Consider the following 71,191-nt stretch of genomic DNA (forward strand, 5'->3'; position numbering starts at 1 on the left):
CACACAGGACCTTCACCGCCTTCCCTGGTTCTGATTTAAAAGAGAGGTAGAGCTGGGTGTCATCTGCATACTGCACTGATGAACACCCAGCCCAAACCCCCTGATGATCTCTCCCAGCGTAATGGCTGCCGTATCTAAAAGAGAAAAACTATGTGCGACAAATTGGTGTGGGCAGCTACCCACCTCAGCCGCCTCGTCAATGGGAATAAAGGCACGTACATCAGCCACCACCATCCTTGCTCAGAGGGAAGAGCTCCCTATATCTCTTCTCTGTTCAGAACAAGATGGAAGGATAGGTGTCCAATCCTGGCACCCAATGAAATGTGGCGATATCTGAGGAGGCATGTTCAACACGGGAGGGGCTGATGCAGTGCTTACGGGAAATGAGGAAGAGCAATGGTACAATGAAACTCTCACAAACACGTTTAGGACTGGATTGTAAACATGTCAAAAGACTTTCCTTCAGTAGCACCTTAAAGACCAACTAAGTTTTTATTTTGGTATGAGCTTTCGTGTGCATGCACACGAAAGCTCATACCAAAATAAAAACTTAGTTGGTCTTTAAGGTGCCACTGAAGGAATTTTTTTTATTTTTACTTCGACCTACCTATGTCAAAAGACTGTTGCAAACATGTGAAAACACTGTGATTTTTTAAAAAATCAATTTTTTGTTGCTACACTCATTGTGGCGGCAAATACACAATTCAAAATCCAGCGTGGCTTTTCCAGAAGTTGGCCATTATTATATGCATCCACTTGAACAATCTTCATGGTGGTGCCTTCTGTCTATATGCCTAATTAGGAAGATGCCAAGAGGGTCAGAGGGTTTTTTTCCAGGATACATCGAATGAGTTTGGGTATGACATCCTCCTGGGATCCGCCTTTAGTCACGCCAGTTATGCTATTGCACACTCATGAAATGTCGAAAGAGCTTAATTATGCCAAAAGACGAAGCAAGAGAGGACATTCCCTGTACTGTCCTCACGAATTGGGAAAGAAAAGGAACAGAGAAACGTTTGTTTGCACTTGCGTAGGTGGCGCTGTGGTTAAACCACTGAACCTAGGGCTTGCTGATCAGAAGGTCGGCGGTTCGAATCCCTGTGACGGGGTGAGCTCCCGTTGCTTGGTCCCAGCTCCTGCCAACCTAGCAGTTCAAAAGCACGTCAAAATGAAAGTAGATAAATAGGAACCGCTACAGCGGGAAGGTAAACGGCGTTTCCATGTGGTGCTCTGGTTTGCCAGAAGCGGCTTTGTCATGCTGGCCACATGACCTGGAAGCTATACGCCGGCTCCCTCGGCCAATAATGCGAGATGAGCGCGCAACCCCAGAGTCGGTCACGACTGGACCTAATGGTCAGGGGTCCCTTTACCTTTACCTTTAGGTGAAGCCATTATGCTTGCTGGATTCACACATATGTTTTTGAAATCCCCTGTTTCTATGAAAGCCTTTGGTTCAACCTCCCAAAATGAAAACGAAGAGGCAGTCTGCAAATCTGAGTCATAATAGATCAAATCGGAGAGAAGAACTAAAGGCAGGCACATAACACAGTGAAACAAAAGTGCGCCCCCCCCCGTCCCCCATGGCATGCCAGAATGCCAATAAAGAATGGGGACAATCCCTTCCCAGGCGAGGGAATTCCACAGTCTGGTTGTCAAAGGGCCTAGTACCCTGACAAGCAATGGTTCTTCAGGCTGTCATGTAAAGGCCCTTCCTAGCCCTATTACCTGACAGCCTTTAATCACAGTTGAGAGGAATTAAAACCTAGAACTTCACGCATGCAAAGCACAATCCTATCACTGAGCTATGGCCACCCGCTTTCCTTTCAAATTCAATCTCAACTCCAGCCTTCCCTGACCTCCAAGTTATTTGCAAGTTCCCGCTGCTCTCGTTCAGCCCTCTCTTTCCAACTAAGGTAGTAGTAATTGATATTAGACATTCAGAACCTCTGATCAGAGATCACTGATCGCTGTTGGATTCCGGAGTCGTAACACTTTTATGTAACTCTAGCAGGAATCTTTGACATAAATCTTGCAGCGAGTCTCATTCCACATAATCAAAAGCTTTGGCGGCATCAAGGGCTATAATATGCTAATGGCTTCCTTGTTTTGTTGCAAATATAAATGGCGTTTTAAATCCGTGCAGAATCTGCAACCTGCCTACCTGCCTGTGGAGCGGTGTCCTAATCTTTTTACCATAGTGCTTGTCCAAAGGTCTGTATCCTGGTTAATTCAAATGAAGAAGAAGAGTTTGGATTTGATATCCCGCTTTATCACTACCCTAGGGAGTCTCAAAGCGGCTAACATTCTCCTTTCCCTTCCTCCCCCACAACAAACACTCTGTGAGGTGAGTGGGGCTGAGAGACTTCAGAGAAGTGCGACTAGCCCAAGGTCACCCAGCAGCTGCACGTGGAGGAGCGGAGACTCGAACCCGGTTCCCCAGATTACGAGTCTATCGCTCTTAACCACTACACCACACTGGCTCTCGTGAGTGACCTATAGGATTCCACAGCACTTTATACAGCAGTTTGGATCTCTGTAATGTCTTTCTCAGTACCCCATTTCCAAGATGGGGACCTTTGAAGTTCCTCACCTATTGTGGACACTCTCAGGGTGAAAAGTTACTTCCAATATTTCTGCTAATTTATGATACCAGGGCTGTGTGAATACACCATACATTTAAAGCACATTCTTTCCCACAAATAATTATGGGCACTGTAGTTTGTTAAGGGTTGCTGGAAATTGTAACTCTGTGAGGGCTAAACTACAGTTCCCATAATTTTTTAATGGTGGTGGTGGTGGTGGTGGGGGACATACTCTGAATGTGCTTTGAAGATAGAATATGTACACAGCCAAAGGCCTGCTTGTTAGAAGCAAGCTCAGATAATTTGTTAGCATGCCGGGACATATAATGACTCTCCTGTACCATCCGCATTCCTCTCGTTAGATGTTCTGGGAAGTTCTATTATCAGCCCGGCCTCCGAATCCTCTTTGGCAATCTCCACAATTATTGATAATGAGCTTTCACTTCTATCTGTTTGCATGGAGCTCATATGTCTTCCCCTCAACTGGTCATTACCCCACACTGTACTTTTTAGTACATTTCCTCATCACTTTCCTAACAGCAAAAAGTCACGTGCGCGCGCATGTGTGTTTGTTGTGCTTAACCTGTTGCAATTAACCCACAAACCTCAATTTCCAGTGCATACTTTGCGGTGAAGGTGTAACTAATCTACATTAAGGGATCCAAAGTATGCAGTGAAGTGATCCATTGTGGAGTGATCCAAAGTGCTGTGGAGCAGACCAAGGCCCACCAGTTCAACATATTTGGCACATGGTTAGCCAGTGGGTCCAGCCCCTACCTTCTGGGTCTTACCTGCAGTCCTTTATAGCCCATGATTGTGGCTGGGACCAGTTTTTCATGGATTCGGGATGCCTCCTTGAAGTGGAAATCCCAGGGATTGTCTACCCTGAGTCCTTGCGCATGGCAACTGCAATTAATCCAGAATGTGGCAGCTAGACTAGTGACTGAGAGTGGCCGCCGGGACCACATAACACCGGTCCTGAGAGATCTACACTGGCTCCCAGTACATTTCCGAGCACAATTCAAAGTGTTGGTACTGACCTTTAAAGCCCTAAACGGCCTCGGTTCAGTATACCTGAAGGAGCATTTCCACCCCCACCATTCAGCCCGGACACTGAGATCCAGCACCGAGGGCCTTCTGGCGGTTCCCTCATTGTGAGAAGTGAGGTTACAGGGAACCAGACAGAGGGCCTTCTCGGTAGTGGCACCCGCCCTGTGGAACGCCCTCCAAGCAGATGTCAAGGCAATAAGCAACTATTTTACTTTTAGAAGACAACTGAAGGCGGCCCTGTTTAGGGAAGTTTTTAATGTTTGATGCTGTACTGTTTTTAATATTCGGTTGGAAGCCGCCCAGAGTGGCTGGGGAAACCCAGCCAGATGGGCAGGGTCTAAATAATCAATTATTATTATTATATTGTGCATGCAAAACATATGGGCCAATACTTAGCTATGGCCCTTCCCTAGTAAGGACCAGGTTTGTGAGCCCGCATGGCAAAGAGCAAGAAGGGAAGACACAACTCAATCCTCCTTATAAAAGGTCACACAACACTTTCTGCCACAACGAGCAGATGCAAATGAAGCAAATTCCACAAGAGGGAAGGGATGGAAAACAAAACTGCCATAGCCTTTTGCATACAAATCAATGGTGTGGCTGTGGTAGTTGTGGAACACCATGTGCAGTTCTGTACCTCAGAAGGGATATGGTGGAGCTGGAAAAGTGTGGGAGGGCGCCCAAAATGATCAAGGAACTGGAGCAATCCCCATACGACAAAAGGTTGCTGGCTTTTTAGTTTAGGAAAAAAGTAAACAAGGCAGAACATGATAGAGGTGTATGAAATTATGCATTGTGATGAGCAGAAATATTAGCATCCAATGCAGCTTAGGTTTACCAGGGATGAGGGAGATTTCCGCCCCCCTCCCCCGGCATGCCGGTGTGTGAACCTATTTTAATTTGCGTTTCTCAAAACAATACACAAATTGAAATCCAGGCTATCCTTTGAAACCGGCACTTCTCTGAGGAATGTGATGCAGTTCTCCCAAAGCGTCTTACAAGCGACTGTTATAAGTCTACAAGTCGAAAACACATGACACAAAAGGAAAGGGGTTTGGGAGGAAGAAGTGGGGGGGGGGAGCAAACACAGGCACTGTTTCTTAGCCATTGGTGAAAATAACATACAAAATGTTTGGGTCACGGCGAGGGCAGAATCCTGGATTAGGTGGGCCTTTGGCTCGATCCAGCATCATAGCTGCCAAGTCCGGATCGTAAAGATCCGGGATCGGCAGCGCGCGCACGACCGGAAGTTGCGTGACGCAACTTCCGGTGGCGCTTCGCCCTTCTATGGGCACCAGAAAATGGCGGCGCCAGCACTGGAAGTCGCTTCCGCGCATGACCGGAAACACGTAAAAGCGACTTCCGGCACCGCCATTTTCTGGTGCCCATAGAAGGGCAAAGGGGCACCAGAAAAATGGCCGCCAGGAAGAATCGAATTTAAGGGACAATGCCGGGATTCTCTGCCAAACGGGAGACCGCCGGGAAACGGTGAGAAAAAAGGGGTTTTCCCGGCGGATACGGGATACTTGGCAGCTATGTCCAGCATGTTCTAAAATGCTGGTGGGTTTTTGTGTTGACTAACTAACAAGCAAATAAATGTGGAAATATGGTGGACTGAAAACTGGAAAAATGAGAAAGTGAGAGAAACTGACATGGAAAGTAAAATATACTTGGAGTCCTGTAGTGACTTCATGGCTCTTTACTGCAGCTTGTAAAACAGTGAATGAAATGCGCCCCCAAACCTCAGGCTTTTATATACATTATTTACACAATGAGTCCCATCTGATTGGCTGATTCTGCTCCCTTCCTGGGGCCTGATTGGTCTTTTCCTGTAGGCCAGCGGTGGCCAACTCTCAAGAGACCGCGATCTACTCACACAGTTAAAAACTGGCAGTGATCTACCCCCTTTTGTGGGGTTCAGGTCAAAGTTGAGCTTTTTTTTTAGGAAGGAAAGTCCTGTTTTTTAGGGGTTCAGGTCAAAGTTTTTGAGATTTTTTTTAGGGATAAGGAAAACCCTGTTTTTTAGGGGTGATGGGGAAAGTCGTTGAGCTTTTTTTTTAGGGGAGCCAAAGTTGATGAGTTTCTTTGGGGGGAGCCAGTGATCTACCACAGACGTCCAGTAATCTACCGGTAGATCACAACCTACCTGTTGGACGTGCCTGCTGTAGGCCAATCAGTTGTTGTATTCTACGATCCTACCAGCCTAATAGGCTGATTAACTTCTTCCTGGAGCCTGATTGGTCTTCTTCTGCAAGCCAATCAATTGTTGCATTCTAGGATCCTACTTGCCTGTTGTTCTAGGATCCAAGCTTAGTACATAACAGAAAGATTAGCACAGTGCTATTTTCCCTTTGCTGCTGCTACCACCACAACTAGTCGTGTCTGTTAAGTGGCCTAAGAGCAAGCCAAGTACCTGATACAGATTAAAACAACACAGCCCTGCCTAAGGGCTCACCACCTAATTATGGTAGTAATATTAGAGGGTGCAAACTGCACCGAGTGCCTGGAGGATGGTTTGGGCAGCCATTTTGTTTCTTCCCTCGTGAAACTGTAGGCTTAGATCAGGCAAACTAGGTTAGATGGATAAAATACTGGGTTTTGGAGGATTAGTAGTGGATCAAAGGAAGGGACGGGGAAGAAATTTGGTTTACTTCCCACTTTAAAGATGAACCTACCAAATTTGCACTTCCCCAAACAATGCATGAACCAAACTGCAGCCAACCTTCAAAATTTGCTCTTCTCTGGATTTTGCAATGCAGTTCTCCAGCCAAGTAGCGTATACAAAAAACCAGATATACTAGGGTGACGTGTACAGGAAAATACATACCGTATATTAACGAGGAAGGGAAGGAGATGGATTCAATAAATAAAAATAAGCATTCAAAAATACATGGGGCAAATGCAAATTTGTGTATGCTAGGCAAAGAGGGTTTTGTATTTTTAAAAAAATCACCAACAAATGTGGAAATTTGGAGAAATGAATTTAAGATTGGGAAAATAACAAACCGAGAGAAGCAAATGGACAGAAATCACCTGTCCTTAATCAAAGGCCATCTGTTACAACAATTGGCATATATATAAATTTTACAAATGGATGTTACTCAGGATAGATAGTTTCCCCAACCCAGCATCTCTCATGTAAGGCAATTACAGGAGTTGTGAGGAACTTATAAGACCAGAAATGGAAGGAGGGAGGGTACTTAAATATAGCTCTGCCCATCAGTTTCCTCCTGTAATAATAATAATAATAATAATAATAATAATAATAATAATAATAATAATAATAAATAATTTATTATTTATACCCCGCCCATCTGGCTGGGCTTCCCCTGCCACTCTGGGCGGCTTCCAACAAACATTAAAATACATCAAATATCACAGATTAAAAACTTCCCTAAACAAGGCTGCCTTTACGGTAGGTATTTTCTAAATGTCAGGTAGTTGTTTATCTCTCTGATCTCTGATGGGAGGGTGTTCCACAGGGCGGGTGCCACTACCGAGAAGGCCCTCTGCCTGGTTCCCTGTAGCTTTGCTTCTCGCAGTAAGGGAACCGCCAGAAGGCCCTCGGTGCTGGATCTCAGTGTCCGGGCAGAACGATGGGGGTGGAGACGCTGCTTCAGGTAAATCACTGTCTCTGGCCCTGAAATGTGAAGTGAGCATGAAAGGCGAGGGGGGAGGGGGGACAGTCTGTGGCGGCGGGTGGGTGGAGAGATTTGGCAAACAAAAATTGTAGGTTAATCACCTGACTCTCCCTTGCAAGTGGGATTACACATTGCCAAAATAATGCCCAGTTGTTCTTTGAGAGTGTGAGCTCTGCATAATTCAAGGCTCACCTGAGCTGCATACTGAATAAAATAACCTCGTAAATTCTGTGACTCGTACAGTCTCATGCACCCTCATAATGAAGGGAACAATATCAGCTAATACTAGTCTGCTCTTGTGTGGTCTAAACTACTGAGCCTCTTGGGCTTGCTGATCAGAAGGTCGGCGGTTCGAATCCCCGCAATGGGGTGAGCTCCCGTTGCTCTGTCCCAGCTCCTTCCAACCTAGCAGTTCGAAAGCACGCCAAAAGTGCAAGTAGATAAATAGGTGCCGCTACAGCGGGAAGGTAAACGTGTTTCCGTGCGCTCTGGTTTCCATCATGGTGTCCCGTTGCGCCAAAAGCGGTTTAGTCATGTTGGCCACATGACCCAGAAAGCTGCGGACAAACATCCCTAGGTTTAATTAAAATAAAAGATCCTTCCAGTAGCACCTTAGAGACCAACTAAGTTTGTCATAGGTATGAGCTTTCTGAAAGAAGTGTGCATGAACACGAAAGCTCATACCTATGACAAACTTAGTTGGTCTCTAAGGTGCTACTGGAAGGATTTAATATTTTTATTTTGACTGCGTCAGACCAACACGGCTACCTACCTGTAACGATCCCTAGGTTTGTGAAACTTTCCCCAATACTGGCACTTGCTTTGTGCCTTCTTGCACAGAGGAGCGAAAGCACCAATATTAAAATTTGCCTGTCCACCATGAGCAGGACAACACTTCCAATTGTGTTGGGGCTGCAACTATTCCGGCATCTTCTGGGCTGAGGCAATGGGAAATCATGGTTGGTCATCGAAGAATCACTCACCTGTGGGAAATGAAAGCTCCTTACATTATTTCACAGCTCTGCAATTTAAAAGTCCAATATGAAAGGAACTGCACTGTGTTCGTCTCAGCTTTGGGAAGAAGGGGAGGAACAGGGGAGATGTAACCTCTGGCAGGATTTTGGAAGGTGTGTGGCGGTTGTTTGTTTATGAGGAAGAAGAGGCGAGGAAGAAGAGACACGTCAGAGGTGTTTAAATGTATGCAAGGCGTGGAAAAAGATAGAGAATTTTTTCCCCTACTTCTCTCATAATACCAGAACTCAGAGCCATCCAATTAAGCTGAATTTTGGAAGATTCAAGATAGACAAAAGAAAGAACTTTTTCATGCAGAGTACAAAGGCTGTGTTCATATTGCTACCTTAGGGTGCAGTGAAGCCCCCCCCCCCATGTTTCACAGGTTTTCATCGCTCACTGTTCACATCAGCACAGCTTCAATAATGTCAGAGTCGTTTCCATTTTGGTGTACACACCAGGGGAATACAGAGAGTGCGCGGTAAACAGGACTGCGATCACATCCGTAGTTATGCTATGGAATTCACTGCCGCAAGAGGTAGTGACGGACAACAAATTGGATGGCTTTAAAAGAGGGCTGTTTTCGTTTCTTTGTTTGTTTATTAAATGTCTATCTCGCCCTTCTTGCCAAACAAGCCCAGGGCAGCAAACACAACCGCAGTAAAAATGCAATTTTTAAAATTATTTAAAACATGTCAGAACCGTTAACGATATCTAAAAATGGGAAAGCATGCTTTGAAAAAATAACACAACAAAACACGTAAATATTGTGTCTGGATGGGCCCGCATAAATAGAAACCCTTTCAGCTGGTGTCTAAAAAGGGGTAAAGGGGACCCCTGACCATTAGGTCCAGTCGTGGACAACTCTGGGGTTGCGGCGCTCATCTCACTTTACTGGCCGAGGGAGCCGGCGTACAGCTTCTGGGTCATGTGGCCAGCATGACTAAGCCGCCTCTGGCGAACCAGAGCAGCACATGGAAATGCCGTTTACCTTACCTATTTATCTACTTGCACTTTGATTAGCTTTCGAACTGCTAGGTTGGCAGGAGCTGGGACCGAGCAACGGGAGCTCACCCTGTCGTGGGGATTCGAACCACCGACCTTCTGATCGGCAAGCCCTAGGCTCTGTGGTTTAACCCACAGCGCCACCCGCGTCCCTCAGCTGGTGTCTAAAAGAATACAAAGATGGCACCTTCCTATTGTCACTAGGCAGGGAGTTCCAAAGTACAGATGCTCCCTCATGAAAGGCATGACCAAATGTAGAACAGACATTGTGAGTTACTCACAGAATTTCAGGTTCTGCAGATTGAAGCGTTGAGCCAATTTATGAAGGCTAAAACTATCGATGGCCAATAGCCATGATGCCTATGTTCTCCCTCCACTGTATGAAGCAGTATGCCTCTCAAAGCCAGTTGCTGAGAACCACAAGTGGAGAGAACTCTGTCTCAAATTTCAGTGGCGCCCTGTGGGATAGCAAAATTTGCCCCCCCCCCTTGCCTCTTGTCTTCCATTCTACATAATAGTTGTGGCACCCCAGTGACCAAACTGGTCGGGCTCCCCTAAATCCGCCTCTGCTTGTAGACTTATGGTGGCCACCTTGAGAACAGGATGCTGGGCTCGACACGGCTGAGCTCTCCTTAATCTTCTCCCCAATGCATGCTACTGTTCCACAATAATTCCATTTCCAAACAATTCCATCGGCCGGGCTCCTTTCGTCATTCCTGTCGCCTCTTGCCAAATTCCCGGTATGAGGATGCTCTCCAAACATTGCGTCTGCTCTGTTGAAACACCAGGAAAGGCGCTTCCTTGCAGGTGATAGCAACACACCACGCCCTGGCAGTCTGGGAAACCCAACCCTTCATCCCATTAGCAAGGATATAAGCGGCACCCCCCACTTTTTGAGAGCGTCTGGAGCAATTTTCTTTGTGTGGAGCCTGTCCTGACATACGAAGCGGGGTCCTGAACTTTGCCAAAACAGAAAGGATGAAGCTCATTTCGGGCAGGATGCCCCTGGGGGTGAAATCTGCCTTTGTCTTGGCAGTGGCTTTTCTTCTTCAAGGTAGGTAACTTGTGGGGGGGGGGAATATAATAAAACAGGACTATGAAGAGTTTTGTGGCTCCTTAAACATTAGCACATTCACCGCAGTGTGTAGGAGCTTGTGAAGTCTAATGGGCTGTGATTTTAGCTCCACTTACCTCAGATTCAGTAGTACTTCCTTCTGAGTAGACATGGTTAGGATCGTGCTGTTAGTCTTTAAGGAGCCACAAGACCCTTTCTTGGTTTTGCTGTAACAGATTATGGGAGGAAGTCGAGCCGCTTTCTGACTGCTTTTAGCTCCCAGCAACAAAGGCTGTTCCTCCGGTCTGTTTTGCTTCCCAGGATGGTGTGGGATCCAGCCAGGTTTGGGGAGGGATGGGGGAGAAAAAGGCCCTTTATGTCACGCAAAAGGTGTTGCAACAGCCAGAAATGTCACAAGGAAACAGTGTTCAGAAGTTCCGCGGTTCCTCCTGCCACCAGCCCCTCAATACTGTAACAATGGCCAGTGGTGGATTTTGGGCAGTGCAGAAATTTCCCCCATACAAGGCACTGAATGGAGGGGGTACATCATCATCATCATCATCATCATCATCCTATATTTATATGGGTATCTACTGAGAATGTCCATAAAAAGCAACTGTGCCCAAATGAATTATTGTGAAAAGAAGAATTATTTTTTGGGGGGTGGGGCAGAGATGCAAAAGTTGTCCTTGCTCAGAGTGCCATATTACTAAAGTCGGCCCCTGCAACGGCTTTCTCTTCAGGAAAGAAGTAAGATTTACTTTGATTGGGCTGGAAAAAAATGGAGCCTGTTGGGGTCTAGGAGCTACTCTAGGAGCAGGTTTGAAATATATGACTGGAAACCACAATGCTTAAGAACTATGTTAGGGGAAAAATGGTCTTGTGTCCAGGCAGGTTAGGATGCTTGAGGGAATGCTAAGTTGACTCAAATGCTGATACTGTTCTTCATTCCCCACTGCCTGCAAATTGAGAGCAAGAGGGTGGGTCTAAACCGTGCCCCCTAAATATTTTTGGAGTTCCAATTCCCATCAGCTCCAGCCAGCCTGGCCCAATGGTCAGGGGTGAGGGGAATTGTAGTTCAGCAGCATCTCTGAGAGCCACGGCTTAGGCCCCAAGTTTAGAGAGATGCTGAAGGAATTGTAGCCAATATTTCATGAGGCCGGGCAAGCAATCAGCATACCTGTTTGTTAGAGAAATGTTTTATTTTTAAGCACCCATTGTGTGAAATAGATCTAAGTAACTCATCCAAAGGGGACCCAGGTGGCGCTGTGGGCTAAACCACTGAGCCTAGGGCTTGCTGATCAGAAGGTCGGCGGTTCGAATCCCTGTGATGGGGTGAGCTCTCGTTGCTTGGTCCCAGCTCCTGCCAACCTAGCAGTTAGAAAGCAAGTCAAAATGCAAGTAGATAAATAGGAACCGCTACAGCGGGAAGGTAAACGGCGTTTCCATGTGCTGTTCTGGTTTGCCAGAAGCGGCTTTGTCATGCTGGCCACATGACCTGGAAGCTATATGCCGGCTCCCTCGGCCAATAATGCGAGATGAGCGTGCAACCCCAGAGTCGGTCACGACTGGACCTAATGGTCAGGGGTCCCTTTACCTTTACCTTTAACTCATCCAAAGCTATCCAGATGAAAAAGGATTTTAAAAATGTAAATGAGAAAGACCGATAAACACATGGTTATTAACCTTTAGATGGAAATCAGTAAGGGGTAGAAGTACTTGACTTCATCTAGGTCATGCAGTTGTGTGGTGTAGTGGTTAGAGCACCAGACCTGGAAGACCAGGGTTCAAATCTCCACTCGGCCATGAGGCTCACTGCGTGATCTTTGGCCAGTCGCTGCATCTGTTCAGGGGGTTGCTGCTTCCATCTGGACAGAGAGGGAGGGGAGGTTAATATCCAAGTTCAATTATGATGCTCACTGGATAGCTTTGGACAGCACCCCTCAACCTAACCTAGAAGGTTGTCGTAAGAATTAAATTTGTAAGAATTGTAAACAGTGATCACATCAAGCATCGGTATTATTGGGCATTTGGCAGCGCCCACGTCTCTGCACAGGGCCTGCTGCCAACTCCTGAAGTCTTTTGGATGTGCTCCTCTTCGATGCCTCTTCACCTGCCTGCTCCTCGCATGCAAGCAGTGGCAAGAATGAGGACACCGAGCACCAGCCTCTCGTTCCCAGTGGGAGCAGGAAAGCAAAAACAGGCAATATTAAAATGGGCCCACCTAGTACATCTTGCCCAAGACTTCTCCAAATCTAGAGATGAGCCGATACCGATTGTAAAGAATGTTGTATATAGTTGGACTAAATGACCCTCATGGTACCTTCCAACTTTACATTTCTAGGAAGTGCTGTGGAAAAGGTTCCCCCTGAGGTTGATTGTGGGGGAGAGTGGAATTCAGAAGATCTCAGACAGAGACCTTCTAGAGTCTGCTGAGCAACCAGGAAGCATCTCTCCCAAGGAGGAAGTGGGCAGGTGCCAAACCTCCTTGGCCGCTGTCTGCTTCCTGTTTGCTGTTGTCAAATCAGCTGGTCCACATGGCTGCCATTGCTTATTTATATCGTTTTTCCACGGCACCCATACCCTCAAACCGTCCCCATTTGCTCAGGACATTCATGGAATTACAGAAGCCATCCTGACTTCTAATTTGATCCCGGTGTGTCCTTTTCGGTAGTGGTGCCCTCCTTGTGGAACACGCTCCCTTCAGATGTCAAGGAAATAAGCAACTATCTGACTTTTAGAAGACATCTGAAGGCAGCCCTGTTTAGGAAAGATTTTTTCATGTTTGATGTTTTATTGTGTTTTTACTGTTCTGCTGGGAGCTGCCCAGAGTGGCTGGGGAAACCCAGCCAGATAGAATCATAGAATCATAGAGTTGGAAGAGACCACAAGGGCCATCCAGTACAACCCCCTGCCAAGCAGGAAACACCATCAAAGCATTCCTGACAGGTAGGCAGGGTATAAATAATAACATTATTATTATAGGGATGAGGTGGTGCTGGCTCCCACAAGAGCACCGTATCAAAAGACATGCATCCTGATTTTTGTTAGAGACATGTTGGAGGGTACATAAAGAAGTCCCAAGTAGTCTCCGACTCAGGCATTGTCCCAACCCGAACCTTCTTAGCTTCAGCAAAGAAACTGCATCATGTGGCCAGTGCTGTGGGGCTATATCTGCCTGTGTCTGCGTTGGCATATCATGCATGGCTCTGGGCCTGCAGAGCTCCTGTCCCCAAGGAGGCGGAGAAGTACTAGCCGAGTTTGTTAGACTGGTGAAACTAGATTGCTTCTCGAGTGTGCCCAAGGGATCATCCATCTCTAATTCTAACCCATAATTACCCCTTTGAAGCTGGTGAGTTTGAAAGAGAGTGGCCAAGCTGAAGACATTTAACGAGTCTAATGCCTGCCAAGATGTTAGTATCCCATGTTCAAACGCTATCAAATCCCCCTTCAAGAACCATTCACTATGGGTTTTTACAAGCACTACAATTTGGTGCATGAGTGCTGCCATTCAACCAACACTGTGGGATGCTCAGACGCTGGCATTCAGCCTATGTTGTGATCAAGGATAAGAGCCAAGTCAGGCCAGCATCCTGTTCTCACAGTGACCAAGCAGATGCTTATGGGAAACTCACAAAAACTCAATAGGGATCAACAGACCATTCTGTTTCCTGTCTGTTGTCAGTTGGGGATGTGTTCATTCATTAGTCCATTTGGACCCGTTCCCTTTTTTGCATTAATCTAGTGTGTCTGAAAAATTGAATTTTAAATATCTACAGTGGAACCTCGGTTTTCAAGCATCTCGGAAGCTGAATGATTTGGAACCCAAATGCCGTAAACCTGGAAATAATTGCTTCCATTTTCAAACACGCCTCAGAAGTAGAACGGCTTCCGCTGCGTGTTTTTCCATTTTTCCCCCCAATGGATTTTGCCGACTGCCCATCGAGCCTTGATTTTCAAACGTTTTGGAAGTCGAATGGTCTTACGGAACGGATTACGTTCGAGAACCGAGGCTCCACTGTATTTTTGAAAGCATTTCCTCAGCTTGTACAGTCATACCTCGGTTCAAGTATGCTTCGGCTTGAGTACTTTCAGTTTAAGTACTCCGCGGATCCGGAAGTGTTTACTTCCAGGTTCCGCCACGCGAGTATGCACAGAAGCGATCTGCACGGTTCACGCATGCGCAGAAGCGCTCTATTGGTGGTTCGCGCATGCACGCTATTGCCACTCGGATTAAGTACTTTTCAGGGTACGAATGGCACCCCGGAACCAATTAAGTACTTAACCCGAGGTACCACTGTACGCAATTCCAAAAGCCTAGAACTGTGCTGCAAAATACAGAAAAGTCCAAATCGTGTCTGTGCTCCAGTGTTCACATTAGCCTGGGAGTTGCAGATCAAGTTCATTCACATCAAGATTCCTGAAGAATGAAATGCTTCTGCCTCCCTAGTTCTGACGCATTCCAAGTAAGCTTTGGTCCATGCTTTTACTGAACTCAGTTCAGTTTCTTCTTCTGTTGTTATGACCAGGAGCCCTTAATTTTAATTTAAACAGTGATGTGTTTGAGGGGGACAGTCCTCCTGGATGAGAGACGACAGGTTGGCAAGGCATTCACCCAGCCTTCCCACTCTTCTGTCTTGTGGCAATTCTGATATGAAACATTCTGGGTCCACGACCATCACCTTTACCAGCCTAGTATTTCAGATGGAGATTTTATGTGTGTGTGACCCTTTCACAAAGCATCTGAATAAATTCCACCCAGATTAACCTTACTGAAATTAAGTGGGCCACACGCAATAATTTCAACGGGTCTACTCTTGAGTATGGCTAATGTTGGGTACAACCCATAATCCATATATAAAAATCAACCTGCTTTGCTAAGCCATCACATGTTAAAATGATTGGTCATAATTTCTAACTTCCGACCTGAGGGGCTTTCCGAACTTGAGAGTCCCATGGTCTGCAAGAAGATCAAACCTATCCATTCTGAAGGAAATCAGCCCTGAGTGCTCACTGGAAGGACAGTGAAGCTGAGGCTCCAATACTTTGGCCACCTCATGAGAAGAGAAGAGACTCCCTGGAAAAGACCCTGATGTTGGGAAAGATGGAGGGCACAAGGAGAAGGGGACGACAGAGGACGAGATGGTTGGACAGTGTCCTCGAAGCTACCAACATGAGTCTGACCAAACTGCGGGAGGCAGTGGAAGACAGGAGTGCCTGGTGTGCTCTGGTCCATGGGGTCACGAAGAGTCGGACACGACTAAGCGACTAAACAACAACAATTTCTAACTAGATTAAGACAGAATCCAGCCAAATAAAAAACCAACTTTGCTAAAAGAACGAAGAATGTATATGCAGCTTTTCCTTTGAAGTTGATGGGGATTTAGGAGTGCCTGCATTGGATGGCATTATTTCTGGCTGATTTGCAATGTCAGAAGAAAGCTCACATCACAGCCCTCAGCCACAGGGTGAACTGCGCTCACGCCTGAAATGACAAGCAAGCCTGCTAGCAAATGAATAGTAGCTCAGCCTTGCCTCTCCTCGTCATGCTTTTGTTAAAAATGCTTCCTTTCAAAGCATAAGAAGAAATCTCCACCAATTTATTCACTTATTCATCATTCCCCCCCCCCCCAAAGGATTTTTTTTTTAAAATTATTTTCTTAAGAAAGGAACATGACAATGACAAACGGCAAACAAGAATACGACAACCCTTGTTGCAGAGAGTGTCTTCTTCTTTGGCGATCACTCGTAGCCAAGTAAGATTGTTTTCCATAAGCGCGGTTTTAACAGCAAGTCCGTAAGTGACTGTGGAGGCCAAGTCTGGATCCACACGTCCTTCCACAGTGGGGGTTGATCACGGTGAGGGCTTGCCAAGCGTGTGCAGAGTGTGTGTCCAACAGCCCACTGATGTATAGTGGTATCTCGGGTTACAGCCACTTCAGGTTACAGATGCTTCAGGTTACAGACTCTGCTAACCCAGAAATAGTACCTCGGGTTAAGAACTTTGCTTCAGGATGAGAACAGAAATTGCGCGGCGGCTTGAGCGGGAGGCCCCATTAGCTAAAGTGGTACCTCAGGTTAAGAACAGTTTCAGGTTAAGAATGGACCTCCGGAATGAATTAAGTTCTTAACCTGAGGTACCGTACTACTGTATTTATTTAAGAAAGCTATACCCCTTACAAAAAAAACCCCACAAAGCATACAAGATACAAAATTTAAAACATCAGAAAACAGAAAACATTAGAACAATGTCCGTAGTGCAGAGGCCTCCTAAAACAAAGTCTGTTTAACCTAGCCAGGCCTGAAACTTAGCAGGGACGGCACCGGCCTGATTTCTCAACGGGAAGGAGTTCCAAAAAGTTGAGCCTATTTCATGAGTTGTTGTTTCTGGTCCATGGAAGACGAGCAGTAGTGTTCCCCAATGATGATCTAACTCATCGCCTTAGGACATTTGTGGGAAAGGCACAGACCTAGACCTAGAATTGTACAGTTGGAAGGGACCACAGGGGTCATCTAGTCCAACCCCTGCAAAGCAGGAATCTCTTGCCCAATGAGGGCTGTCCTTAAGGCACCCTGTCCCCAATGTTGAGAGGTAGGGGGATGCACATTAAAGCTTAGTTTAAGCAGAGTAACCTTTGATTCACATATAGGCCTGGGTTGGGCTCTCTCCAAAGTGATCTAGGTACTTTAAAGTTCAAAATGGCCCCAGGGATTGGAGGGGACGTTTTCGGATGACATCGCAGAGTGCTGGTCATTCCACACTGTGTGGAGTTGGCTTCTGCAGAGCTGCAGAACTCCTGTTCTCAGGACAAGCAATGCATGGGAAGGCATTGAAATGTGTAGTTCAGGATAAAAATACGTTTAAAAATGCATGTATTGGGAATAAATATGTATCAACATACAATTTTGATTACATCTTTAAAAATGCATTTTTTTGTGGAGACTTGAAGCAGGCTGATCAATCTATCGTGATTGCAGAGGGGACTCTGGGGCAACTTGATTCTCACATGCTCCCTAAACCCTTCCAACCTGGTTCAATATATGCTAATTTTTGCTTGGATGATAAGGCTGTATTATGCAAGGCAGGATTTAGGTTCCTTGACTATCTGTTTTCTGCCTTGGGCTCCTTTGTGAGGGAAGAGGGGCTATAAATTCATTCAACAAGCATTTCAAAATTATCTTTTAAAAGAATTAAAAAATGGGAAGTTTTCTTTAAATATTAAAAAAGCAACCTGAATCGTGTTATTTTCTTGCATGTTGTAGTTCAGGGGCAGGGAACCCGTGTTCCTCTAGGTCAGGCATCCCCAAACTGCGGCCCTCCAGATGTTTTGGCCTACAACTCCCATGATCCCTAGCTAACAGGACCAGTGGTCAGGGAAGATGGGAATTGTAGTCCAAAACATCTGGAGGGCCGAAGTTTGGGGATGCCTGCTCTAGGTGCTGTTGCTCTCAAACCCTCATCATCCCTTTAAAAAGTTATATACAGTGGTACCTCGGTTTATGAACACAATTGGTTCCGGAAGTCTATTCATAAACTGAAGCGTTCATAAACTGAAGCGAACTTTCCCATTGAAAGTAATGGAAAGTGGATTAATCTGTTACAGACGGTCTACGGAGTACTTAAACTGAAGCGTTCATAAACTGAAGCGAACTTTCCCATTGAAAGTAATGGAAAGTGGATTAATCCGTTCCAGACGGGTCCACGGAGTACTCAACCTGAAGCGTACTTAACCCGAAGCATGGGTGTAATTGGTTCCGGAAGTCTGTTCATATACTGAAGCGTTCATAAACTGAAGCGAACTTTCCCATTGAGAGTAATGAAAAGTGAATTAATCTGTTCCAGATGGGTCCACGGCATTCGTAAACCGAAAATTCGTAAACCGAGGTGTTCATAAACCGAGGTTCCACTGTATTTATATTTCATTGAAAATTTTCAGTGGACAAATAAAGTAAACTCTCATCATCGCTAACCATTGGCCATGCTGGCTCTGGGGCTGATGGGAGTTGGAGTCTAACCACACCTGGAGGACCCCAGGTCCCCCCATTCCTTCTACGTATATGAAGCAATAGCAGCTTTCATCCCTCAGCTATGAATTCTGCATTCCAGCAAATGTGTGCTGAAGGTGACAAACAATTTAATTGGTTTCAGGGCGGAGCTGGATCGTTTTGTACCTGAGACACGCAATTAAAATTATTGATGGCTGTGCTTCCTTCTATTAAGACCTGAATAAATAAGAGGTTTGGTTGGCCTATACGAGGGGACTGAGCCTTTACTGAGGCAAGCTCTCATGCCCTGCATATTCCCTTGCCAGGAGAGGAATTGTTTTTGCCTCTGTTTAGATGGCTCTTAAAAGTATACTGCTCTACTTTCCATACGTCCGGGTTTCCCCGGGCATTTTTGCCAATTCAGTGAAAATCGCATATGTGTCTGGGAGAACCCAGACGTACGGCAGACCTATCTTAATGCAAAGAACCTCGTTTATACAGTATTATGCTATTTCTTAGTTGTGGGTTTTGGTTTGTTCTGTTTCGTGGGTGGGTGTGTTTCGTCTTCTGTTATAAAGCTACGAATAATAATAAAAAAAGCTTTAATAAACAACAAATGGTGTTGTTCAGTCAGGTCTTTTATATTACCAACCAGTATTTATTGATGGTTTTGTTATTATTGTACTGTAGTTTTATATGGTGTGGTATTATTAGGAAAGTGTGCTACGTAAAATATTTAAATAAACAACTCATTTACCATTTAAAGATAAGTCAGGTGTCACCTTGATTTTCGGGTAGGGCTTCTGTGTGTTTAATCTCTTTGGGCCAGGCCAATGCTTCAACTTCACCATTGAGAGAGTAATGGGGAAATTCTCAGCCGGTTGAATTTCTGCCTGATTTTGCTAGTAGCGCTCCTGTGCCTTTAGTACCCACATTTTAGGCAGATATTGAGCGGATGTAGCTTTCCCGGCAAGGAGGTGTAACTGTACCTGTTGATTTTCTACCTGCGAAACACTTAAGATTCCCGCCAGAGAACAAGTGGAGCCGCTTCACTGGGATTATGCAGTGCTGTTACTCAGAGGAAACAATGTCGATGGCAACTTGATTTAGCATACTGGGAAGTTCTTTTTAACCCCGTTTCTTTTCCTAAACAGCCCGAAATATTCCTGGATATAGAAATCAGCCAATGAGAAGGACTCGTGCACAGTATAACTGTGCTTGGACTTAGATACAGCACAATTCAAATCCAGCTCTGCTACAGATTTACTGAATGGGGATATAATAATAATAATAATAATAATAATAATAATAATAATAATAATAATTTATTAAATACAATAATCTACTAAACATTAAAAGCCTCCCTAAACAGGGCTGCCATCAGATGTCTTCCAAAAATCTGGTAGTTGTTTTTCTCTTTGACATCTGATGGGAGGACATTCCACAGGGCAGGCGCCACTACTGAGAAGGCCCTCTGCCTGGTTCCCTGTAACACTTGCAGACCTGTTTTGTTTTGGAAGGGACGTGGGTGGCGCTGTGGTCTAAACCACAGAGCCTAGGGCTTGCCGATCAGAAGGTTGGCGGTTCAAATCCCCACAACGGGGTGAGCTCCCGTTGTTCAGTCCCTGCTCCTGCCAACCTAGCAGTTCAAAAGCACGTCAAAGTGCAAGTAGATAAATAGGTACCGCTGTGGCGGGAAGGTAAACGGTGTTTCTGTGTGCTGCTCTGGTTCGCCAGAAGCGGCTTTGTCATGCTGGCCCCATGACCCGGAAGCTGTCTGTGGACAAACGCCGGCTCCCTCGACCTATAGAGCGAGATGAGCGCAACCCCAAAGTCATCAGCGACTGGACTTAACGGTCAGGGGTCCTTTTACCTTTGTTTTGGAAGGACTATAGCTCAGTGTAGAACATCTGCTTTGCATGCAGACGGTCCCAGCTTCATCCCTCAGCATCTCCAGGTAGGACCACGAAAGCCCCATATCAGAACACGTCAGATGGACCAGTGGCCTGACTTGGTATGTGGTCCAGCCAGTTAAATGGGAACAGCACCTGATCCATAGGAGTGATATGAAGATAGATGGATAAGGAAACATTGTCAGCTATCCTTTGCCATACAAATAGGGTGAGGCCTGAACCTAAACTATCAATCACTTGGGAGTCATCTGTGTGTGGGCTGCTGCCTGAGGCATCAACAGGAGCAACACCTGAGGTGTAGCAAGAGGAAAATATTCAGAGAAATGACGTGGTACAGAGCAGATCTCTTGGGAGTATACTACTTGTTTGTTCTTTGGCTAATGGTGTTTCCTCATAAAAACCTCCATAATGTACAAATTGGGCTTGGGCATGTGGCATGGGTGTCTCAGTTTATAGGCCCACCGTTTCACAACCTCTCCCCTTTGTGGTCCCTTCCCAGGTATGACATGCATGAGTATTGGAAGAACTCCTGCAACTCCTGCAACTCCTGCTACTCCTGCTACTCGTGCAACTGCTGCAACAGGCGTGGCTAGTCGATCGGTGGCTGGTGCCCTTGAGAAGGAGGAGACCCTGCTACTCCTTGCAACTCCTGCTACTCCTGCAACTCCTGCAACTCCTGCTACTCCTGCTACTCGTGCAACTGCTGCAACAGGCGTGGCTAGTCGATCGGTGGCTGGTGCCCTTGAGAAGGAGGAGACCCTGCTACTCCTTGCAACTCCTGCTACTCCTGCTACTCCTGCAACTCCTGCTACTCCTGCTACTCGTGCAACTGCTGCAACAGGCGTGGCTAGTCGATCAGTGGCTGGTGCCCTTGAGAAGGAGGAGACCCTGCTACTCCTTGCAACTCCTGCTACTCCTGCAACTCCTGCAACTCCTGCTACTCGTGCAACTGCTGCAACAGGCGTGGCTAGTCGATCGGTGGCTGGTGCCCTTGAGAAGGAGGAGACCCTGCTACTCCTTGCAACTCCTGCTACTCCTGCAACTCCTGCAACTCCTGCTACTCCTGCTACTCGTGCAACTGCTGCAACAGGCGTGGCTAGTCGATCGGTGGCTGGTGCCCTTGAGAAGGAGGAGACCCTGCTACTCCTTGCAACTCCTGCTACTCCTGCAACTCCTGCAACTCCTGCTACTCCTGCTACTCGTGCAACTGCTGCAACAGGCGTGGCTAGTCGATCGGTGGCTGGTGCCCTTGAGAAGGAGGAGACCCTGCTACTCCTTGCAACTCCTGCTACTCCTGCTACTCCTGCAACTCCTGCTACTCCTGCTACTCGTGCAACTGCTGCAACAGGCGTGGCTAGTCGATCAGTGGCTGGTGCCCTTGAGAAGGAGGAGACCCTGCTACTCCTTGCAACTCCTGCAACTCCTGCAACTCCTGCTACTCCTGCTACTCCTGCTACTCGTGCAACTGCTGCAACAGGCGTGGCTAGTCGATCGGTGGCTGGTGCCCTTGAGAAGGAGGAGACCCTGCTACTCCTTGCAACTCCTGCAACTCCTGCAACTCCTGCAACTCCTGCTACTCCTGCAACTCCTGCTACTCCTGCAACTCCTGCAACTCCTGCTACTCCTGCAACTCCTGCAACTCCTGCAACTGCTGCAACAGGCGTGGCTAGTCGATCGGTGGCTGGTGCCCTTGAGAAGGAGGAGACCCTGCTACTCCTTGCAACTCCTGCAACTCCTGCAACTCCTGCTACTCCTGCAACTCCTGCAACTCCTGCAACTGCTGCAACAGGCATGGCTAGTCGATCGGTGGCTGGTGCCCTTGAGAAGGAGGAGACCCTGGATAAAAATGAGCTTGATGCCAATGAGCCTAAAATGGATTATGACGAGGCTGACCATGATGAAGACTCCCTGGAATACGATGGGACCGTTTCACTTGACAAAGTAGGCGCAACCGAGTCTCCAAAAGACACCATGAAAGAAGATGCCAACGAGGAGGGAGCAAGTAATGTGGAAGCGTCCCCAAAGGAGAACAGGCGAGCGGAAATCAACGTTTTGGAAGGGGAAAACCCAACTGACCTCGATGATGCCCTTAACTTTATCAGCCTCATTGCCAAGAGAGCTGCTGAGCAGCTGGAAGAGGAAGAGGCGGAGGACATGATGTCAAGTGACGATGACGCTCTTAACTTCATTAGGCTGGTTGCCAAGAGAGCCGCTGAAGAGGAGGAGGCAGCTGAAGGAGGGAAGTCAGTCGACGAGGATTCCTTTTCGTTTACCGACCTGCCCAAAATCTTGGGGCCCCTGCTGAAAGCGTTTTCTAGCGCGCCAGAAAAGTCCGAGGCTCCCTCACCGGATGACTTCTTTTCTTGGTTTCCTGACCTGAAGAAACTTCTGGAGGATCCCAAGCCGGCTGACAGGAGATCTTATCTGCCTACTTCTCCCCAGCCATCCCTACAAATATTCCCCGCCTCTCCCCAGCCCATTGGATCTGAAGACCTTTCTTCCCCATCTCTGCCAGAAGTGTCAGCCTCTGCTGCCCAACCAACCATACCTGAACCTCCTCAGACAAGACAGCCTTCTCTCCCAGATGTCCCAGACTCAGAAGAGAGATTTGATTAAGCAGGCACAGCCAAGCAGTCCTCACCTTTCTGGAGAATGAGGAAAAACGAAAAGGGAAGGCTGGTAGGGAGTCTCATTCCCCCAAACCTCCTATTTCTCCTTGAGATCACCTCTATTTCTTATTATTAACAAGGTATAAAAAGTAAGCACAATATATGCTTTTAAAAACACCCTGTTTTTCATTTGGCAATTTAATGCTGCAGCTATTCAATTTGGTTTGCATTCGAATTGGAGCCTGCCTCATTCTCACATCCCAAATCTGCGCGTGAACAGAAATGCTGCCTTATCTTAGTGGGCAGACTTATCTATCCCTAACTGTACTTGGGCATGGTGAATCAACTCTGCTTTGTTTCCTTAAGTACAGCCCAGCCTCCAGATTTCCCCCCATCTTCATTAAGCTAGGAACCTGCTGCAGGCTTGTATAAAGAGCACTGCCCAAGAGCTGTATATCACCTTGCTTAATAAACCTGTTTGGTTACTAGTACTTGCGTGGAGCCTGAATCTGTAGTCAAGGTTCAAGGGACAAGAACAGGCATCCCCAAACTTCGTCCCTCCAGATGTTTTGGCCTACAACTCCCATGATCCCTAGCTAACAGGACCAGTGGTCGGGGAAGATGGGAATTGTAGTCCAAAACATCTGGAGGGCCGAAGTTTGGGGATGCCTGGACAAGAACAACCACCACTGGGATTTGGGGGTACTGTTGCTAGCTCTGGTAGGATAGAGAGGATGAAATAAATGGGGAGGAGAATAAGAGAGAGACAACACCATAGGTTCTTTTGACAAGTGTGTGCGCAGACCCTCCAAGTGCCCCTGTTTTCCAGGGACAGTCCTAAGCTAACAGAAGCCGTCCCAGTTTCTGCTTTGATCCCAGAATGTCCCGCTATTCCATAGGATGTCCCCGTTTTCATTGGAGAAATGTTGGAGGGTGTGGAGTTATCTGACCCCCAAGCCATCCGATGGCAGCCCTTTATAGAGTGGCTGGAGGAACCCAGTCAGATGGGCGGGGTATAAGTAGTAAAACAGCAGCAGCAGCAACAACAACATGACACCCCTATTTACATTGGAGAAATGTTGGAGGGTATGTGTAGGTGGGGGGGGGGGAGGAATGTCCCAGATTCAAATCTCACCTTGGTCATGACCTCACTGTTTTATTTATTTATTTTATATACACACTAGTGGCCAAAATTGTGGAAACCTTTTGGAAAAAAGTGTATTTCCGAGGTTTGATGGCTCATAACCCATGCTCACTGGCTAATTCAAATGAAGGAAAGCTATTGTATATCAGCCGAAGCAATTTGTGCTTCCCTTTTCTGGTTATTTGGCTATAACATTTGATAGAATACAGATAATTGAACAAACTTTATTGCATTAAAATCTTCATTAAATTATCTTTGCATTTATATATTAAGGTATCTTTATTGTCATTGCCCCCTTGCGGGAACAACGAAATATATATGGTATTACATTGATACAGTGGAACTTCTAGTTACGAACTTAATTCTTTCTGGAGGTCCGTTCTTAACCTGAAACTGTTCTTAATTAGAGGCCGGCACACAATTTCCATTCTCATCCTGGGGCAAAGTTCTCAACTTGAGGTAACTCTTCCAGGTTAGCGGAGTTTGTAACCTGAAGTGTTTGTAACCTGAGGCGTTTGTAACTCGAGGTACCACTGTATATATATGGTATTACTCCAAAAAAAGTGGTGTTACGAGCCACCAAACCTCAGAAATACACTTTTTCTGAAAGGATTCCACAATTTTGGTCACTGGCATACCTCATATTACTGTGTAGAACAGTGCACAATAGGGATGCAGCTTGCAAAGGTTTCTTGCAATAAAGGTCGTGTCTGGAATCAGGAACATAAATAACAGTGTGTATCCTTTTGCTGCCAGGATTGTTCAGGTGGCATTTCGACAATGGAGGCTGGTCCACTGGGGTGAATGGGGCCCTGCCCCAATCAACCACTGTCTGCCTTCAGCTACCTCCCACCAGCCTGTCTTCCTGGCACGGCCTATCTGCTTCCTTATCCTCCTTAAGTCTCAGTGGTGCTGCCCTTGCAGAATTCTGCAGGGAAGAAGATGGGTATCGAACTCTGCCTGTCCTTGGCTCTGGCTCCCCCTACTGGGGGCTCCCTGCCTTTCTTTGTTTTTTAATAAATTTTTTTATTGGTTTTACAATTTGGTTTTACATTCACAGAAAAAATAAAATCAAAAGATATAGAATTCTCCAAATTCTCAGACTTCCACCCTCCTTTTTCGTGGAATTCGCTAATAACCATTTCCCCTGCATATCATGTTATCCTCCATTTATCTATAAAACTCTATTTTCTCCTGTATGGTCGTAGTGCAGCTGTTGTGACCCACCCCGGTTGTGGGTCTCGCTGGGCCACCCATGAAAGACCAATGACTAGGGATGGGGTGGGGATTCAATTCAGGACATATTTAAAGCAGAAGCTATCAAATCCACACATTCAGAAACATTATGCAAATTGAAACATAGCTTGTCCTTTCAGAATTTGCACTTAGCTGCATTTTGCGATGCAGTTCTCCAACCAGCCGGTGTTTACAAGAATGCACATATCAGGGGAAACTGTGCATAAAAAAGGAAGATATAAGTGAAAAAGACATAAATAGATGCATCACATAAGGGGAAACTCGTTGAAAAAAATGCATATATTAGTGAAAACTGCATACAAAGCTATGGGCATTGGGAGAAGATTGCACTAAAATGCTAATGAGTTCTCAAGAGGATTTTTTTATATAAAAAAACAAAATAAAAAATTACTGCTGAAGTGTGGGGAACTGAATTTAAGATTGGAAAAATGAGAAACGGAGGGAACCGAGATTTGCAGAGCTTTCCATTCCTAAAATGACCTAGACAATACTGGGGCCCATCTATAGCTGAACGATGGTTTAGTTTAGTGTAAGGCTGCGAGTCCCATGGACTGCAAGAAGATCAAACCTATCCATTCTGAAGGAAATCAGCCCTGAGTGCTCACTGGAAGGACAGATCTTGAAGCTGAGGCTCCAGTACTTTGGCCACCTCATGAGAAGAGAAGACTCCCTGGAAAAGATCCTGATGTTGGGAAAGACTGAGGGCACAAGGAGAAGGGGACAACAGAGGACGAGATGGTTGGACAGTGTTCTCGAAGCTACCAACATGAGTCTGACCAAACTGCGGGAGGCAGTGGAAGACAGGAGTGCCTGGCGTGCTCTGGTCCATGGGGTCACAAAGAGTCGGACACCACTAAACGACTAAACAACAACAACAAGGCTGCTCTCTATGTTCCTGTCTTTAACATCCCCCTTCCCATCTGCACATGGGTATAATAATGCTGTTCATGCATTCATATCAATGTGCCTCGGCCTTAAAGGTAAAGGTAAAGGGACCCTCCCTGACCATTAGGTCCAGTTGTGGATGACTCGAGTTGCGGCGCTCAACTCGCTTTACTGGCAGAGGGAGCCGGCATACAGCTTCCGGGTCATGTGGCCAGCATGACTAAGCCGCTTCTGGCAAACCAGAACAGCGCAAGGAAATGCTGCTTACCTTCCTGCCAGAGTGGTACCTATTTATCTACTTGCACTGCGTGCTTTTGAACTGCTAGGTTGGCAGGAGCAAGGACCGAGCAACGGGAGCTCACCCAGTCATGGGGATTCGAACCGCCGACCTTCTGATCGGCCAGCCCTAGGCTCTGTGGTTTAACCCACAGCGCCACCCATGTCCTTAAATATTGGCCTTAAAACTAATTTAAAAACAACTCTATAGTCTCTGTTTTATTTTCTCCAGGAGGTGGCAATAGAGAGACACACAACCAGTAGATATGATACTCTCCACTAGAGGGCAGCAGACACTCAGAAATATAACCATTTCCCTCTTGGTTGCAGAAGAAAATCAGACTGTGTGAAATTATAGTGGTCGCTTCCAAGCCGTCACTATTTTGTAGGTGCACCGTGTATGCCAGCAAATTCAGGTTGTAGAGTCAAAGAGGGTTTGGTGCTTTGAAGCTGGAAATGTATGTACAAACGATCATATTCATAAATTGTGGAGATTGCATTGGAGCAGAGAAAATGCAGTTCATGTTAAAATATTTTATGGGGAGCTTCTTTTATGATCCCCACTTCTTGCAACAGGTGATGCCCAGCACTATCAGTTGAGTTGCTCATAAGAACACATTTTGTGCGCTCAAGTTATCTTCTTTTCTTAGTTGTCACTCAAATTCCAAAATTGTTGTTGTTGTTTAGTCATTTAGTCATGTCCGACTCTTTGTGACCCCATGGACCAGAGCACGCCAGGCACTCCTGTCTTCCACTCACTCCCGCAGTTTGGTCAAACTCATGTTCGTAGCTTCGAGAACACTGTCCAACCATCTCATCCTCTGTCGTCCCCTTCTCCTTGTGCCCTCCATCTTTCCCAGCCTGGACCTAAGACGCATCAAAAGCTGCATGTTGAAATAAAAGATCTCCCCACCTCTCAATTGTCTCCTCTCTTCAAATCTGGGAATTTCTCACATGGGCTTGCTTTCATTTCTCAGGAAAGAAAGGGAGATGGGGAGGTTTTGTGTTGAACTTTTAAGGAAAAAACAAGGCAATGGAGCTACACATTGACATGCTTCTAGTTACAGGTAGGTAGCCATTTTGGTCTGCCATAGTTGAAACAAAATTAAAAAAAATCCTTCCAGTAGCACCTTAGAGACCAACTAAGTTTGTTATTGGTATGAGTTTTCGTGTGCATGCACACTTCTTCAGATACACTGAAACAGAAGTCACCAGACCCTTATATATGGTAAGAGGGTGGGGAGGGGTATTACTCAGAAGGGCGGTGGGAATGGGTGATTGGCTGATAGGTGTAGTAAACCTTTGTACATTTCGTACAAAGATTACCATAATAAAGGACAAAAGTGGTAAGGACTTAACAGAAGCAGAAGACATCAAGAAGAGGTGGCAAGAATACACAGAAGAATTATACCAGAAAGATATGGAGGTCTTGTACACCCCAGGTAGTGTGGTTGCTGACCTTGAGCCAGACATCCCGGAGAGTGAAGTCAAATGGGCCTTAGAAAGCACTGCTAATAACAAGGCCAGTGGAAGTGATGGCATTCCAGCAGAACTATTTAAAATCTTAAAAGATGATGCTGTTAAGGTGCTACACCCAATATGCCAGTAAGTTTGGAAAACTCAGCAGTGGCCAGAGGATTGGAGAAGATCAGTCTACATCCCAATCCCAAAGAAGGGCAGTGCCAAAGAATGCTGCAACTACCGCACAATTGCGCTCATTTCACACACTAGCAAGGTTATGCTTAAAATTCTACAAGGCAGGCTTAAGCAGTATGTGGACTGAGAACTTCCAGAAGTGCAAGCTGGATTTAGAAGGGGCAGAGGAACCAGAGACCAAATTGCAAACATGCGCTGGATTATGGAGAAAGCTAGAGACTTCCAGAAAAACATCTACTTCTGCTTCATTGACTACACAAAAGCATTTGACTGTGTCGACCACAGCAAACTATGGCAAGTTCTTAATATAGTCTGAAGCTCAACATCAAAAAACTAAGATCATGGCCACTGGTCCCATCACCTCCTGGCAAATAGAAGGAGAAGAAATGGAGGCAGTGAGAAATTTTAGTTTCTTGGGTTCCATGATCACTGCAGATGGTGACAACAGTCACAAAATTAAAAGACGCCTGCTTCTTGGGAGAAAAGCAATGACAAACCTAGACAGCATCTTAAAAAGCAGAGACATCACCTTGCTGACAAAGGTCCGTATAGTTCAGGCCCTAGCTAACAGGGCCAGTGGTCAGGGATCATGGGAGCTGTAGTTCCAAAACATCTGGAGAGCCAAGGTTGCCTATGCCTGGTATAGTTAAAGCCATGGTTTTCCCAGTAGTGATGTATGGAAGTGAGAGCTGGACCATAAAGAAGGTTGACCGCCGAAGAATGGAAGCTTTTGAATTATGGTGCTGGAGGAGACTCTTGAGAGTCCCATGGACTGCAAGAAGATCAAACCTATCCATTCTTAAGGAAATCAGCCCTGAGTGCTCACTGAAACTGAGGCTCCAATACTTTGGCCACCTCGTGAAAAGAGAAGACTCCCTGGAAAAGACCCTGATGTTGGGAAAGATTGAGGGCACAAGGAGTAGGGGACGACAGAGGATGAGATGGTTGGACAGTGTTCTCGAAGCCACCAACATGAGCGTGACCAAACTGTGGGAGGCAGTGGAAGACAGCAGTGCCTGGCATGCTCTGGTCCATGGGGTCACGAAGAGTCAGACACGACTAAATGACTAAACAACAACAACATCATGCTGGCTAGCTTCATCCCCTGCTGTACTAGTAGCTCAGCCTGTGCTTGGATCCCATTCCCATCTCCAGATCTCTCTAAGCATCCTACAATTGGTAGCAGAACCACCTGGTTCCCAGGATGCAGAGCTCCATGGCAACCCAACATGGTAGTCGAAGCATCTCCATGGCGACCAGCCAGAGGTAAGTTAATTGGCCCACCCAGGCCTCTGTATCAGTAAACACGGGGAGGCCTAGGCAACCTACATTTGGAATAAGGAAATTCTGAAAGTTCCTGGGAGGCTGAGGTGAGAGGGAGGAGATCCCATGTTTAAAGAGACAAAACAAACAAACAAACAACAACAACAACAACAAAAACCCTGCCCAGCTTTACATCTGATCATCCTATTGAAACTTTGCCCTCATCCCATGTTTTATCTCCTGGATAGAGACTTTTTTGTGGGATAGGGTTCTGGCAAATTCTAGCTGGAAAAAAAAGCCCCGGTTATACATGACCCAGGTGGCGCTGTGGGTTAAGCTACAGAGTCTAGGGCTTGCTGATCAGAAGGTCGGCGGTTCGAATCCCTGCAATGGGGTGAGCTCCCGTTGTTCGGTCCCAGCTCCTGCCAACCTAGCAGTTCGAAAGCACATCAAAGTGCAAGTAGATAAATAGGGACCGCTCCGGCGGGAAGGTAAACGGCGTTTCCGTGCGCTGCTCTGGTTCTCCAGAAGCAGCTTTGTCATGCTGGCCACATGACCCGGAAGCTGTCTGCGGACAAACACCAGCTCCCTCGGCCTATAGAGCGAGATGAGCGCCGCAACCCCAGAGTCGGACACGACTGGACCCGATGGTCAGGGGCCCCTTTACCCTTTACCTTATACATGAATTTACAAATCAATGAAATAAAAGTAAGCAGCGCCTTGAACTGAGCACAGGAAAGGAGAGCACATGCACAGTTTTGAGCATTGGCAAAAAGTGTATATTCAACAGCCTAATCGCTGACATCACTAAGCAAACGAAAACCTTCCTCCAATCTTTTATTGCAGCACAATCAACACTCATAGCCCAAATAATCAGATGATTCATTGTTAGCTTTGGTTCGCCGCCTTCAGTGATCTTACGGTGTAAGCTCGGGCCTAAAAATGTCAGGCTGCTGCGAAGGAATTAGGACTCAGAGATGTGGAGAATAGGAAAGTAGAAAAAATTATTTTTTGCAGGCTTGCAACAAACAAAATAGCAATATGACACAGCAAGTTGGGATCCCAAAAAGCTGGCCCCGAACACAATTTCCCTTTGACCTTTATACTCTAGGGCCAGTCCCAACAGCATAAAACATCCAATCAGGTTGGCCAGTTTAGAACAAAGAGCTACCAATGAACGTGGGCAAGGCCCATTCTGTTTACCATTTATGAACAACAACAACATAATAATAATAATAATAATAATAATAATAATAATAATAATAATAATAAAAATTATTATTTATACCCCGCCCATCTGGCTGGGTTTCCCCAGCCACTCTGGGCGGCTTCCAACAGAAAAATAAAACACAGTAATCTGTTAAACATTAAAAGCCTCCCTGAACAGGGCTGCCTTCAGATGTCTTCTAAAAGTCTGGTAGTTGTTTTCCTCTTTGACATCTGTTGGGAGGGCGTTCCACAGGGCAGGTGCCACCACCGAGAAGGCCCTCTGCCTAGTTCCCTGCAACTTGGCTTCTCGCAACGAGGGAACTGCCAGACGGCCCTCGGTGCCGGACCTCAGTTCCGGGCAGAATGATGGTGGTGCTCGGAAACGTACTCGGAAACATTATTACCCCATCCTAGATTAAGTCACCCCTAAACCAAATTTGGGGCATCCGGGATTACAACATCCGTATAAGGCACATCCGGGGTTACAGTGACCCAGTAAGTTGCGAAAAGATGTACTTTTATCCCAGATTCTAGCATCCTGTCCCAGATTCTTACATTCAGCATCTTATGAGGCAAACCTCCAAAAAACCCCTCTGTGTGAGCTCACGCCTGCGTTCAGCCACCACAGAGAGAAGCCAGATGGTTTCCAACATAGGTGCATTCTCATTCCAAATACAGTTACAGTCAATCATTGGCAAACATAAAAAGAGACAACAATTAGCAATACAATTTCACTGAAATGGGTATTCGATACATTATATAAGGGGATCTATAGGCGCCTTATGGGACCCAGGTGGCGCTGTGGGTTAAACCACTGAGCCTAGGGCTTGCTGATCAGAAGGTCGGCGGTTCGAATCCCTGTGACGGGGTGAGCTCCCGTTGCTTGGTCCCAGCTCCTGCCAACCTAGCAGTTCAAAATCACGTCAAAGTGCAAGTAGATAAATAGGAACCGCTACAGCGGGAAGGTAAATGGCGTTTCCATGTGCTGCTCTGGTTTGCCAGAAGCGTCTTTGTCATGCTGGCCACATGACCTGGAAGCTATACGCTGGCTCCCTCGGCCAATAATGCGAGATGAGCACTGCAACCCCAGAGTCGGTCACGACTGGACCTAATGGTCAGGGGTCCCTTTACCTTTACCTTTATAGGCGTTTTAGGCTGAAACGGCACAAGACATTTTACAGTCCACTGTGACCCACAGCCTATTTCCTAAGAAACCTGATCTTACGCCAGAACATTCTCATCCTCATCAAATGTCCAGGCGTTCTGCCAAATGTAAGGACAAGACATACTGGACAAGAGCATTCTTCTACCAAGGTGGCTTATATGTAAACAAGGAAAACTGACTGTCATAGAACCAGCCTCTCAGCATCTCTAGTAGGCAAAAGAGGAGACAGAGAAGATGATTCTAAGAAAGCAATTGACTTATACCAGAAAGACAGACATGGCGCATTTCCGGCAGTTATGTACCTGAAAAGTATAGGCCCATACCTGGAGGCGTACACTCACTCACATCAACGGAGCAGGGATCTCACAGCCTGCATTGTTGTCATCAAGTCAAACTCTTGAGAACATCTGGCAGCGAGTCCAGGGTGGGGTGAGCCCAGGAATGTGAGATTTCAGAAAGCAAAAGAGCATTTGCGGTTTTCACAGGGAAGCCTGAAAATATGTGAACCATATCTTATCTGAGGCTATAAACAGAGGTGATGATGCATACACAACACAAAGACTCGCTCTTCCCCACATTTTCAGTTGCCTGTGACAAGGCGTTCCGAATTATGCGCAAACAGATGTTATATATTTGCTTATTATGCCTGATAGATTCTCTTTCTGCTAGTCGTAAGGCGGAGTAAGGAGCTATAGAGCACAAAAAGCCGGACAGGAAAGATCTCTACACACCCGATTAATACTTTCTCTGCTAAGAAATGCAAACTGACAGGATTCCACTCCAGTTGGTTTCTGCATGTGGAACCAGCAAGAGACAGGACATTTTTATCCTTATTAAATAGGGATTTATTTATTTTTAGTGTTGCAGCACCCATACTTGGGAACTCCCTATTATTAATTTTTTTAACTTTTTGACATTTCAATAAATACAGTTGTGCAAGAGCAACTCTTTATTCATTCTCCTCACTGTGAAGTCTGGCAGTTGGCTGGGTAAGTTTGATAGCAAGCTGAGCTGCCCTTTCAACAATGACTTTCCAATTCTTGGATGAAACATTGTGAGCAATCTCTGCGCCGTAGGACTTGTCGCTCACCCTCGGCACCTCCAGCTCGTTGAGACTGTGGACAAAGAATTTCCTGAATCCTGAAGGCAACATGTGCTTTGTCTTCTTATTACTGCCATGCTCAATGTCGGGCCTCAAGATTTGACCCTGGAACCTTTTGCAGACTCTGTTGTCAATACCTGCGAGCTTGTGCCAGTTACGCTGAATCATAGTGATCAGACTGATGGCAGATGAACAACTTGATCCTCTTCTTGATTATTTTAGGCTTGGTGAGAGGTCTGAGGGCCAGCACCCACGCAGGTAGAGAGCACAGAGAGGAAGTGGAACTCCCTGCCTATTGATTTCAGGCATTATGTTTTATATATGCTGTAAGCCACTCAGAGTGGCTGGGGGAACCCAGCCAGATGGGCGGGGTATAAATAATAAAATTATTATTATTATTATTATTATTATTATTATTATTATTATTATTATTATTACTCTTTCCCCACCTGCTAAAAGCAATTTAGTCTAGGCAAACCTATCTGAGCTTGTGGAAGCTGCCATGTGTTTGTATGTATTTTTCATTAATTGTTTTTGAATGTTGTTGTTTTTAACTGTTCTTTTAACTGATAATCTTTTTGGGAACTGCTTTGAGATTTTTGTGATAATCAAGCAGTATATAAATGTGATATAAGGTATGTTGGGAGAAGATATTAAACCAAAAGACAGATGTTTAGTGAGTTATGCCACAGCAGCTGCCAGATTATTAATAGCGAAGGATTGGAAGTCCCAAAAGATACCGAATAAGGAGGATTGGCAAACCAAATTATCGATGTATTATAATATGGCAATAAAATATGAGGAAGTTAAAGGGCTAAAGAAAGAAGAAAGTGGAAAAAATTGGAAATTGTTTATAGAATATATTAAGTGCCAGGTGGAAAAGCCCAATCTCTTTCCAGAATACTAAAGGCCCAAATAAATGAGAGACAGAAAAGAGGGAAAAGAAAAGAGAAGAGAAGAAAAGAAATGAAATTGAAGTTTAAGAAAGAATCAAGGTGGACCAAAATTACCAACAAACAAAAAAATTTATAGTGTGTAGATGAAAATAGAAAATTTATCGCACAGTATAGTGAAGGCTGAGATGTTGTGGGAGAGATAGTATTGAGAGGGGAGGTGGGAGGTAAGTAAAGACTCAGACAATGAATATATACTATGTATTGAAGTTTTATTTATCCATTAATGTTACATATTGTTTTGTTTTTATTTATGTAATGTACATTTTGAAAACCAATAAAGATTGTTATTCAAAAATATAAATAAATAAATAAATGTGGCATAAGGAAACTCCTTCACCTCAAGTTGCATAACAGTAACAACAACAACAACAATTTATTATTTATACCCCACCCATCCGGCTGGGTTCCCCTAGCCATTCTGGGTGGCTTCCAACAGAAATATTAAAATACAGTCGTACCTCGGTTTAAGTACGCCTCGGTTTGAGTCTTTTCAGTTTAAGTACTCCGCAAACCTGTCTGGAATGGATTAATCCACTTTCCATTACTTTCAATGGGAAAGTTCGCTTCAGGTTAAGTACAGATTTCCGGAACCAATTACACTCATACCTTGGTTTAAGTACACTTCAGGTTGAGTACTCCACGGACCCGTCTGGAACAGATTAATCCAGTTTCCATTACTTTCAATGGGAAAGTTCGCTTCAGCTTAAGTCTGCTTCATGTTAAGGACAGGCTTCCGGAACCAATTGTGTTTGTAAACCGAGGTACCACTGTACAATAATGTATTAAACATTAAAAGCTTCCCTAAACAACAGCAACAACAATTTTATTTATTTGCACCCTGCTCATCTGACTGGGTTGCCCCAGCCACTATGGGCGTCTTCCAGCATATATAAAAACATAACAAAACATTTAACATTAAAACCTTCCCTGTAGAGGGCTGCCTTCAAATGTCTTCTAAAAGTCGTATGGGTAACTTGGCCCAGCCCTGTTTTCTTCACACTCTTCAGACATTCAGGGGCAAGGGAAATGCATTTCATTAGCAAGAATTACAAACCTCTGCCCCAAAGCTGCTGTGAAGTTTCTCACTTGTGAGGCTTAAAGTCATTCTTGCTTCAATTGCTCTGTAAGTCGAAGATAAAAAAAAAACTGAATTGGCTGGGATGCCCACTTGCATTACAAACGCATTTCCTCCGCTTTGTAATCCTCATTGCAATCATCAGACATTAATATAAATGAAAATGTAAACCTTAAGAATAAAAGTGGCCGTGCAATGCAACCTAAGCAAGCTTAATTAGATATGAGCCCCGTTGGGTAAATTGGCTTTGGATTAAGAGACTGAGACATAATAATGTGGACTTTGGGAGCAATCTGCTTAGTCAACTGCATGATGTTGACAGCGAAGCTGACGAATTTGCCATGCAAATACTCACAATCTAGTTTGTCTCATTAGGTGTTGCAGAGCCCATCTTGGCAGGCGTTTGGCTAGGGCAACCCCATTCTGAGCCATAATACGCCGTACATGAATCAGCAAGAATCACCAGGGTTTTCCCCTTTCACAGCCTCACTAGCTTACGCCCAGTGTTGCACACCAGCCCCCCCCCCCCAAAGTGCTTTGGACATGACGATGACATGATCTCATCAGTCTCTTAGCAAAATCCTTCTATGACCCCTCTACACCTCTAATGGCGGCTTACAGGGGCGGAACTTTAACATTTGCTTCCAGATTGAAAATTTGACACTCGCCACTTTTGAGACACATCAAGCCAGTGTGGTGTGGTGGTTAAGAGCAGTGGACTCGTAATCTCGTGAACCAGGTTCGCTTCCCTGCTCCTCCACATGCAGCTGCTGGGTGACCTTGGGCTAGTCACACTTCTCTGAAATCTCTCAGCCTCACTCACCTCACAGAGTGTTTGTTGTGGGGGAGGAAGGGAAAGGAGAATGTTAGCCATTTTGAGACTCCTTAGGGTAGTGATAAAGCGGGATATCAAATCCAAACTCTTCTTCTTCTTCCCCTCCCTCCCCCCAATATTTCACTGCTTCACTAATCTTATCAAATTAGTTTCTCTGGAAATTCCAGGTCTACTTCCAGTTCTGTTTTGGGCCAGGGGCAGGGGCAGCTCTTAACTGTAAGCTCCTTGGGAAGAGAACCTACGGTTCTTCTTCTTCTTCTTCTTCTTCTTCTTCTTCTTCTTCTTCTTCTTCTTCTTCTTCTTCTTCTTCTTCTTCTTCTTCTTCTTCTTCTTCTGTTTTTCATTGAGTTTTCCAATTTTTTCATTATACATATCAAATAACAAAGAAGAAATACAATTCTCCAACCCCAACCCCCCAACTTCCCTCAACTTCCATTTCTGTTTTTTTTTTACATATTAACTTCCCCTGCTTACTTATTATATCTTCATTTTCAATTATTTATATCAATATTGTTATTCTCTTCTTGTTTTAACATCATCTATGTAATTTCTATACAGTGGTACCTCGGTTTGCGACTGCAATCCATTCCGCGGAGGTGGTCGCTCGCCAAAGGCACGCTTCTGCGCGTGCGTGAAGCGCCGATAGAGTGCTTCTGCGCATGCGTGAGCTGCACAGATCGCGTCTGCGCATCCAAAGCCGCGGAATCCGGATGTAAACACTTCCGGGTCCGCAGCGGTCGCTCGCTGAAGCAGTCGCAAACAGAGGTAGACATAAATTGAGGTTTGACTGTATTTATTTTATTAATTGTAAGTGTTTATTCAAACCCTGCTAGTGAGTTCATTTCTCTACATTGCTTCTGTAAAGGTAAAGGGAGCCCTGACCATTAGGTCCAGTCACGGATGACTCTGGGGTTGCGGCGCTCATCTCGCTTTACTGGCTGAGGGAGCCGGCGTACAGCTTCCAGGTCATGTGGGCAGCATGACTAAGCCGCTTCTGGTGAACCAGAGCAGCGCACGGAAACACCGTTTACCTTCCTGCCGGAGCGGCACCTGTTCATTTACTTGCACTTTGACGTGCTTTTGAACTGCTAGGTAGGCAGGAGCTGGGACCGAGCAACGGGAGCTCACCCTGTCGCGGGGATTCGAACCGCCGACCTACTGATCGGCAAGCCCTAGGCTCTGTGGATACACCATAAATGGTTCCCAGTCCTTTTTAAAGACTCTATTGTCTTTGTCTCTGAGTCTTTCAGTTAGCTTTGCCATTTCAGCATATTCTACCAGCTTTTCTTGCCATTGTTCTTTAGTTGGCATTTTGTCACTTTTCCATCTTTGGGCGAGCAGTATCCTAGCTGCAGTTGTAGCATACATAAAAAGTTTATTCTTCTCTTTTGGCATATCTTGATCTGAAATGCCTAATAAAAAAACTTATGGTCTCTTTCTTCTTCTTCTTCTTCTTCTTCTTCTTCTTCTTCTTCTTCTTCTTCTTCTTCTTCTTCTTCTTCTTCTTCTTCTTCTTCTTCTTCTTCTTCTTCTTCTTCCTCCTCCTCCTCCTCCTCCTCTTCTCTACTAGTAAGTTTCCAGAGATTCCTGTTTGAGCATCTTAGTCTAACTCCTTATCACTAGCTGTGTCCTGTTGACAAATCTCTTCCCAGCGGCTATTATTGCCCTGGCTCACCTGGTTTTTCTCTGACTCAGCATCCTATGCCCTGTACAGGTCTGAGTGACTCCCCGATATACGCTGACACACGTTTCCTGCCACCCCCTCCCCCAGTGGACTTTGTTAAGATGCCTGGAAAGTTGCTTCCACTGTGGGTGGAGATGGAGCTATTTGAGTAACTCCCACTGCTCTGGTTTATCTGGTCCTTGAGGGTTTATAAGCCAGGCAGAGCCTTCAAAGCACCAAAGCCGTGAGCTTCCCAGAGGAGTGACTGCTGCTCTCCTGAGGGAGCCAAAGACAGCATCTCTCAGCCTTTAGGTATCAGAGTAGGCTTGGGGGTGCTGTAGTGTGTCTGACAGTAAAGGTATTTAAATTTCTATAATATAAATGATTCAGTGGAACAGCTTTGAGCAGTTCTATTTGCAGTTTTTATGGCTTTTAGATCTTTTAAAAAATAATAGTAATAATAGCAAGGATAAAGAATATATTATGTTATTAATACAAGGAAGAGCATAACAAGAAATAAATACATGGCTACATTTTATCTTAGCAATTAATGTTTCTAACAGTGATGAAGAGAGTTCATTTTTTCCCCTCCAAACGTATTGGCTTGCTGTGACTTCTAGTGAAATATGTTAGCATGTACAGTTTAATTGCTGGGAGGTCATTTCTGAGCGTACAATGGCTGTTTGGATAACTGCCTACTTGCAAAAATGTGGGATTAAAGGGCTTCCTTTTTCGTTTTTGAAATAAGTTTTTGTTTGATTTTCAAGGATATATGCATATAACAAAATCAATTCCAAATCCAAATATCGAGATTACTCTGAATCTCATGACTTCCCCCCATCCCTTCTATGAGTCCTATTGATACTGTTTTCCACTGCATATGAATACTTCTCCGATTTTTAGTCTCTCTAAATTATCCATACATTCTGTTACATTACAAGTGTGTTTAAATCCTGCCAATGTTTTAACCTGCTTACAATGATCTTGTATATACATTGTAAACTTTCCCCACTATTTTTTAAAGTTCTTGTCTTCTTGGTTCCTGAGCTTCTCAGTTAGTTTTGCCATTTTGGCATAGTCCATCAACTTGACTAAATCCCCCAGGGAAGGGGATTAAAGGGCTCCATTGATACAGGTGAAACTCGGAAAATAGAATATCGTCGAAAAGTGCATTTATTTCAGCAATGCAATGTATTATTCTTTTATTTTTATTTTTATTTTTACAAATGCTTTCTTTTGGAAATTCCACAGTAATAAAACAAATAGTTACAATAATACAAAAATAAAAATAAACATCGCTATAACATTTCATTAATTACATTCAATTTATAATTGACCCACCTAACGACAAATAATTACAATTACAACAAATAAAGGCTTGACATATCTTGCTTTGCATGTCATGCATCTTTCGTATTCGTTTCACCTTTTAAGTTGCATTACTGAAATAAATGCATTTTTTGTCTATATTCTAATTTTCCGAGTTTCACCTGTAGGTTTGAGTCTTGGTATATTGGAAATTGGGCATTGGTTCGAGATCAGTCTGTCTGGAAAGTACATGGTACTACAAACTCTTTTTAAACTCTTAAATTTATGACCGCTTTGTGTTAGATTCTATCACTGCATTTTATACTCTTAGATGTTGCAAAATATCTTCACCTTCTCCCCTTCTGGATTCTCTAGTTCTGCACCCTCCTGTGGTGCCTCACCATGTCTTCAGGTCGCCCAGGGCCTGGCCCTTCCGGATCAAGAGGAGTCCCTCCTGTGCCGAAACCCGACAATCCCTTGGTTCCCGTTCCAGAGAAACCATGGCCTGTGGGGCCACCCAAGCCTGAAGGTCCTCAACCACTGGGGCCTTTGGTGCCTGGGAAGCCGTGGCCAGAAGGCCCCCCTGCATCTCCTGATCCTGGACAACCACCAACACCTTTAGGCCCTGACAAACCACAACTGTTTCCTGGACCATCCAGTCCTCCTAAGCCACCGCTGCCTGATGACCCTTTTCTACCATCTCCTCTGATGCCTGTTGCACCTTGGCCACCACTACCAGAGTGGGATGATTCAGGGAAACCTCCTAAACACCCCTCTGATGAGGATTAATTTTTACTCAGCCAGGTTCTCCAGGGTTCTCCTGCGGCTGATATAGAACCATACCTTCTATTTCCCACACACATGTGCATTCGTATTCCAAGTCCAGATTGGATCCTGTTGTAAATCTTTCCTGAAAAGGTCTTGGAAGTTGAGTGACAACTGGAAAAAGGAGATAACTCACCCCGTCGTTGAAGACACAATTCAGCTTTGGTGAATTGCGGAGCAAATTCCAGCCACCGTTCAATCGAACCATCCTGTAATATTGCACTTTTACCTGAAATGCAGTTATGTCTATCTGTTTATATGACCCATGTATACATTCTCTCTCTCTTTCTACCCACCTACCCAACTCTTCTGTCTATCAAGAACTATTTTCTGTAGTTTGCCACCCACTTGATTACAAGCGGGAAGACAATTCTGACTGCTTCCAGCACAATAAAAGGAACTCCGAATAAAATATTTGCATTAGAAATATCTATTGTTTGCTCTATTGCAATCTTCTCTGCATGTTTGCACAGCCATAATAAAACCTCTACCCAGCCCTTGCAACCGTCCAAACAGTCCATTCTCCCTGGCCTGAATATTTATGGATGCACCCATGAAAGGTAGTAATTATCAAAAGGGAAGTTTCAATGTCTGATGTTTTAATGCATTTTTAATCTCTTGTTGGAAGCCGCCCAGAGTGACTGGGGAAACCAGCCAGATTTATTAGCAAATGATGATATTCTATTATTCTATCATTTAAAATCAGGCAAATGTCCTGTAAACCAGCTTGGGTCTACTGCTACTGTAGCAGCTGCTCCTTAGGGCAGAGGCTTTATAAGCACTCTGTTGTTTAAGGTAAGAGTTCCATTTTTGCTTGTAGTTTTCCAGTCTATTAGAAAACATGTTGCCTAAATAATAGAAAGAGCCAGTCCCTGGCAGTTGGAAAGGACATGCAAGAGGAAGTATTTGCATATTTCCCTCTGAATGAAGGAAAAGGGTTCCCCCCACCCCTCGAGGGCATTGGATAATGACTCCTTTGGGCACAGAAGGAATCCAACCAGACAGTCAAGAGGAAAGCGAGCTTCTTGTACCTAATAGTGGAGTAATTGCCACTTCCATCCAGAGTTGCTTAGGCACACAAGAATTTTCTATTCATGTTAGCTGTGTGGAGCAATTCGCGCACACAAAGGAACGTGTGCTCAAGGTCGGCCCTGCTGTTAGGCAGAATGAGGCAACTGCCTCAGGCGGCTGGTCCTGAGGGGCTGTGGTGGAAGCCACCAGATGTTCTTCCCGGCCATACCTTTATGTAGGAGGATAGAGCTCTGTGTGAAAAATTTGTTGTTTGGTCGTAGTCGTGTCCATGTCCAACTCTTCGTGACCCCATGGACCAGAGCACGCCAGGCACTCCTGTCTTCCACTGCATCCCGCAGTTTGGTCAGACTCATGTTGGTGGCTTCGAGAACACTGTCCAACCATCTCATCCTCTTGTCGTCCCCTTCTCCTTGTGCCCTCATTTCTCCTTGTTAGTAGTAGTGGTGTAGTGGTTAAGAGCGGTAGACTCCTAATCTGGGGAACAAGGTTCACGTCTCCGCTCCTCCACATGCAGCTGCTGGGTGACCTTGGGCTAGTCACACTTCTCTGAAGTCTCTCAGCCCCACTCACCTCACAGGGTGTCTGTTGTGGGAGAGGAAGGGAAAGGAAAATGTTAGTTGCTTTGAGACTCCTTCGGGTAGTGATAAAGCCTGATATCAAATCCAAACTCTTCTTCTTCTTCTTCTTCTTGCAGGCCATGGGACTCTCAAGAGTCTCCTCCAGCACCATAATTCAAAAGCATCAATTCTTCAGCGATCAGCCTTCTTTATGGTCCAGCTCTCACTTCCATACATCACTACCGGGAAAACCATAGCTTTAACTATACGGACCTTTGTCGGCAAGGTGATGTCTCTGCTTTTTAAGCAGAGCCCTATCTACCCTTCAGCCCCCACATGCAGTGTGAGATGCTATCACAGTGATGGCGAACCTTTTAGAGGCCGAGTGCCCAAATTGCAACCCCAAACCCACCTATTTATTGCAAAGTGCCAACACAGCAATTTAATCTGAATACTGAGGGATGCAGGTGGCGCTGTGGGTTAAACCACTGAGCCTAGGGCTTGCCGATCAGAAGGTCGGTGGTTCAAATCCCCACAATGGGGTGAGCTCCCGTTGTTCGGTCCCTGCTCCTGCCAACCTAGCAGTTCAAAAGCATGTCAAAGTGCAAGTTGATAAATAGGTACCGCTCTGGCGGGAAGGTAAATGGCATTTTCGTGGGCTGCTCTGGTTCGCCAGAAGCAGCTTAGTGATGCTGGCCACATGACCCGGAAGCTGTACGCCAGCTCCCTCGGCCAGTAAAGCGAGATGAGCGCTGCAACCCCAGAGTTGGGGTAATGGTCAGGGGTCCTTTTACCTTTACCTTTACTGAGGTTTTAGTCTAGAAGGGGAGGTTGGTGCATCCATGTGGAGAGAGAGAGAGTTGAACAATGCAGTGGTACCCCGGTTTTTGAACAGCTTAGTTCTCAAACTACTTGGAACACGAACACTTCAAACTCAGAAATGAGTGTTCCGGCTTTGGAACTTTTTTCGGAAGCCGAATGTGCTCTGTTCCGAGTATAACTTCCATTTTGATTGCCACACTTCCGTTTTCAGAGTGAGGGAAGGCGGGCTGGGCGGCAAGCGAGCAGGCCCTTGCCACCCTCCAGCGCTGGGTCCCTCTGCCACCGCAGCCACAGCAGCAACTACCCCCTCCTTCTGCTCCAGAGGCAGTGAGGGAAGGCTGGGCCGGGGCGGCAAGCGAGCGGGCAAGGCAAGGGATGTCACCACCGCCACCCCCCTAGCCTGCTCCTGCTTGCAGGCAAGTAGGAGTGGGATCAGGCTGCTCTGCTAGGCAGTGTTGAAACTTGCACCAGAACAGGAGCTGGATCAGGGCTGCTCAGCTGGGGAGGTGTAGGCTCCATCACACTTTCCACTGAGGGGCTCGCGGCTGCACTCCCCTCAAGGGAGAAGTTTAAAGGAGCCCCTGCCTCCGCATCAGATCCCCTGCAACCCCATGAAGGCAGCAGGCTGAATAGTTGCTGAGGTTGGGAAGGTGGAGGCAGCCCGGAAGCGGCATCTGAGACCCTCTGCCCCACCTGAAGACAGCCAAGCACTCCTCAGCTGAGCTACCCGCTCCCGCTCCCACTTGCGTGCAAGCCAGAGAGGAGGCTGGGATCTCTCAGATGTGGAGTGGAGGCTTTGCGCTCCCCATCTGAGCTGGCCAATCCCACTCCTACTTGCGAGCAAGCAGGAGCAGGGTGGGGATCTCTCAGAAGTGGAGGCTTCGTGCTTCCCAGCTGAGAGATGGTGAGCCATTAATTTGGTCCTTGATGAGTTGAGAGTAGAAACAATTACTTACTTTGAATGAGTGACTTCATTTGACGAGTGACTTCATGAAGCTGACAGGTGAATATATATTGTGCTTGATGATTTTTTAAAATGCTTAAGCGGACATGATTGCCTGAGTTGTTTCCCCCCCCTGGAACTATTGTCATCTTTCTTCCTCCTTGCTAACAAGAATACTTCTTTGTCTTTAATTGCAGAAAAATGATTTCTAAGCCAAAATCCAGGTTTCAGCTCCTCTTCCTTATACCTTCCTTATTCAAGAGAATAAACAAAGAACTACTGTTACACTTGCTCAGTTTATCAAGCTTGGACTGTGGCAAGTGTGATCCCCAGAAGATCCACCCGTCATCATTCGAGCATCCTTAAACTGGAACCAAAAGTTCCACAACTCTCTTAAGTCTTCCTAACTCAAGCACCAGACCTTAACTCAAGTGTACAGGGAGACTTTAGAGCAGGCATCCCCAAACTTCGGCCCTCCAGATGTTTTGGACTACAAATCCCATCTTCCCTGACCACTAGTCCTGTTAGCTAGGGATCATGGGAGTTGTAGGCCAAAACATCTGGAGGGCCGCAGTTTGGGCATGCCTGCTTTAGAGCAATGTTGTGGAGCACCAATGTTTTCAATTGTGGAAAAAATAAGACACACGAGCTATTTCTATCAAATATCTTTTGCAATGTCTTGGTTTTCTCAGCCTAAAAATGTAATGAAGTTACATAGTTGCATGCTAACGATCCCCTGATGGATGAGATCTTCCAGGTACCACCTGGGGTACTATTTCCTTTGCCATAAAATTCTGCAAAACATCTTGCTGGGGGAATCACCAAACACAAACATGAGACTTCAGTGTGCAATTGTGAAATCCAATTCCATGGAAAAACTTGCACGCCTTTGACTGCAGAAGGTGGCAGTAGGGATTACAGTGTATCTATATCTCATAAAGAAAACTCATTAAACAATTATGACTCACCACTATCCTGTTCTGCAAATGCTGATACATGCAAAAGCAGGCACCTATAATGCGTCTAATAGTAACCACCACCATTTCTCATTCCCTGTGCTTTATTGCTACACAGACTTGCTGACTTCACAGCACGCTTCCCGGCCCACAAAAGGCCTCGAGCTGCTGTTTGTCCTGTAATTTGCTGCTGTCACCTCAGTTGTATCCTCCAGGGATTAGCTGAGGTACTGCATGTTCTGTGTCTGGCAGCATCATGTAATTAATAAAACAGGCAGGGTTTTAATAGCACCCTGGTGCCTTGGTCTTGACGTTCTGTGCCAGTATGCATGGTGAGTTATGCCTGCTGGGTATGAAGGGTTGCTTAAACCCCAACACCGCTGACACCCCATGACCAACCTAAGTTTGGTAGATCACACCAGAGATCGGGGGATAGTCCAGCATGCCGACTGGAAGGGCATGATCCAGCTGGGGGCTAGCCAGCTGGCCTCTCAACCCCCTCTGGATGCTGACAGTGACCAGGTAGATGGGCGTGAGCCTGTGAGCAGGGCCGGCCCTACGGCCAGGCTGGGTGGCACAGGGCGCCAGGGCGGTGGGCTGCCAGGGGGGCGCCGCGCTGTGCACAGTGCCCGCTCGCCCGCCGTGTGGAGAAACGGGGCAGGGGGTGCCGGAGGGATCGTCGCACCACAGTGCCAGGGTGCCCCATATGCCTAAGACCCCATGAAAGGGCCAGTCACACAGCCATATTTTCCCTTCTTCTTCATGTTATTCCATCTTCATGTATTTGACTGTGTGCTGGCTCTCAGCCAGCAGCACATAGGCCCATTTCCCTACATGGGATGAACCCACTCTGTTTTCTGTAACTACAAGCTAAAGCCTGCCTTCAGGGAACCTGCTGTGAACTGAATGTAAGTAAACTTATCATCATTACTTTAAGAAAAGACTGCTGTGTCTTTATTCTTTTAAAAAGGGACCATAGGGGAATTTACCAGGATCAAACCCAATCTGGACAAGCCAGATTGGATTGCTTAAGAAATTTAGACGAATCTACCAACTAGCTTCCTGCTATATACTGGGGAAATAGAGATGTGGGTGGCGCTGTGGTCTAAACCACAGAGTCTAGGGCAGGGGTCCCCAAACTACGGCCCCCGGGCCGGATGCGGCCCAATTGGCCTCCCAATCCGGCCCGCGACGACCCCTGCCGCCCGCTGCCGCCGCCCGCTCTTACGGCGCGCGGCGCGGCGACGCTCTTAAAAATCGGCAAAAAATCGCCAACAATCCTTTGTGCGCATGCGTATGGGCCTCTCCCGACCCAGAAGAGGTCATTTCCGATGCACTTCCGGGTCGGGGGAGGCCCATATGCATGCGCACAAGCGATTTTCGGCGATTTTTTCCCGACCGTGCGCATGTGCACATGCACACGGGCGCGCACTCCCCCGCCCTCCGGCCTGCTGCGCGCGCACTCCCCTGCCCTCCGGCCCGCCGCGCGGTAAGTCTGGGGACCCCTGGTCTAGGGCTTGCTGATCAGAAGCTCAGCAGTTCGAATCCCCCAACAGGGTGAGCTCCCATTGATCGGTCCCTGCTCCTGCCCACCTAGCAGTTCGAAAGTACATCAAAGTGCAAGTAGATAAATAGGTACCGCTCCGGCGGGAAGGTAAACAGCGTTTCCGTGCACCGCTCTGGTTCGCCAGAAGCGGCTTAGTCATGCTGGCCACATGACCCAGAAGCTGTACGCCGGCTCCCTCGGCCAGTAAAGTGAGATGAGTGCCGCAACCCCAGAGGCTTCTGTGAATGGACTTAATGGCCAGGGGTCCCTTTACCTTTATATACTGGGGAATGTGCTCTGCTACTGACTCACTAGCGTGAGTGAGGAAGGATAATATTTAAACAACATATCCTCTCCTACTATCCACAGCATTCCCACAATTCCTGCATTGCAAGGGGTTGGACTAGACTAGAGGACCCTTGAGGTCTCTTCCAATTCTAGAATTCTATGATTCTATGGTCATTGGCTCTCTGCTTGGCAAGCCAGCCAGTGGTAGCAACCTTGTGATAATTGCAGTGGGGAGGTAGGCCAGTCCTCACCAACCTGGTGCCCTCTAGTTGTTCTGAACTACCATCAACATCTGGAGAGCACCAGGTTGACGAAGCCTGAGGTGGACTCAATGAGGGAAGAGAGGTAGTCCAAGGGCCCTTCAGAAGCCAGAGCAGATAGTGACTCGGGTGGTGCAGACAAGCACTCTCTTCATCCCCGCGTCTCCCTTTTTCAGCTTGTTCTTCTTGGCCTCAGTCCTGGCTTTTAAAGCAGGCTCGAACTCTGTTTCAACTCTTTCCTTTATTCACATCAGCCACCCTTCCCGTAAGAAAAGAATATTATTCCGTTGCAGACACAAGGGCTTGTTTCTTCGCAGTGACAGCTTCTCCTTGACAGATGAGCTTTCCCACATCCCAACCCAAACAAACTGGTTTTCAATATACCTCTGTAAATAATAATAATAATAATATAGGTGCTAGCTGTGACATTTTTGTACGGTTTGTTCTATCCTTTTCAACCCGACCCATCAAGGGTTAACTCAGACTCCAGGTTGAACGGACTGAACATTCCATGAGGGGCGGGGCGGCTGAACGTTTAAATGGAATGGGCAGCCGTTTTGTCAGTTGAGAGGGTGCTTGGGAGCTGGAGTGTGAGGGTGGTTGAAAAGAAGGTCTGTGAGAGTAGGTTTAGGTTAGGTATTTGTGAGGTTATCAATTATAGGATTAACAAAGATATTACCACTGAAACTAAGCTTGTTCACAAGAAACCTTGATGCAACCCTTACGATCTTAAGCAATTAAATTTCCATCGTTAAAATGCCAGTCAGAAAGTCGCCTGTGTTATTTTCCAGCAAAGGTGCATGAAACTCATTTGTGTGGACACTCTTTAAAAAGACAAAACTTCCTTCAATAGTCGCATGGTTAGTTTGTGCCTTCGAGGTGCAGTAACGGGGTGAAATAGGCAGACAGACCCAGGGTGTCACAAAGTTACCTCAGGGGAGAGGCAAGCTTTTACACTAGGGGATTTCTAGTGGTTGAACCCCTTACACTGAGGACACAAGGGATAGTCTCATTTATAGCCCAGAGTTTAAAAGGGTACCTGGTCACGCTTATGCTGGAAGAGGACTCTCTTTTATTTTAAAAACCCACGAGTGCTAGAGGGTTTAAAGAAAGGCTAGAGGGATAAGTGGGAGGTTTGATTTACCTCAGAAATCCCTGTTAGTTCTTTTAATAACTGAGAGGTCGAAGTTATAAGACAAAAGGAAGGGACATTTGTCACACTAGCATCGCCTCATACGACACTGACATCAAGTAGCCAACTCTTGCCAGCCTTTTGGGATCCTTGGTTGGTCAGATTGTGTGCTGACATTTGGGGGGCCAACAAGTCAAACTCTAATAAGCTTCCCCAATTCTCATGCCAGATATTAAGAATATCCAGTTCAGAGCACATTTAATAGGGACACAGCCCTCTCACTGTTCTCGTTAAATTTGTAATCTGCCAAGACGACCTATCACCCTGGATAGCAGAGTTGGTTAGAGCGTGGTACTGATAATGCCAAGGTTGCAGGTTTGATCCCTGCCTGGGACAGCTGCATATTCCTGAATTGCAGGGGGTTGGACTAGATGACCCTCAGGGTCCCTTCCAACTCTATGATTCTATGATCTATGATCTATGATCTACTAACACAACTGGAACTACTGGTACCATATAGTGTGGTGCATCACTTTTATGAAGAAACTCCTCACTGTCCCTTGCCTTGCCCGTTGGTTCGGCTGTGGGACAGTGGCATAGCCTGCAAGTGTCCTGAAAAACCAGGACACTCAATTTCCTTGGCCCCAGAATATATTGTCCTAAAAAAGCTCTACTTTTCCAGATATTGCATGGTGCCCCAAAATGTGTGGTCTGGGGCACTGTGAGAGCACGGCTCTGAAAAGAAAGCATATATTGGGAGCGCTGTGATGTCATCTGGGTCACATGACTCATGCGGTATCATGGATGGGAAAATACCTGTGTCCTGGTTTGGGGACTCAACATGTCGGAGGGGATGCAATGACTGCCCCTAGGTCAGCTAGTGAGCTTCTTGTCCAGGTGGGGATTTGAACCCTGTTCCCCCAGGTCCTAGTCCAACACTCTAACCACTACACCACACTGGTTGAGCATCTTGGATGTTCGTCCATCCCTTCTTCTGTGTAAGTGTTGGACAAGCAAACCAGGATGAACGCTCAATGAACAGGTCATCTGAAGAAGCCCTTCCTCCTGCCAATCCCAGATGAACAGCGAGCCACTTTAGAATTTTTATCCCTCCACATTTTTGGCATCACAGAAGGAACTGGAGCAGCAGGAGGAGGAGGGACCCTGCTTACCCCCTACTCTTTTCCTTGCTTTTCTCCCTGACTGGTCAGATTGCTGACCACCGCTAAGACGGCTCCAGTGGCCTACCTGCTAAGAAGATGGAGAAGAGCAGGAGAATCAGGCAATTGACCCCTGATGCCACAATCCCCAGCAGTTCCATCTTGCCACTTTGCAGGGTGGACAGGAGCGAAGCTGCTTTAACGCTTGGATCCAGATTCTCTGCTGAGGGATGATAGCTGCCTGAGCTGCAGATCTCATCCGTGCCTGTCTCTGCCTGCATACTTTCACCCTCTTGCCTATCCCGAGGTGCGGCTCCCTTGATGGCAAAGTAAAAATAAAGTGTCCGGAACGCATTGCATCACCTTTGTGCTGGAGAGGTATGCATATTGCGGGGAGAGGAAGCTAATAATAGCAGCGGGTTTTTCAGCTCTGTGACGGCCGAGTGACACCGAGATATGCTCACTTTGAATCTGCGTGGAAGGTGGGCCGCAGTCAAGTTTCGGGAAGTCTGGAGCCAGGAGTGGTTTAAGGAGTGGAAAGTATGCCTCCAGCCCCATTCATTGCTAATGTCCCATTGAAATTGAGAATGGCATGTAATTTCTTCTATGCTTCCTCATGTTTATCCCCTTCGTTGTATACGCACTCTCTCCCCACCCTTGCAGCACATTGTTTTATTCCCCCCCCAATATCTGGTAATTGAGTATGCTTGGAAATAACCTGGTGTTATCTTTAGGGATAAATCCATTTTAAATGGGTTTATATACATGGAATCTGGCAGTTCTCACCTGATTGAGCTTTGCCTGCATCCGATCATCTCTTGCATTCAGCACTTGCTCATTTTCAGCCAGCTGTTCATTGCTAGGATTTTTTTTAAAAAAGCCTGGCTAATTGCATGCAAAAATTATACACAGAACTGTATTAAAAAATACATACATTATATGCATAATATGCATTAAAGGTCAAACTCTGTGCAGTACTCCATTTCTGTGGCATAATTTTTATAAGTATTAATACATCCATTTTTTATACTGTTATATGGATTTTGTATGAATCTGTTTATGTGCCCTTCACTTTAGAACCTGGGGTGTAAATGCATATACATTGGTTTTTTAACAACTTATTTCTCGAACATCTTGGGTCCTGAACGCCGCAAACCTGGCAGTGAGTGTTCTGGTTTGTGAACTATTTTTGGAAGCTGAAAGTCCCACGGGTCTTCCATGGCTTCCGATTGGCTGCAGGAAGCTCCTTCAGCCAATCTGAAGCCGCGGTTTGGTTTTCGAACATTTTGGAAGTCGAACGGACTTCCAGAATGGATTCCGTTCAACTTCCAAAGTACGACTGTATGTATCTATTAGTATTATTAAACTGCGATTCACCCTGAGGTCGCATGGCGCCTCACAGCAATTTAAAACACAATGTTAAAACTCCTTCAAAATGAATTAAAAGAACAAGAGTAGTCTGGGTCCTAATACAGCTGCAGATTCCTTCCTTGCAGGGGATTGGACTAGATAGTCCTCAGACTCCCTTCCAACTCTCTGATTCTATGATTCTATAGTATATATGCTGAAAGGAACAGTTTGGGTTTTGTATGCAGCTGAGGAGAAAGGTTGCTAGCAGTTGCAAGTTCACTGGTAGAGAAAGAGGAGTGCGGGGGGAGCGCACCGCCTCCAGCAGCGTGATCCCAGTGGGGTGCCATTGTGGCTGCCCCCCCGCCCGCACTGGGCACCACACCCCTGCAGGTGGTGTGCCCCGCCCCCGGGACCTGCGCCAGCCCCGTCCCCGCCTGCTCTCCGCCCCCCTCCGGTGCCGGAGCATGAAGCTCCGCCACTGTGCAAGTGGTTTGCATTCAGACCCTTGGAGTTTCTTTAAGCCTGCTTCCCACCTACTCAATCTGTATATTTGTGCAACAACATTTTCTTTGGTATATTTGTACAACATGTGCTACAAATGCACTGCAAATATTCACTATCCTCCCTCCTTTCACATACCCCTAGCCAGTGTGGTGTAGTGGTTAAGAGTGGTAGACTCGTAATGTGGGGAACCGGGTTCGCGTCTCCGCTCCTCCACATGCAGCTGCTGGGTGACCTTGGGCTAGTCCCACTTCTCTGAAGTCTCTCAGCCTCACTCACCTTACAGAGTGTTTGTTGTGGGGGAGGAAGGGAAAAGAGATTGTGAGCCGCTTTGAGACTCCTTAGGGCAGTGATAAAGCGGGATATCAAATCCAAACTCTTCTTCTTCCTCCTCTTCTTCTCTCTCCCTAACTCCCTCTCTCCCCCAATCTGTCTCCCCCTCTCTCTCACACACACATGGGTGCCTGCAGAAATTTGGGGCTGGGGGGTTCTGAAGGGGGGGGGGAAAGATAGAAAAGGTGGAGCAGGCTAACTTCCACTGAAAAGAATTTTGCGTCATATCTCGGGTTCTAAAAATGCTAGAAATTCCCTCTCTCTTTTTAAAGGGAAATATAGGAATTGAGGGGCTATGGTTCACCCTGTGGCCATCAAAGAAGGGGCTGGGTTGGGAGTTCCTGTGCTATCCTTCCTACTTCTATTCCTCACAGTGAAGCAGATTCTCAACAGATGCCTAGGACTTTCAGCCACTTAGGAATGCAGTGAGTGTGAGAGATTATTTCCCAGTGATAAGGCTGCTCTCCCCCAATTTACCCGTGAGAGATCAGTGACTTGTACCTGCTAACTGATTTAAGCTTGTCCCATGTCGAGAAAGGTCTGAGCAGTTTTTAGTGTGCCCCACTGCTTCCCCCAGGTGTTACTGGGAAATTGGAAGGGGTGTGTGTGAGAGAGCTCCCCCCCCATGAGCCTTGCCTTTCCACACTACGAGGCAAAGACAAATAGACTCCGCTGCACGTTACCAAATGTAGCAATTCACTGATAAATGTACCTATGTACTGGACACGGGTGGCGCCGTGGGTTAAACCACAGAGCCTAGGGCTTGCCGATCAGAAGGTCGGCGGTTCGAATCCCGTGACGATCAGAAGGTCGGTGGTTCGAATCGGGGTGAGCTCCCATTGCTCGGTCCCAGCTCCTGCCCACCTAGCAATTCGAAAGCATGTCAAAATGCAAATACAGTAGATAAATAGGTACTGCTCCAGCGGGAAGGTAAATGGCGTTTCCGTGTGCTGCTCTGGTTCGCCAGAAGCGGCTTAGTCATGCTGGCCACATGACCCGGAAGTTGTACGCCGGCTCCCTCGGCCGAGATGAACGCCACAACCCCAGAGTCGTTCACAACTGGACCTAATGATCAGGGGTCCCTTTACCTTTACCTTTACTGGCTCAATGGGAAAACTTTAGAAATTCATAAGAAATCACTTGTCGCCTCAATCTTCTCAGTTCCAATGGCATTTAGGACCCAGGGAAGTGAGGTACAAGAGGAGAGGTTAGTGAGCCCACCATAATCCCCGAGATCAGGGTGATATCCTGCCCAAGAGTGTCAGACTTGACTCAGGGACCATGCTTTCCTTTGTAAATGCTTTCCTTTGTGCTGTGATGGAGTAAGTGTGAAAGACTATATTTGAGTGACAGGGGCATGTCTGGATCTCAGGTTCTACCTGAGACCACACATTTTTCTGTGACATATCTATGATATCTTGATGATGCATCCTGAGATATATTATGGGAAACTTTGGAAAACTTTGAAATACAGATGTAAATATTGTTTGGGGCTTCTAGCTGCTTTGTCTTTGTGCTAGTGGGGAGCCTTGTTGCAACAATAAAGATCAGGCCTACAGGTTACTCTTTTGCTTCTATCTCCTGGGTGAAGTCTCTTGCTTATGACCCCCAACCTGAACCTATGGGACCCAAGGTTAGGCCATTGTGGGGTGCTCCGAGTTCTCCCTTAGACACAGGAAACCTGCTGAATTGGAGCAAACATCGACCTGCAGAAAACCCGATGGATATTTGCTCCAATTCAGCAGTAAAGAGTGGGTTTTCCCCAGGGTGTGTGTGAATGTGGACAAGCCCAAGGCTTATGTACAGGCTTATGTACAGGCGATATACTCAAGGCTGTATACAACCCTGTGCTAGCCATAAAGGTATTGCTGCAAGTTAAATGAAGGGTTTCGGCCAAGAAGGTTACGAGCTCAGGACTTTACACTGATATTGTTTTAAAGTGCTCCTCACATCCCCTCTGAGTTTGCTCGAACATGACCTTCTGTATAGCTCTTTCCTCCTCTTGTCTTCAAGTAGCTTTGGCCAAACCTTCCTCGATGCATTGTGATTCTAGACAGAGAACACTTTACAGAGAGGTTCTGTATTGGGCCCAGTCTTATTCAACATCTTTATCAATGACTTGGATGATGGGCTTGAGGGCATCCTGAGCAAGTTTGCAGACAACACCAAATTGGGAGCGGTGGCTAACACCCCAGAGGACAGGATCACACTTCAAAATGACCTTAACAGATTAGACAACTGGGCCAAAGCAAACAAGATGTATTTTAACAAGGAGAAATGTAAGGTACTACACTTGGGCAGAAAAAATGAAAGGCACAAATACAGGATGGGTGACACCTGGCTTGAGAGCAGTACATGTGAAAAGGATCTAGGAGTCTTGGTAGACCACAAACTTGACATGAGTCAGCAGTGTGATGCAGCAGCTAAAAAAGCCAATGCAATTCTGGGCTGCATCAATAGGAGTATAGCATCTAGATCAAGGGAAGTAATAGTACCACTGTATTCTGCTCTGGTCAGACCTCACCTGGAGTACTGTGTCCAGTTCTGGGCACCACAGTTCAAGAAGGATACTGACAAGCTGGAACGTGTCCAGAAGAGGGCAACCAAAATGGTCAAAAGCCTAGAAACGATGCCTTATGAAGAACGGCTTAGGGAGCTGGGTATGTTTAGCCTGGAGAAGAGAAGGTTAAGGGGTGATATGATAGCCATGTTCAAATATATGAAAGGATGTCATATGGAGGAGGGAGAAAGATTGTTTTCTGCTGCTCCAGAGAAGCGGACACGGAGCAATGGATTCAAACTACAAGAAAGAAGATTCCACCTAAACATTAGGAAGAACTTCCTGACAGTAAGAGCTGTTCGGCAGTGGAATTTGCTACCAAGGAGTGTGGTGGAGTCTCCTTCTTTGGAGGTCTTTAAGCAGAGGCTTGACAGGCATATGTCAAGAATGCTTTGATGGTGCTTCCTGCTTGGCAGGGGGTTGGACTGGATGACCCTTGTGGTCTCTTCCAACTCTATGATTCTATGATTCTAGGTGCTTGTGGAGAACATGGCAAGAAGCAGACAGTCCTGCTTCACCTCTCCTCTATGATCTAGGAGGACTAGGACTGGGGGACATGTGGGTGGGTGACTAGGACAGCAAAGGTAAATATCAGCCTCCTTCTCCCATGATGACTAGCAAGCTGCTGTCAGCTCTACATAGAGTGACTATCGCACACAAGTCATATAGTTGTTCATTTCCTTGATTTCGGGCGTTCCACAGGTCTGGTGCCACTACTGAGAAGGCCCTCTGCCTGGTTCCCTGTAGCTTCAATTCTTGCAATGACGGAATCACCAGAAGACCCTTGGAGCTGGACCTCAGTGTCTGGGCGGAACGATGGGGGTGGGTACACTCCTTCAGGTATAATAATGACCAGGATATGCCAATAATTAGACAGTGCAGTATTGTTACATTTATTAATTAAAATCTTCCACAGACAAATACCATATATATAAATTTGAATAAATACATCCTGGCTAGATTGTACATTCCGGAACACCTCCATTTGGGATTCGTAGCCAGTGGTGTTGTTAAGATGAGAGGCAGGGGCTTAACAGAACAGAGCTCAAACTTGTCATACACACACAGAAAAATAAAGTAGAGGTAGCTAGGTTGGCCCATTAGAAACTTCCAAAAATTCATCTTGGGGCAATACTTTTTATTAGAACAATAACAATATCACAAAATAGTATGGAGTATGCAAGCTTTCAAGTGCTCCATCACTCTTCACCAGATGGTTAAAAAATGCAAAGGAACTTGGAGGGAAAAAAATAAATAAATTATATAAATATATATTTGGCTGGTGGTATTCCAGGTTTCAAGGTCTGCATCTTCTAGAAAATAAGTGCCACATTTTTAACCAGTGCTTTTCTTCTAGAAAAAAGAGGGGCTGGTACTGCATGCCCTTGAGTACCCCCAGAAAAAAGTAGAGTATGGGAGTTAACTGGCTAGGATTAGCCAGTATACTTCCTGTGCCCGAGCAAGGATTTTAAACCAGGTTTCCCAAGTTCTCCATTTGAGCTCTGCTAATTCTCAGGTCATCAGCTCAGTGCTTCCACATTCCTGCCCATATTCTTTATTTTTGCTGAACAATATTCTCAGCTCTGAGATCAAGTGAGCTCAGTTGGCTGCACAAGGTAGAAACAAAACAGGCAAATAATCCCTATAGATTTCACTGGGTTCCTTTCTAGAGTCATTTTGGAACTAAATGTTTCAGTGATTGCACTTCTGCCCCTTGGAGGAGTCCTTAGATGCTTGGGAAGAAAGCTTTGGGAGCGGACCAAATTCTGCAAAGCTGCTCCGGAGAAGCTTATCGCTGTAAGTGGCTGTGGGTGAAGCTCCTTTCCTTCACCACCGATTCCGAAAACTCTGGATGAAACTGTGGGTTCGGTAAACTGGGAGGGTTTGAGTGCTATAGCTCTCTGTCCTTAGGGAGTAGCAAATCTACAGAGCAGAAACAACAAGAAACAAAGATACATCACATGAGTAAGAGGTAAAGCAGAAACCGCATCTGTAGCTATTAAAACAACGACTTCTATCATTAGGACAGAAGAAGAGTCCTGCTGGATCAGGCCAATGGCCCATTGTGGTCTAGCACCCTGTTGCCTGCTCTCAACCAATCACACACAGAAGAAGAAGAGTTTGGATTAGATATCCCGCTTTATCACTACCCGAAGGAGTCTCAAAGTGGCTAACATTCTCCTTTCCCTTCCTCCCCCACAACAAACACTCTGTGAGGTGAGTGAGGCTGAGGGACTTCAGAGAAGTGTGACTAACCCAAGATCACCCAGCAGCTGCATGTGGAGGAGCGGGGAATCGAACCCGGTTCACCAGATTACGAGTCCACCACTCTTAACCACTACACCACACTGGCTCTCTAAACTTCTAAAAACTTCTAAAAACACACTTCTACTCTCCATTCCGGTGTTTGCTGTTGCTGAGTGACTTTCTCATACTGTCCAGCATTTCTCCAATGGAAATAGAGATGTCCTATTCCATACCCTCCAACATTTCTCCCATGAAGACAGGGATGCCCTGCCATAACCTCTAACATTTCTCCCATGAAAATAGGGACATCCTAAGGAAAAGCGGGACATTCCGGGGTCAAATCAGAAACTGGGATGGCTTCTGTACATCCGGAACTGTCCCTGGAAAAGAGGGATACTTGGAGGGTCTGCTTTCTTGCGCCACCCATGTTCCTTACCAAGAAGCCGAGGAAAACTACGAGAACGGTTCCCAACACAGTGGATACACTGATCAGAATGATGGCCCAAGTGGGGAGGCCTTCATCCCGTTTGGGGTTTTCTGCAGAGAAAAAAAAAAGGGTTATGAGTCATGCATTAACAGAACTATAATAATAATAAAAACATTTTATTTATACCCAGCCCTCCCCAGTCAAAACCAGGCTCACGGCGGCTGACACCAGTAAAATTACAGTAAGACATAACAGAAAGAAAAACAATTAATTAAAATACGGGTTAAAATACAGTTTAAATTTATTTATTTTTAAAATGCAGCCTCATTTTAAAGTAGCCCAAATCAAAACCATAAGGGAGGAAAACATAGGGGTCAGACTGAGTCCAGCCGAAACGCCAGGCAGAACAGCTCCGTCTTGCAGGCCCTGCAGAAAGATGTCAAATCCCACAGGGCCCTGGTCTCCTGTGAGAGAGCGTTCCACCAAGTTGGGGCCACTACTGAAAAGGCCCTGGCCCAAGTTGAGACCAATCTAACCACCTTATGGCTTGGGATCTAAAAAATGTTGTTATTTGTGGACCTTAAGGTCCTCCGCGGGGCATACCAGAAGAGGCGGTCCCGTAGGTATGAGGGTCAATGGCCATGGGTGGCCAACAAGTTATTGGAAAGCCACAGTTTCCCATCCCTGGTGTTGACTGCACTGTGCATTTAAAGCACATTTGATGCACAATAAAAGCAGGTGGCTTTTAGTTCATATCCTTAGGATGTTTCTCCTCATGCCCATCCAAAATTTGGGTTGCTGCAATTGCCACCCGTCAGGTTCTACTAGCGCCTTCTGGAGCAACCGAGGGCAAGTCTTTCAAATATTTGAAGACCACTATCACGCTTCTCTTCAGTTTTTCTCTCAACCAAGCTACACAAACCTAGTCCTTCCTGCTGTTAAGAGGTAATGCCTTTCACAGCCTGTGGCATTTCAGGGTGCCAGTGGGGGCTTCTATATTTGGACTTCCAGTGGAAAAAGCATATCCCTGCATGTAGGAAAATAATAGGCCAGGAAAACACCCAGGTCAAAGCCTTCTTCACATAATATTCTTGTTTGCACAGAGATTTATGTCTAATATGGGGACCTTAAGTGCTGTGTTGTAATACCAATAAATAAACCTACCTGTGGTAGCATTTGATGGCGAATCTGTGGTGCCAGAAACCATTGTAACATTGGCACTGGGGGTGGGGACTGTTGTGCCGGGAGTGGAGCTTGCAGTGCCTCCTGAAGCTGAGGTGCCCGTTCCAGGGGCTGCTGGGTCTGGAGTGGCAGTGCCAGAGGTTGCTGAAGATTTGGCAGTGGCAGTGCCAGAGGTTTCTGGAGGCGATGTGGCTGTGCCAGAGGTTGCTGAAGATGAGATGCCCGTGCCAGAGGTTTCTGGAGGCGATGTGGCTGCGCCAGAGGTTGCTGAAGTGCCCGTGCCAGAGGTTTCTGGAGGCGATGTGGCTGTGCCAGAGGTTGCTGAAGATGAGGTGCCCGTGCCAGAGGTTTCTGGAGGCGATGTGGCTGCGCCAGAGGTTGCTGAAGATGAGGTGCCCATGCCAGAGGTTTCTGGAGGCGATGTGGCTGCGCCAGAGGTTGCTGAAGATGAGGTGCCCGTGCCAGAGGTTTCTGGAGGCGATGTGGCTGCGCCAGAGGTTGCTGAAGATGAGGTGCCCGTGCCAGAGGTTTCTGGAGGCGATGTGGCTGCGCCAGAGGTTGCTGAAGATGAGGTGCCCGTGCCAGAGGTTTCTGGAGGCGATGTGGCTGCGCCAGAGGTTGCTGAAGATGAGGTGCCCGTGCCAGAGGTTTCTGGAGGCGATGTGGCTGTGCCAGAGGTTGCTGAAGATGAGGTGCCCGTGCCAGAGGTTTCTGGAGGCGATGTGGCTGCGGCAGAGGTTGCTGAAGATGAGGTGCCCGTGCCAGAGGTTTCTGGAGGCGATGTGGCTGCGCCAGAGGTTGCTGAAGATGAGGTGCCCGTGCCAGAGGTTTCTGGAGGGGATGTGGCTGCGCCAGAGGTTGCTGAAGATGAGGTGCCCGTGCCAGAGGTTTCTGGAGGCGATGTGGCTGCGCCAGAGGTTGCTGAAGATGAGGTGCCCGTGCCAGAGGTTTCTGGAGGCGATGTGGCTGTGCCAGAGGTTGCTGAAGATGAGGTGCCCGTGCCAGAGGTTTCTGGAGGCGATGTGTCTGTGCCACAGGTTGCTGAAGATGAGGTGCCCGTGCAAGAGGTTTCTGTAGGCGATGTGGCTGTGCCAGAGGTTGCTGAAGATGAGGTGCCCATGCCAGAGGTTTCTGGAGGCGATGTGGCTGAGCCAGAGGTTTCTGGAGGCGATGTGGCTGAGCCAGAGGTTTCTGTTGGTGATGTGGCTGCGCCAGAGGTTTCTGTAGGCAATGTGGCTGCGCCAGAGGTTTCTGGAGGGGATGTGGCTGCGCCAGAGGATTCTGGAGGCGATGTGGCTGCACCAGAGGTTTCTGTAGGCGATGTGGCTGTGCCAGAGGTTGCTGAAGATGAGGTGCCCATGCCAGAGGTTTCTGGAGGGGATGTGGCTGCGCCAGAGGATTCTGGAGGCGATGTGGCTGCGCCAGAGGATTCTGGAGGCGATGTGGCTGCGCCAGAGGATTCTGGAGGCGATGTGGCTGAGCCAGAGATTTCTGGAGGCGATGTGGCTGCGCCAGAGGTTGCTGGGGCTGGAGTGGTTTCTCCAGAGGCAGCATCTATAAAATATGATTAAACTATATTAAAATGTTTTAGAGTCATAATTCTAGTCCTGTTGAGAAGTATGGCTATGTGAGTGCCAAACTGAGTGTTGGGGTTGGGTGGGTGGGTTGTGCACATCTCTGCCAAATCTCTATCCTTCTTTTTAGTTCCTTCTTTGCTGACAAAAGGGAGTACCTTGCACACTTAGGATATAAGCAGAACCTCTTTTTTCCTGGATGAGTACTGTATACTTTTGACTATTTTTATATTTCATAATAACTCATAACTCATGTGTTCTCGAAGCTACCAACATGAGTTTGACCAAACTGCGGGAGGCAGTGGAAGACAGGAGTGCCTGGCATGCTCTGGTCCATGGGGTCACAAAGAGTCGGACACGACTAAACGACTAAACAACAGCAACTCAGAACTGTTCTCTTTTCGGCATTTTGCATTAGCAATGGCAAGGGGAACGTCTCCTTGACTAGGGAAGAACTCTCCACTTTGAGACAATTCCTGCCCCGCCGGTTCTGCATTTGCACATAGAATATCACAGAATCACAAGGGAAGGGAACTGCAAGAGTCATTTAGTCCAACCCCCTGCAGTACAGGAATCTTTTGCCCAAGGTGGGGCTTGAACCCACAACCCTGAGATTAAGAGTCTCATGCTCTGCCGATTAAGCTACCCTGCCAGAACATAGACTCACATTGTTTTATACTGCCCAGTGAGCATGCAGAACCTCCTGCAAAAGAACCCATGCAAATGGGCCCATCCCACAGTGTATCAAAATATCATGCATCTCCCTTTACATGACACCTCTGTATTGCAGGAATTTTATACGTCAGGAAAATTCCTGGCATGCCCTGGTTTTCAGGTGTAAAAAGTGGCGTCAGGAGCAGCTGAGTTCCGAGACCCGACTGTCGTGCAAATGGTACAAAATGTAGTGGTTTTAGCTGCTGGCCGACAGCCGAAAAGTGACACTAGAGTAGAACATGGATAAAGATCCTGCTCGCTTTCCTTAATGGTTTAAAGTCCTTCCGACAAAAATGGCCACTATGTCTTCATCGCACGTCAGCATGCCAGACAATGGCCTGATCCTAGCAAGGTGTCCCTGGCTTGGAAGTAAACCAGACCGGGCCGCTAACCGTATTTTTCCATGTATAAGACTATATTTCCCCTCTATTTTTTCAAGTTTAAAATTGGGGATCGTCTAGTGCAAATGGGGTATTTCTTTATTGGAGTCCCAAAAAATAGGGGTTGTGTTATACACACTGTGTGTGTGTGTGTGTGTGTGTGTGTGTGTGTGTGTGTTATACATGGTAATTTCCAGGCTGGAATTGAGGGAGTTTATCCAGACAAGGCAAGATTGCTGCCATTGTGGGCTAAGCGAGATGAGGATTGCTTTTGGAAAGCAGCTTAATTTTCCAAATGGATCGTTGAAATATGGTTACTGCCAGAAAGGTTGGTTAGGCATTAAATTGGATGGGGGAAATAAAGGGCCGACATTTTTATGTCAACAAAATGCTGGGCGAAAAGGGGGGGGGGGAAACCCACTTTCACAAGCAGTACAATTCCCACGTTGAACACTGATCTGGAAGCATCCTAACAAATTCCTTATGGCAAGAGCTTTTGGGGGTTATAGTCGGGGTGCAAACTTCAATAAAAAAATGGGGGGTGGCAGGTAAGCCACATAACCAATCACACCATTTGAATGGCGCTTCCCATCAACACTGAGGGATCCTGGCCCCCTCAAATTTTTTATTGGGGAGGGGAAAAGGGACTTTGGCCCCGAGGAGTTGACTCCTATGGTTACAGTAAACTTGCTCTTGTTTTGAGTGAGATTTTTTAAATCCGTAAGTCAGTCTGAAGAACTCCTTGGGGTTACAAAGCAGGATCCTAAATAAATATTATTATTCTTTAAAACACACACACCATTTTGCATACGGGAAGGGTTATATACGGTGCCCGTAAGTACCCCCCCCCCCAAATACACATAATAGAAATTCAGGTTATTTTCAGCTGCTCCTCCAGCTTCTCATATTTCAAAAGAAAGCATATTTGCTCCATCAGGGCTAGAAACATTTTAAAAAACCACATTTTTGTTCGGGAAACTGGTGGTTTCTGCAGGACATTCCGGGATCAAATCAGAAACCGGAACAGCTTCTATAAATCTGGAACTGTCCCTGGAAAATAGGGACACTTGGAGGGTCTGCTATGTACCCCAACCTCCCACTAATTCTCCCTCGCTAGTAGTACCCTCCTCATTTGCCATAGGAGAGAAGCAGGGAGCTGCAAGTTTCGTGCCTCCCTTGCAAGGTCTGTTTTCCAACCCACCTCTATTTCCAGGTAGGATTCAACTGCACAGTGGCAAATTCAGATCGTGCAATTATAGTTGATTGGGAGGTCTTGCATAATATGTCCGGTTCTCGAGAAGAACCTGATGTTTGCAATAAGAAAAGTGATGGGGGAAATGCGCTACAAAGTGTGGACTAATGATTGCTTTGATTCAAATTCATCTAAGCTCCCTTGCAAACAAATCAGAATGAATGCCGAACAAAACAGCTTGTCTGGAAGCTCCGTGGAACCTGGGAATCTAGCACGAAGAAGATCTAGAGGCAAAAAAATAAAATAAAATCCTTACCTGACAAGTTAAGGCACAACAGCAAAATAATCCACAAGGAACGTTTGGATAATTTCGGCAGGCGGCCCATTGCGGCTTTAGCAGTGCAAGAGTCTGGAAAAGCTCTTCCTAAAGCTGTCGCATTTATAACAGGTGGGCCAGAGTAAATGTGCCACATTTGATCGAGGTGTGGCGCACCTTATTCACCTTAATGGATGGTCTCTCCATGAAGGGCAGGGCTGAGAATGAGTCTTCGTAAGAGCTGATATGATTAATCTTGCCCTTTGTTTGTTTTGTGACGAAAATAGGAAATATTTCTCCCGACAAGAGGAGTGGAAGAGTTTGTGAATGCTTCTCTCCCCCCCCCCCCACGATGCAAAAAAAATAAATCCTCAGATGTGGTTTCTATAAAAAGGGAGCGTGCGTCAAGCGATTGTTAAGAGGGTGAACAGGAAGAAAAATCATTTCCAAATGAGCAAGAAATGACGACTCACATATCTCAATACCCCCCCCCCCTCAAAAGTGCTTACATACCAGGAGAATGGCAGGAGAGAGAGAGAAACCACTTGTTACAGAAGAGGGGGAGAGTGAGAATTTAGTGCCGGGAGAAACTGGTCAGGGGTAGGAAATCAATTTTGTTCTAAGGGTTACATTGCCAAAAATATTTTACAGGGATGCTTGCTGCCCTCCCTTGTGCAACTTGAACACACACACACACATGCAGACACATGCAGAAGACTGGTTAAAATGTCACAAGAGCAGATATAGAGGCTGCCATATGTCTAGACATAGCTGGGATCCGTTCGCCGGGCATAGCACCTGGGAAAACCCGGGCATATGGCAACCCATGTCAGTAGTGTTTGGTGTTTTTTTTTTGGGGGGGGGGGCAAATTTCCCAAAGCCAAAACAAAACTCAAAAACTTTTCACTTTTTGAAATATCGCAATCCTAAGATCATAGAATCTAGCATGAAGAAGATCTAGAGGCAAAAAAATAAAATAAAATCCTTACCTGACAAGTTAAGGCACAACAGCAAAATAATCCACAAGGAACGTTTGGATAATTTCGGCAGGCGGCCCATTGCGGCTTTAGCAGTGCAAGAGTCTGGAAAAGCTCTTAAACCACTGACCCTAGGGCTTGCTGATCAGAAGGTCGGCGGTTCGAATCCCTGCGACGGGGTGAGCTCCCGTTGCTCGGTCCCAGCTCCTGCCAACCTAGCAGTTCGAAAGCACGTCAAAATGCAAGTAGATAAATAGGAACCGCTACAGCGGGAAGGTAAACGGCGTTTCTGTGCGCTGCTCTGGTTCGCCAGAAGCGGCTTTGTCATGCTGGCCACATGACCCGGAAGCTGTACGCCGGCTCCCTCGGCCAATAATGCGATATGAGCGCGCAACCCCAGAGTCGGTCACGACTGGACCTAATGGTCAGGGGTCCCTTTACCTTTAAGATCATAGAACTGTAGAGTTGGAAGGAACCCAATGGTCACCTAGTCCAATCACCTGGAATGTAGGGATCACTGCAGATGGTAATCCTACTTCTGCCTTGAAGCCTCCAAGGAAGGAGAGTCCACCACCTTCTGAGGTAGCCTGTTCTACAGCCAAACAGCTCTTACAGTCAGACAGTTCTTCCTAATGTTTAGCTGTTATCTCCTTCTAATTTGAATCCATTGGTTTGGGTCCTACTCACCAGAGCAGCAGAAAACAAACTTGCTCTGTCTTCCACGTGACAACCCTCCAGATATTTGAAGATGGCTTTCATATCACCTCTCAGTCTTTTCTTCCCCAGCCAACTTGATTCCCAGACCCTTTATCATCTTGGTCATCTTCGTCTGCATGCATTCCAGCTTGTCAATATCCTTCTTTAAATTATGGCACCCAGAACTTGGCACAGCACTCCAGGTGTGGTCTGACCAAGGCAGAACAGAGCAGTACCATTGCAGACCCTCCAAGTGTCCCTATTTCCCCGGGACATCCCTGATTTAAAGAAGCCATCCTGGTTTCTGATTTGATCCTGAAATGTCCCACTTTTCCTTAGGATGTTCCTATTTTCACTGGAGAAATGTTGGAGGGTATGGAGTTATCCGACCCCCGTGCTGTCTGAAGGCAATCCTGTATAGGGAAGCTTTTTTTGATGTTTAATGTTGTATTATGTTTTTATATATGTTAGAAGGTGCCCAGAGTGGCTGGGGCAACCCAGTTAGATGTGTGGTGTATAAACAGTAGAATTATCATTATGGAATGGGACATCCCTATTTTCATCGGAGAAATGTTGGAGGGTATGCTCTTGAGAGTCCCATGGACTGCAAGAAGATCAAACCTATCCATTCTGAAGGGAATCAGCCCTGAGTGCTCACTGGAAGGACAGATCCTGAAGCTGAGGCTCCAATACTTTGGCCACCTCATGAGAAGAGAAGACTCCCTGGAAAAGACCCTGATGTTGGGAAAGATTGAGGGCACTAGGAGAAGGGGACGACAGAGGATGAGATGGTTGGACAGTGTTCTCGAAGCTACGAACATGAGTTTGACCAAACTGCGGGAGGCAGTGGAAGACAGGAGTGCCTGGCGTGCTCTGGTCCATGGGGTCACGAAGAGTCAGACATGACTAAACAACTAAACAACAATGCTATTGCTTCCCTTGATCTGGACACTCCACTTCTGCCTATATTCTGAATGTATTGAACATTTCACATTTCCCTCTTCTTATTTAACTGCTTTATGTTTAGAATTTGTGCGTTGACTTTATGTAGCTTTTCCTAAAAAAATAAAATAAAATAAAGCACCTGGAAAAATAAGTTGAAAACATGGACTCATGAGAATGCAGGATATTATTGATGGAAATAGGCCAATTGCGAGCACTTTCTGTATCAGGTGGATTGATGAAATGCAGGCGTGACCAGGACATTTTGCTCTATGAGATGTCATAGGATATGTTCCCATCTTCCCAATCAAGCTGGCCCTGTTATTTTTGGCTCCTGTGGAATGGCAAAGGTCTCCATCTTGGCTCCCTGCAATGGCTGGCCAGGTTATACTATAACCTGAGTCAGCCAATCCTTCAAGCATCTGTCTCCAGGACTAAGACTATAATAACAGTAGTAGTATTAGTAGTATTAGTAGTAGTAGTAGTGATAATGGTAATGACAACAGCAATAATAACAAAAAATTTGAAGCGGACCATTTGCTGCCCGGTCATGACACCCAAAATCAGTCGCCTGAGGCAGCCTCACTTTGCCTCTTAGATGCAAAACGTTTAGGTATAATTTGCTATAATTTTTGGAGGATTTGTTGTGGCTGAAACTGCCCTTTCCAAACAGAACTGCTTCTTTGAAGTTTGGGAGCATTTATTCTCAAGGTTTCCGGAGGTGATAATAACTGAGACGTATGCTAAGTTATTTCAGAGCCAACAAGGAGAGATGTTGAGTTGCAATCTCTGCCTTTCCTTTTAACTCTGGAAAATAATTAACACTAATTGGGCAGTTGAGGAAAAAACCTAGGGCAGGCACCCCCAAACATCTGGCCCTCCAGATGTTTTGGACTACAATTCCCATCTTCCCTGACTACTGGTCCTGTCAGCTAGGGATCATGGGAGTTGTAGGCCAAAACATCTGGAGGGCTGCTGTTTGGGGATGCCTGACTTGGGGTAACCATTCCCCTTCAGGAAGGGTGAAATGAGGGCTTCCAAAAGTTGTTACCCCTACCTTTTGAAGGCCTTGGAAATGCCAAGTTATCTCACCTCATTTTGTACATCCAGTGCTTTTTTTAAAAAAGGAAAAAAGGGTGCTGGGACTCACCATGAAGGAACTTCTAAAAGATTTTTTTGGGGGGAGTGCGGGTACTACGTATCCTTGAATACCCCCAGAAAAAACCCCACCGTGTATACATCAAGAAGATAATATGAGAGCAGAATATGAGACCAGAAACTTCTTCCCAGAGAGCTAATGGGAGTTAAACACAGATAGAATTTGGAGCCAGAATGGTGGTGAATTTACTTGAAATTCTGGTTTATCAACTTCAGCGGGAGAAAGCCAGGCAGGATGTGATAATTCTTCCCCAGAAATAATATATTACCTATAGAACAATTAATCAAGCTTTCAGAAAATGTGCCAGCGGCAGAGACAAGATCCTTTGCCAAATTCTGATATTGTTTCTTTGTTGGAACAGGAAACTAAAGATGAGTTTTTGGCAGTGATTCAGATGACTAGGGAATATCCACCTTTGTGGAATGAAGCACTGTGAGTGAACCCGGGTCACCAAAGGTAAACATGGATCCAACATGCACAGATGGGCGACGACACAAACCCACAGATTCAAAAATGGTTTATTGAACACAGACGTGTGAGTTGGGCAGCAGGGCAAGGAGGTCAGGGGACCCGACTCTGTTGCTCCTTTCCTTGACATAAAGAAACCTCAAACTCTCAATAAATAAATTTAAACTCCAAATGAGGACACATGGATGACGAGGGAGTCAAATGGGTCTAATGGAAGATAAGGAGACAGCAGAGAAGCTGAATGAATGATTTGCATCTGTCTTCCCAATGGAAGCTATAAGGCAGACCCCAGTGTTTGAGCTAACCTCTGCAGAAGAGGAATCTGAGGAGCTGAGACAGATGGTGGCGATGAGAGATGAATGGAGAAAATAAAAACTTGACAAGGTCCAGGCGGCATCCGAACAAGCGTAATGAAAGAACTCAGCTGTGAAATTGATGATCTTCTAACAAAAATATACAACTTGTTCCTCAGATCAGGAGTGGAAAGAAGACATTGTAACACCAATTTTTAAGAAGGGGTCAAGAGAGGATCCTGAAAATTACAAGCCCGTTAGCTTAACATCTGTCCTGGGGAAACGGATGGAAAGTATTGTTAAGGATGGAATATCCAAGCATATAGAAGATAAAGCCTTGCTGAAGAACAACCAGCATGGCTTCTGCAAGGGCAAGTCATAGAATACAGTGGAACCTCGGGTCGTGGACGTAATCCATGATGGAGGCATGTCCGCAACCCGCAGCGTTCGTATCCTGCAGCGCTGCATCTGTGCATGCGTGTGACGCGATTTGGCACTTCTGCGCATGTGTGAAGCGTGATTTAGCGCTTCTGCGCATGCGCAAACGGTGAAACCCGGAAGTAACCCTTTCTGGTACTTCTGGGTTTCCTGCGGTACACAACCTGCAAACGCGTAACCCGAAGCGCCTGTAACCCGAGGTACCACTGTAATAGAATCATATAATCTTAGAGTTGGAAGGGTACACCAAGGGTCATCTAGTCCAACCCCCTTCAATGCCGGAACTTCAGCTAAAGCATCCATGACAGATGGCCATCCAACCTCTGTTTAAAAGCCTCCAAGGAAGGAGAGTCTACCACCTCTTGTGGGAGTCTGTTCCACTGCTGTCAGATTTTTTTTTTTTGAATGTTTAGTCAGAATCTCCTTTCTTGCAACTTGAAGCCATTAGTTTCAGTCCTACCTTTCCAGAGCAAGAGAAAACAAGAAAGCATGTGGCAGTCCTTAAGATATTTGAAGTAATACCGGTAATAATAATTTATTATTTATACCCCACCCATCTGGCTGGGTTTCCCCAGCCACTCTGGGCGGCTTCCAACAAAAGGATTATCTCCTCTCAGTCTGCTCTTTTCTAGGCTAAACATTCCCAGCTCCTTCAAGTGTTCCTCATAAGAGTTACTTTCCAGACCCTTAATCATCTCGGTTGTCCTCCTCTGCACACGTTCCAGCTTGTCCACATCCTTCTTAAATTGTGGTGCCCAGAATTGGACACAGTATTTCCAAGTGTAGTCTGACTAAGGCAGAATAGAGTGGTACTATTACTTCCCTTGATCTGGACACTATACTTCTGTTGTTGCATCCTAGAATAGCATTAGCTTTTTTTGCTGCTGCATCACACTGTTGACTCCTGTTAAGCCTGTGGTCCACCAAGACACCTAGATCAGATTTTATGGTTCTAAGGCAGGCATCCCCAAACTGCGGCCCTCCAGATGTTTTGGCCTACAACTCCCATGATCCCTAGCTAATAGGACCAGTGGTCACGGATGATGGGAACTGTACTCCAAAACATCTGGAGGGCCGAAGTTTGGGGATGCCTGTTCTAAGGGATTTTTTTAAAAAACAATTTTGCGTTGTATTTCTTGTAGAGACTATTGTAGTTAAGTGGTATATAAATCGTTCAATTAAATAAATACATTGGGGGGGGGAGAGGTGGGGGAAACAATGCCCATATTCCATGTTTCATGGGAAAAGTACAAACTAGTGTGTAAGTTTTTGAGTTCTCCAGGATTCTGCTTTGTTTCTCTTTATTCCTGCTGTCAAGGAATCTCTGCATTTTTGCTACAGATAGCACACCCTCCAACATTCTTCCTATTCAACAACAACAACAACAACAGTTTTATTATTTATACCCTGCCCACCTAACTTGGTTGCCCCCACTACTCTGGGAAGCTTCCAACATATCTAAAAACATAATAAAACATTTTTTTAAAAAACCTCTCTATACAGGGCTGACTTCAGGTGTCTTTTAAATGTTGTATAGTTACTTATCTCCTTGGCTTGGGGGGGGGGGTCGCACAACTCCATACCCTCCAACATATCTCCCATGAAGGAAAAGCCATGGGATGCGGGTGGCGCTGTGGGTTAAACCACAGAGCCCAGGGCTTGCCGATCAAATGGTCGGCGGTTCGAATCCCCGCAACGGAGTGAGCTCCCGTTGCTCAGTCCCAGCTCCTGCCAACCTAGCAGTTCGAAAGCACGTCAAAAGTGCAAGTAGATAAATAGGTACCACTACAGCGGGAAGGTAAATGGCATTTCCGTGTGCTCAGGGCCGGTGCGTCCATTTAGGTGAACTAGGCAACTGCCTAGAGCGCGTAAATGGAGGGGGCGCTGGGCAGCCTGCCCCGCAAAACCCCCGCGCCACCGCCGCCCTCCCACAGCGTGCATTCACGCTCCTCCCGCCTATGGAGGGTGTGCTGTGAGCTCCTCAGCAGCGGCTGCAGCGAGCGAGTGAGCGGTGGCTGCGGCAGTGCCCGTATCTGAAGCCTTCAGCTATGGGCGCTGCTGCTGCTGCTGCCGCCGCCACTCACTTGCTGCAGCCGCCGCTGAGGAGCTCACAGCACGCCCTCCATAGGCGGGAGGAGCGCAAGCCAAAAGAAGAGCTCAGTGCCCTCCCGCCTATGGAGGGGATGCTGTGAGCTCCTCAGCATGTGCCAGGGGCGCCAAAAGGTGTTTTGCCTAGGGCACAAAAAGCCCTAGCACCAGCCCTGCGTGTGCTGCTCTGGTTCGCCAGAAGCGGCTTTGTCATGCTGGCCACATGACCTGGAAGCTGTACGCCGGCTCCCTCGGCCAATAACGCGAGATGAGCACCGCAACCCCAGAGTCGGTCACGACTGGACCTAATAGTCAGGGGTCTCTTTACCTTTAAGGAAAAGCCACACATTCTGGGATCAAATCAGAAACTCGGATGGCTTCTGTAAATCCGGGACTGTCCCTGGGATATGGGGGTCTGAGTTAGAGGCAAGCCTAAGTCACAGATGGATTTAGAATGCTGGACTTTGGCCTGACCCCACAATGCTCTTTTTATGTTTTTATGTTCTTCACAACCATTACGTTCATCCTTCCCAGAAGCCTAAAGCCTTTGTAGCACCCAAGAGAGCCTCATTTGAATGTCTGCTGCTTCCTCTCACATTCCAACTCAAGACCGTGACTTCAGCGTCATTCAACTCCTTTCACGCCCTCCCACACATTACCAAATTGTTTGAAAGCTTGCACAATATTGCATTGACATTTTGGTTGGTTTGAGAAAGGTACGGGCTGAAGGTGGATTTTGGAATGCTCTTTGTGGTTGCTTCTTGTCATCGTTGCCGTTACCTGGGCAGCCGGCTAGGACGTCATCCAACTTCAAAATGGTGGCTGGGAGATGGAGAAGAGAATGTTAACTATTTAAATATGGAGCCGAAGGAGCCAGCCCTATGGGTCCATGGAGGGTCTAACTTTCCAAGAAAGGGGGTGCAGATCTTGAGGGGGTTGGAGGATGCAGAGAGGGTTTTGAGACAAGTTGCTGAGGTGTACTCTCGTCTGATGATTTAGTACTAGTTATGTTTGATGACAGCTCCTTTTCTCAGTAATTATGTGTGTTTTTAAGCACCTGACTCTGCCATTTCTATTACTTTGGAACAGAATTAACACTTACTCAATAGCGAAAGTACAATGTACAAACAAAGACTCTGTTGGCTGATGGGTACCTGCCACCTTCCAGACACTGTGTGGTTCCAGTAACATTACCTTATCTACAGGGCCGGCCCTACGTATAGGCTGGGTGGCGCAGGGCACCATGGCGCCGGCCTGCCAGGAGGGCGCCGCGAGCTGCGCCCGCCCGCTGGCCGGCGGTCCGCCGGTCCACCATGCAGCTGCGCGCTGCGCCTACCCGCCCACCGCGCTGGTAAACGGGGCGGGAGGGCGCCGGAGAGATCGCGCTGTGCCTGCCCGCCCGCCCACTGCGCAGCACGCTGCACCCACCCGCCCACTGCGCTGGGAAACGGGGCGGGAGGGCGCCAGAGAGATCGGGCTGTGCCTGCCTGCCCGCCCGCCCGCTGCGCCCGCCCGCCCGCCCGCTGCGCCCACCCGCCCGCTGCGCTGGGAAACGGGGCGGGAGGGCGCCGGAGAGATCGCGCTGTGCCTGCCCGCTCGCCCACTGCGCTGGGAAACGGGGCGGGAGGGCGCCGGAGAGATCCGGCGCACCACGGTGAGAGGGGCGCTTAAGACGGCCCTGCTTATCTACCGACTTCAGTAGCTGTCAGACACTCCAAATGCCATCTGAAAGGAATGATGCAGTTTTCATTTTTGCCTTGGGGTGGCTATTATGAGATATGGGTGGGTGGGTATGTACCAGTCAATATAACTGTATGCAGGGTGGATAAAAATAAATGATTTTTTTTAAAAAAATCAGATTTTTTTTCATTTAAATCAGATATTTTTATTTATTCAAATTGGATTTTTTAAAATTTAAATTGGGCTTTTTTTAATTAAATGCTTTTGGAGGAAAAATCTTTCTAAAGATAATTTTTTATTTAAGTTACATTATAGTCCAAAGACTATTCATCAAGTGTGCTATTCATCAAGTCTACTGTAAGTTTTTTAAATTGTTTAACCACATCAGTTAACAAACATGGATTCATATGCTGTAATGTTATTGTTTCAGTTAAATAAACTGTTTAAATTGTTATTAAGGAAATGATTATTTTTCTCCTTCCAATAAAGTACAGCAGAAAAGTTGTCCAAATACAAACAGTTAACTTATTAAACCTCACAACAGTTTCATAATTATCCATATGTGTATTTCTAATAGTATAACCAAATCAGTAATTTCTTTATATAACTGTAAAAACTACTCTGGATTTTTTTTATTCCAAAAATGAAACCTTCATCTGGTTGTAAATATTAAGATTATACCAGCAAGAATGAGTCTTTCTGTAAAAAAAATGATTTAAATCAAGTCCTGACTGTATGCGTATTAAAATAGTTCAAAAGAAGAATAAACATTTACTGACATTGGTGTCTGTGTGGGGAGGGCAAGAGAGGACATTCCATGCCTCCTCCCCATAATCTTGGATATATTTATTTTAATGTACACACACACACACACACACACACACACACACACACACACACACAAGCAGCTAGTCAATGAGAGGTTTAAAGTGTTCTCAAAGGCCACTCCTATGGAGACTGGCTGCCAGACTTGGACTCCTTGCATTTTTATAGAGGTGAGCAGGCAACTCAGGGGAATGCTGCTGGCTTGGATCTAGGCTGCATTCAGATGGCACTTTATTCTGTCTTTGTGACATTTCCTTACCTCTCCATTTTTACATTTCATGTGATCTTTCACATGATGTAAAAAGCCACTTCTGGAAACCTAGCTCAGTCTAGAAGAGGTTTAGCACTTATTTCCATTTCAATTGTTTCCAGAAAAAAAATCCACTTGAAACTTGGAAATTCACATGAGTTTTGCATGGAAGAAATTTGGGGCAGTTTGCTGGCATACAGTTCTTTCCCACTCTTCAGCGTGACATTGGTGGCAAATTGATCACGACACAGTGGTACCTCTACTTACGAATTTAATGCGTTCCGAACGCACATTTGTAAGTCGAAAAAATTTGTACGTCGAATCCCATAGGAATGCATTGGGAGAAAAAAATCGTAAGTAGAAGCAACCCTATCTAAAAATTCGTAAGTAGAAAAAATCCTATCTAAACCGCATCCAAGATGGCGGACGGAGC

At 46.3% G+C, this 71,191-nt stretch overlaps 2 protein-coding genes, 1 long non-coding RNA gene and 1 pseudogene across 5 annotated transcripts; 2 read left to right on the forward strand and 2 right to left on the reverse strand.

Moving 5' to 3' along the window:
- The first annotated feature begins 10,166 nt into the window (after positions 1–10,166).
- Positions 10,167–23,339, forward strand: LOC118081073 (uncharacterized). 3 transcript variants are annotated; one of them, XM_088662715.1, is made up of 3 exons: positions 10,167–10,343; positions 20,742–20,776; positions 20,897–23,339. In XM_088662715.1, exons 1-3 carry the CDS (start codon positions 10,268–10,270, stop codon positions 22,856–22,858), a joined length of 2,073 nt encoding a protein of 690 aa, XP_088518841.1. In that variant the 5' UTR covers positions 10,167–10,267; the 3' UTR covers positions 22,859–23,339. The 3 variants fall into 3 exon arrangements, with proteins under 3 accessions (XP_088518841.1, XP_088518840.1, XP_034963122.3); XM_088662714.1 differs by having other exon boundaries at positions 10,171–10,343; positions 20,742–21,835; positions 21,881–23,339; XM_035107231.3 differs by having other exon boundaries at positions 10,172–10,343; positions 20,742–23,339.
- Positions 23,340–32,634: 9,295 nt separating this feature from the next.
- On the reverse strand, positions 32,635–34,869 carry LOC118080136 (large ribosomal subunit protein eL32 pseudogene; annotated as a pseudogene).
- A 2,367-nt stretch (positions 34,870–37,236) lies between these two features.
- On the forward strand, positions 37,237–39,899 carry LOC148687028 (uncharacterized). The gene is made up of 2 exons (XR_015948318.1): positions 37,237–37,695; positions 39,021–39,899. It is a non-coding gene; the product is annotated as an uncharacterized LOC148687028 (long non-coding RNA).
- Positions 39,900–53,779: 13,880 nt separating this feature from the next.
- LOC118076220 (uncharacterized) lies at positions 53,780–62,742 on the reverse strand. The gene is made up of 4 exons (XM_060271006.1): positions 62,684–62,742; positions 56,749–58,320; positions 55,594–55,694; positions 53,780–54,833 (listed from the first exon to the last, which is right to left on the reverse strand). The coding sequence occupies exons 1-3, from the start codon at positions 62,740–62,742 to the stop codon at positions 55,676–55,678; spliced, it is 1,650 nt and encodes a 549-aa protein (XP_060126989.1). The 3' UTR covers positions 53,780–54,833; positions 55,594–55,675.
- Positions 62,743–71,191: the final 8,449 nt, after the last annotated feature.

The sequence above is a fragment of the Zootoca vivipara genome, chromosome 2, assembly GCF_965207765.1.
Source record: "Zootoca vivipara chromosome 2, rZooViv2.hap1.1, whole genome shotgun sequence".
Lineage (NCBI taxonomy): Eukaryota > Metazoa > Chordata > Lepidosauria > Squamata > Lacertidae > Zootoca > Zootoca vivipara.

Excerpts from the sequence above, each read along its gene's own strand:
- LOC118081073 (XM_035107231.3), top strand. The coding sequence starts at position 10,268 with ATGAAGCTCATTTCGGGCAGGATGCCCCTGGGGGTGAAATCTGCCTTT. Across the intron at positions 10,344-20,741 it reads AGTGGCTTTTCTTCTTCAAG|GTATGACATGCATGAGTATT; the intron begins GTAGGTAACTTG and ends GTCCCTTCCCAG.
- LOC118076220 (XM_060271006.1), bottom strand. The coding sequence starts at position 62,742 with ATGACCAAGATGATAAAGGGTCTGGGAATCAAGTTGGCTGGGGAAGAA. Across the intron at positions 58,321-62,683 it reads GGGGAAGAAAAGACTGAGAG|ATGCTGCCTCTGGAGAAACC; the intron begins GTGATATGAAAG and ends CATATTTTATAG.